The 68,179-nt window shown below is 39.9% G+C and overlaps 3 protein-coding genes across 4 annotated transcripts; 2 read left to right on the forward strand and 1 right to left on the reverse strand.

Annotated features, from left to right (window-relative positions):
* Positions 1-15,490: 15,490 nt before the first annotated feature.
* Positions 15,491-18,918, forward strand: LOC143891041 (uncharacterized). Its single transcript, XM_077395696.1, has 3 exons — positions 15,491-15,694; positions 15,804-15,863; positions 18,655-18,918. The coding sequence occupies exons 1-3, from the start codon at positions 15,491-15,493 to the stop codon at positions 18,916-18,918; spliced, it is 528 nt and encodes a 175-aa protein (XP_077251811.1).
* On the forward strand, positions 15,785-41,777 carry LOC143889915 (uncharacterized). 2 transcript variants are annotated; one of them, XM_077394316.1, is made up of 9 exons: positions 15,785-15,863; positions 23,509-23,676; positions 25,054-25,120; positions 26,237-26,385; positions 26,763-26,870; positions 27,095-27,128; positions 40,087-40,277; positions 40,919-41,148; positions 41,370-41,777. In XM_077394316.1, the coding sequence occupies exons 2-8, from the start codon at positions 23,563-23,565 to the stop codon at positions 40,991-40,993; spliced, it is 738 nt and encodes a 245-aa protein (XP_077250431.1). In that variant the 5' UTR covers positions 15,785-15,863; positions 23,509-23,562; the 3' UTR covers positions 40,994-41,148; positions 41,370-41,777. The 2 variants fall into 2 exon arrangements, with proteins under 2 accessions (XP_077250431.1, XP_077250432.1); XM_077394317.1 differs by lacking the exon at positions 15,785-15,863 and having other exon boundaries at positions 23,523-23,676; positions 25,054-25,124.
* Positions 41,778-44,376: 2,599 nt separating this feature from the next.
* On the reverse strand, positions 44,377-54,914 carry LOC143889916 (mitochondrial phosphate carrier protein 3, mitochondrial-like). The gene is made up of 6 exons (XM_077394318.1): positions 54,426-54,914; positions 53,023-53,384; positions 52,882-52,925; positions 45,169-45,383; positions 44,935-45,059; positions 44,377-44,745 (listed from the first exon to the last, which is right to left on the reverse strand). The coding sequence occupies exons 1-6, from the start codon at positions 54,744-54,746 to the stop codon at positions 44,679-44,681; spliced, it is 1,134 nt and encodes a 377-aa protein (XP_077250433.1). The 5' UTR covers positions 54,747-54,914; the 3' UTR covers positions 44,377-44,678.
* Positions 54,915-68,179: the final 13,265 nt, after the last annotated feature.

Below are 68,179 nucleotides of genomic sequence, written 5' to 3' on the forward strand. Positions count from 1 at the left end.
ATTAGAGACGAGGCTTTGATACCAATTGAAATAAACAAGAGGGGGGGTGAATTGATTTTAACACTAAATTAGCCCTTTTGAAAATTAATTATGAACCCTAATTTGAATTTTCTTCACTTGATTAGATATGTGGTTAGTGCAAATATAATTAAGGACACAATGAAATGCCAAACCAAAAAGCAATAATGAAAGTGCAAGAATAAGAGATGACACACCGATATATAGTGGTTCGGGCAAAGCCCTACTCCACTCTTCTTAAGATCGTCCTTAAGGATTTCCACTATTGGAGACCTCCACGATGCCCGGCTCCGAGGCGATTACACTTCCAAGGGATATTAAATAAGGATGCCCTTACACCTTTACAAAAGACTCTCCTTCTCCGCCGAGTTCTAAGCGGTGCTCCCTAGGGTATTAAGGAGGATGCCCTAGCCACCTTTACAAGAAATAGAGATTGAATAGCTTGGCTTCTCTTGAAAGCTTGATGCACTTTGTAGTCCCTTGATTGCTCTTCAATGATGGTTGCAAGTGAAAGCTCTAAAAATCCCAACTCAATAAATTTGCAAGTGCAAGGCAAGTTTGGGAAAAATCAAATCTTAAGCACAAAATGGGTTGCAAGTTTTCTTCAATGCTTAAGGAGGTTTTCAAATCATCAAGAGAGAGGAAATGAATCCTCTAGATGTTGTATATATAGCCTCTTTATAGAATATGACCGTTTGGGGGTGGCAATAACAAAAATCACACATTTATTCAAATCCCAACGGCTATATTCTCACCTGTCGCGAGGTTCTCGGAGCTTCGAGAAATTCTCGGAGTTCCGAGAAATATTCTCGGAGTTCCGAGAGAACGGCCAGAAGAACAAAATATTCTACTGGACCATTTCTCGGAGTTCCGAGAAAATGGCCAGAAGCTATTGGACCATTTCTCGGAGTTCCGAGCTTGGAGTTCCGAGAGAACTCTTGGAGTTCCGAGCTCGGAGCTTCGAGAAAAATCTCGGAGTTCCGAGAAGCCTAAAAAATCAGCAGTTTTTGTATTTTTTGCTTATTTGATTTTTTGGCTTTTGGAACTCAACTCCTTTGATAATTTTGGAATGTTTATGAGGGTCCCAACGTGTTGGTCCACTACATAATCATTCAATAATCCATTTTAAGTTCTTTAAGTGTTTTTGAAAACTATTTTTTAAAACACTTTGCCTTGACTTGAAAATCTAAAGAGAAAGGATGTACACTGATACCTACGTAGCTTTCAACTTCTCTTTAGTCTTGGTCTTCAATTGATCTTTCATCTTGTGGATACTTGCTTGAGAGATGATGTGAGCTCCACATAGCTCCTTTGACTCTTGTGTTGGTACGTCTTCAAGCATGACCATGTAGTGTGTTGGTTTCATCAATGATCAATCCTATCTTAAACACAACACTTCAAAGCAAATTAATTAGTATTCAATAACACAATCAATTATGTTTAGAATCATCAAAACAAGATAGGAGAGTAGACCCTTGGGCTTACAGTAGGAAAACGAAGCAACTTGCCCTACGCGTGTCCATTTCCTATTGGATGACCGGCCAGCACCGCGTGATGACACCACAATTCCTCGGGAAGGAACCGCTGGGCGAAACAACAAGTCCTCTCGTATCCCAAAGCTCGCATAAATGCCTTCATCACAATATTCCTTAACCGGATAAACAAGCCTGCTCCCTTGGTCCATTCAATGGACCAAAGGTAGTGTTATGATGAGACATAAAAATGGCGCTGCTCTCAGATCTCGCCACGTGCCGCCCATGCACCAATACTGCCTAATCATCATAAAGAAAGGCGATGGGAAACGGCGAGACCGTACGAGTTCGACACGTGTCACTTCCTCGCCGCCCAAACCTCATCATCACAAATCACTTTCAACTCCTCCCCACCTAATGAAAGGGAAGGGTCCGGAGGTGGGAAACCAAGCAGAGAGATCCGACCTCAATTCCACTAGAGGAAAAACGCGTGCCCAGGTCCGGAGCCCCGGCACGAGACCACGACGCACAAACACAACAGGCGAAGGAAACTAAACGCGCTAGGAAAAGGCTCGGAATCCCGCACAGGTTCGAACAAAACGCCACAATTCCTCACAACAAAGATAATTTATGCCAAACACGATGGAAAAACAACCAAACAGATGGAAAAAGCAACACAAAGAGACACGACACAAACTCATAAAGATCGTCCATTCGCGTCCTCCTGGCCCACAGGCCTACAAAAATGAGGGGGAATAAGAAACAAAGCATAGGGCACGCAGGCCCCAAAATCCCCGATAGGAAAGGGGAAGAAGAAGAAAAAAAAACACACAGAAAAACAGGAAAGGCCAGAAACTAATCGGAAGAAGACTCCTCTTCCGAAGGATTCCCCTCCTCTTCCCAGGAGCTCTCCAGCAGGGGGTCCACCTCATATTCAAACAGCTGTTCATTGAGGGAGTGAACCTTTTTCTGCAAAGCCTCGTTCTCCCGCTTCAAGTCCTCGATCTCCTTACCCATCTTCGAAACACGGCCACGCAGTTCCATCCCCTGGTAATAGGCTCAGAAGAAAAAAGACCACTCCCTGGCGACACGGGACCGAGACGACTTGTCCTCCCTAGGCAAGGAGGAAAGGCGAAGGGGGGGAAGCCCGAGGAAGGGCCCGAGTCCCTCCTAGCCCTCTTCCGACGAGCCGCAAGGTCCTCCTCCGGATCGGAAGACAAGTCGGGGTCACTCGACGATTCCTGGGAAAGACAGGCCTTGCCCCTAACTCGCGAAGGGGAACCGGACATGTTGTTAAAAAAAGGCACGGAGAAACACCTACCTCAGAAAAAAGAGAGGGAGAGAGGCCACAACAGAGCGCCGGGGTAGTTTTCCTTTTTCCAGCTCAAGGAAGAAAACCTCGTATCTCGAAATAAGGCGACCCACATAATGACGCTACCACTTCCCGGGGATGGCCACCGGATAAAACGGCACGTCTCCTCGTACTCCGGAGCTCCCATAAATACCCTCACCATGACGTCGCTCGACCAAAACGTTACTCCCTTGGCCCATTCAATTGACCAAAGGAGTAAGGGGGTGTTATGATGGGACATAAATACGGCGCTGCTCTCAGATCTCGCCACGTGTCATCCATGCACCAATAAAGCCTAACCATCATGAAGAAGAGCGTTGGGAAACGACAAGACCATACGATCACGACGCGTGTCGCTCTCTCGCCGTCCAGACCTCTTCATCACAAGTTATGGAAGGAATTATCCGGCAAAGCCACGCGCGCCGGCGGAGCAGGAGAACGGTTGAATCCTGCAAAGGAAGGTTTTCTCTCCATAATGATGAAAAGGTCCGAGCGCCTCCCTTTAAAAGGGAGGAAAGGGAAGAAGAGAGGGATTGGCCTTTTGGAAAGACATCTTTTTTTTCTCAACTCCCGCATAACAACCGGAAAAAGAGGTGAGGCAACAACAGAGGAGACTAGGAACTTAATCCCACTCTCCATGTTAGTCCCCTCCGACCCACTCATCCGTGCACCCAGAAAAGAACCCGCGCCTTGGTCTTGGTAAACCTGATCGAACCCCCTCCTCTTCTCGCTGTCCTTTATATTGATTGGTCGAAGGATCTGACTTGGGTGTCGAAGTGGTCGTCCGGGACCCACCCCGGACCCCCTGACCCCCTTTGTTTGTGATTGTAGACCCCGCGGAGGCCATCTACCGACCGCGCGATCGCAGACCCGGATTCAGACGCCATCACAGTAAATCCATGATAGATTAATGGAAATGGAGGAAAACTAGAAAGGGTAAAAGATGGAAACTAATTGAATCATGGTGCTGGATTATCAATATTGGAGCATGTATTCTTTATTTTTCTTTTTCTTTTTGCAAATAAAAACGACAAGGGTGCTTGGGAAAAGGAAGAAAGGAGTTGGGTGATTAAAGAAGGGCTAGCAGATTAAAGAAGGGCTAGCAAACATGGGTCTAACAACAATGAATAGGTGATCTCAGTTGATATTTTCCTTTGATTGATATAATTGAGGATTGTAGAGAAAAATACGGGCTGAGAGAAAAAGAGACGATTAAGTGTGCCAAAGCGACAATAGTGTTTCATGCTAGATCTAGGTTGAAAAGGATGGAAAGCGAGCGATATAGATTGGGATATTCGTCGTTCAGCTACTGGCATGAAATTCGTGATCCCTTTATGAAAGAATTCGCACCGGTTACGTATCAAGAGTCTTTGAGAATTGAAGCAATTAAAAACTTAACCTGGGTAAAGATAAGGAAAACTTGCTTGTGCGGGAAATCTGCATCATAAATCCAAGCCTTCTTGAGGGTGGTGTTTGCCGTTGAAGCAAGATGGTCCGATCAGAGGAGAGACCTCGCTTTGATACCAACTAATGCAGCGGATCAAACGTAGAATCGCGCCCGAAGCGTAAGATTCGAAATAGGCCCTAGAATCCACTAGGGAAGAAGAAGAGTCCTAGAATCCACTAGGACGGAGAAAGAGATAAAGAGAGTAACTTTGATATGATTCTATTGATTGATTATTTTCACATACAAGCTCTCATATTTATAAGAAAATAGGAAACTAAAAAAATAAGAAACTAAATCCTACAGTTCGTGGAGTTATTGATAAAGGAGTTACCCTTCATGGAATAGATCTTTACGGATGAATTGCTCACTTCGACTTCGAATTGAAATCCTTTCCATCGAACCAGGTATTTTCATCTGCCTCGTAGAAGGTGTAGACACCCCATTTTGACAGAACCCTAAACTCTCGTAATCGAATAAATTCCCTAGAGCAAATAAAATCCCAAAACCCGAATCCCTGAAAATTTAACTCAAGTCGCACCCCGATTCTTGTTTTCATCTCAAGACCAAGTAAAAGGGGTGTGAAGCATCCATACAAGGTGTGCCCATATCAATTCAGTAAGGAAGAGGAAAAGAGAATTTATCCCATCCCTTTTCCCATCCGAGCCACCCCTTGGTTGAAAAGAGTAGTCATAAATGCATCCAAAGGGGGGTTGGCTAGGAGGAAAAGGGGGCAAAAATATCATTTATTTTTTTTAACCCATCAAAATAGGGGTTCTTGGAGGGGAGCCCATTTTTGTAGAAAAATATCATTTATAAGTCAGTTGAAAATTTCGTTTTGAGTCACACCTGAAGCGTAGAATAAATGAACAAATTGGTTGGTATTCTGTTGATGATTAAATTGATTAATCAATTTTATGGAGCTAATCATGGCTGGTCATTGAATTGCTATTATTCACACAGAGTCATCTGTTCTTAGTATCATATGAGTTTGATCAATTAATTACAATAAATTGGTTTGAGGTATTGGAGCAAATGATAGTTGTATCTATGTTGTTTTGGTTCTAAAGAACTGATAGTCGTACATTTATGTTTAAATGAGACTTCCACTGTGTGATTTCCCACTCATATGTCTGGTTTAGATCATTGTGTATTCATGTTATGAATTTTAGTTTAAATTGTAATGATAAAGTTGTATCGAGGCATCATGTTCATAAAGAGTTGTTTCACAATATTCAGGAAAGAGTGACTGTGATTATAAATTCCTAATTGTTTGAACAGTACCCTTAGAAATTAATTTTGATCTTGTTAGTGTTCAGTTTGAAGCTCTCAAAATTTTATTTTTGTCGTGGTTTGTAATGCAAAGAATGTTACACTGAGGAATCACTTTAGGACCCTAAATGGAAGGTTCATAGGCCAGTCAAAGGTATTTACAATTGGAAGTTGAAAAGCTTCAGATGGGCCATGTTGACTTGGACAATATTTCGGAAAGTGACAGTATAAACAATGATTCAATTGATGGGGTGACCGATTTTCTCACCCTGCATTCACGAAAAGCCTCGGCATTGGTTCTAATGGGTTTCGAAAGAGGAACCACAAGTGGAATGTCTTTGATGGAAAAGAAGTGTGTTGAAATGGTTCTAATGTTACAGTGGGAAACTACGTAGATTCCAGTGCGGATGCTTTCAACGCTTTTGACTTTTGTGCTATGACAAGATGGAACTCAGAAATGATGACATAGACACTCGCAAACAGCCATTACAGGCAATGTATCCAAAGGACTCAGGTGCCCCCACTTCAGAAATGGACTCACACACAAGTTGTTGTTGGTGCTAGGATGGCCTGTTACCATGATGAGATTAAAATATACCTCCCTGCCATTTTGCACCCCAAAAGAATCTTTTGTTTACTTTGTTTCATGTTGACCTTGAAGCGCTAAAGCCTGTAATTGTAGGATGTGCTGCGTTACCATTATCTGGCCACGCTCAGCTGTGGTCTGAAATTTCTTTGTCAATTTCGAGAGAGTTGGCTTCATATTATCTCCGAGATGGTGGCAAGGAGAAGCTGGATTATTTGGAGGATGAGAAAAATGTCTTTAGATTACATTTAAGTTTAATGAATGTTAATTTCATGGCATTGTTGCAATTTCTGAAGCCACTTCTTAACATACTTCTTTATCTTATGGGCAATGAAGGTGTTAGCCCAAGCCCATCCTTGGAGAGATTTATCAGGTTATGATAATGCCCTCTTCTTTCTCTTTCTTTAGGAAGAATCATGTTTAGCCTTTTAGGCCCCTTAGAAATTAATAGCCTCACTCATCACAAAGGCGATGAAGGCGTTAGCCCAAGCTCATCCTTATGGGACTTGCACGATCCAAGTTGCACTCCCCTATTTTAATTTTAGACTTACCCAGTCTTTAGAAACTTTTAAAATTTGTCCTCTCATTGCTAGGGCGATGAAAGAGTCATCTAGAGCCCATTTAGGAGACAAGCTATGTCTCAAGCAGGAAAGTCATATCCTCCTTTGGAGACATGTTTTGTCTCATTAATGAGTCAATCCATAGGAGACATTCAGTGTCTCACATAGAGTTAGTTGTTTCTCTCTTAGGAGACAGGCTTTGTCTCTTTTCCTCTACTTGTCACATCTTTTAAGGAGACTCGCCCAGTCTCATCTCGCTTAGTCTCATCCTTTTTCTTTTAGGAGACTCGTTCGGTCTCAATCTCTTGTCGATTCTTCTCTTTTAGGAGACAGGCCATGTCTCATTGATCCTAATGGTCATTTTTATTTGAGAGACATGCCTTGTCTCATCTGCACACTCTTTCGGAGAAGAGTAGCGCAAGACTTCATTTCTGACTCAGTTTTCTTAGGTTTTCACACCATCCTGGGATTCCTTCCATTCTATCATCTATTTGAGACACTAATTTGCTTGTTTAGGACAACCTTTAGGCTAAAAGGGTTCCGTCTTTTTATCTGACACTTCTCCACCATGGTGGTTGACCCATATGGGTGAACCCACATGAGCTCCATATTTGCGGGCTTTAGCCCAATGGGCCTTTTCACACGGGTTTCGGGTTTTTCCGTAAAAAATCAATAAAATCTTTCTAAATTCAACATTCTATATATAGACCTAACCCATTTGACATTTATGGTGCATCCCTCACACATAATCGGACCATCTTTTTTGGAAAATAACTTTTCGGACCAAAATGCCCCTATTTGACCGTTAGACATCCAAACGCGACCAAAATACCCTCAGATTGATTCACCCCTAAAGGGAATAATTAAAAATGGAAAGTCTTTGTGGTCAAACTTAAAAAATAGGAACTTTTAAAATTGGGTTCTTTCGGTGAGCAATATTAAACAGGATCATTTGATATCCCCTGAAAATACCCAAAATGCCCTCAACACTTAGAATTTCCAAATTAAGCGAAACTCCTGAGAAATTCTAAATTTAGCAGGTTTTCCAAAATTCAGAAAATCATTCATAATCTCTCAGACATGTTTCGGGGATCAAAAGAATTGCACAGGAAAAGACCAAATTACCCCGAAGTTCTAGAATTTTACGAGACTAGGGAAAACCTGAGAAATTCTAAAAATAGCAGATTTTCGAAAATTTATGAACGGACTCAAGATTTCTTAGACACAACTTAGGGACTAAATATGATATATTTGGAAATGTCTAAAATACCCCCGAAGTGCAAGACTAAGAGAAAATCTTGAGAGATCTAAATTTAGCAGGTTTCCCAAATCTTACGAAATTACTCCTAATCCATTAGCCGTACCCTCGAGATGGTTTTGAACATATGAGAAATGATTGAAATATCCATAAGATGGTGAAAATGTGGAAGCCTCATGAGTTTCTAAAAATAGCAGCTTTTTCAAAATTTCTAAAATCACTCAAGATTTCTCAAATATAACTCGGGGGTCAAACGAGACATATCGGGAATGACCAAAATACCCCTGCAGTGCAAAATAGGCAAAAATGAGGGAAACCCTGAAAATTCTAAAAATAGCAGATTTTTTCATTTGCTTCTAAAAATAGCAGATTTTTTCATTTGCTTGGAAACTTAAACTTTCATCTTCCAGAGGCCAAAGGAACCCCCTAGAGACTTTCAGGATCGCGAAGCAACTTCAAAACTCCCATAATGAGGTGAAATCTACCCTAAAATGCATAGATGCCTAATCTAATGCTGAATACGAACTCAAGACTCGATGATACTACCGAATCTTTCGCTTTTTAAAGCGTAGCAAAATGAGGGTGTCTACAGGGTTTTTGCCAGAATTACGACTATGCCCCCAAACGGTCATATGTTGGGTTTTCTATATATATGGGTATTCTAAACTTCCCAACTATCAATCCGAACAGTCTAAAAACCTATTGGAATATCCTAAGAGTGTATTAAGCTTGTTTATGCCTCTCATCCTCTAGAATTAGAATTTGGATCATAGGCTCAAATTTGTACATCTTCTTCAAACTTTGCAAACCCTTGTCAGGGATTTTTTGTTTCTTTCTTTCTTTATCAAGACGATTGTATTTGGGCGAGTGTTCGGAGAAGCAGAGCCCACTCTCTGTGGTGAGGATTGCCAGGTTAAAGGCAATTGGAATTGTAATCGCCACCGATCTTCGCCGAAGTTAAGAAGATCAAATAGTGAAGCCATCAACGGGTTTGGTTGGTGGAGTGGAGTAGGCCTCACGTTGGAGGACCGAACCACTTTAAATCTCGGGTGCACTCTCTCTTATCTCTTGCTTTTCTTTTATTGCACTTAGAATTTAACTTGTGTGCTTAATTTTCATTTTTGATCTCTTAATCTTCAAATTGGGTTAGAGTTTTCAAAAGATTAAAACTTGTTAGAAACCTAATTTTACCTCCTCATAAGTTGCCAATAGAATAGTACTCGGGCCTACGCTTGGAATTTCAGGACAAAGTTGGGCTATTAGCAAAAACTATAAATTTTGATTTACAACCTTCTAAGAGTTATGATATAACAATGAAAATGATTGATCCATTCAAAAAAAAAACAATGAAAATGATAGATCAACATTTCAGTCATGGATTGCTTTCACCTCCATCGCTACTAAGTGTGACGCCCCAAGTCAGCCCATTCAACTTTTTCGTGAATATAATTGTAAAATAGGCTTTTCAAATTCATCCATTCACGGAAATGTGAATGGGCCAATATCAGGTGAGACACTTAATTGTGACAAAGGTGAACCAGCATCTTCAATCATTGAAACCATAGTTGTTGGGACTAAAGACTATTGCCCAACACTAATAGTAGAAATCCTTCTTGCAATATTCTAAATTATGTAGATGCATCAATCGATATGTCGATATTGGACATGACTGATATATCCGGACCTTCAAACCTTGCTATATACAAAGTAAGGTTGTGTTTAATCTAGGAAAGATATTTGGCTTTAAACAAACTAGTCATGTGTATGTCTTGCTGGTATTTCAATACAAAACTAGCATTTATTTGTATTTTAGAAAGTTTGTTTTGTTTACAAAATGCAGCCATATTGGTTTAGAAAAATGAGTTTACCCACTTCCTTCACAAAAGCAATTAGTCTCGTATTAGAAAGTGGAGGAAACTTTCATGTGCTTATATAGCTTTCCTCTTCTCTAAGCCTTGTGAATGAGAAGAGAAGAAAGGGAGGCCTTCGAGCATGAGCCACCAAATGGACTTGCTGGGCTTTTGGCTCCACAAAAGCAAGCCGCCCGCCCGGCTCGGCTTGACCAGCCACGCATGTGACCCGAAGTTTTTTCCCTTCCCCTTAATTTTATTTTTTGTCTTTTGATTTTATTCGTCAAACCTTACCCTTAAATCGTTCTTGAAGAATAACGCAGACGTTATTAGGTAAGCCGTCTTACTGGTACGTCAACATTATTAGGTAAGCCGCCTTACTAGAATGCCAATGTTATTAGGTAAGTCGGCTTACTGGTACGCCGCCGTTACTTGTTAAATAAAATCGCCGTTATTTTACGAATAACTGCACTGTTCTTGAGCGCTGTGAGTTTTGGGATGCAACCTTTTGCATCTGTAACGTCATTTAAACGGCTTTATTCTTAAAGGGTGTCATTATTGTATTAAAAGATGTTAGTATTTTAATAATAAAATAAAAAGAAGTTTCCTTCTTGCTTTTAAAAAAGATTCCTTTTGCTTTTGAGTTTCCCACCCAAATTTGAAGCTTTCTAAGAGATTCTCTCTTTTGTACTTTCCCCACCAAAGAATTCAAATGCTTTGAAGTGAGCTCTCTTACCTTCTTGAAAAGATAGTCCCACATGGGAAAATGGGAAAGATTTCTACATCCATATAAGAGGGATTGTTGAGCAAAGGCTTGGGCCTTTCAAGGGTATTCAACTTTGTTTGGGTTGGAGCTTTTACATAGAACAGAATAATTCAAGTTAAAAACACGCGCGCGCGCCGAGCAGGGGCGCGGGTGCAGGTTTTCCTAAACGAAGTTATCTTTGTAAAACTCTAAGGGGTCGAATCGTGAAATACATGTCCTCTTAATCCAACCGTTAGAACCCTCTTAAGTAACGTTTTTAAACGGCTATATTTTAAAAGGCGTCTCTACGTTTTCTAAAAGGCGTCTTTACTATTTTTAAAGGGTATCTTCAACAGACACGTTTTGTCTATAAACAGATTATTGCCAACGTTTTTACACACTGCTTATCATATATTTCAAATCTTCTCTCTGGTTTTCTGAAACAGAACGACGTTTTCGTTCTCTATTGGTTCTGTCTTTCAACATAACAGTTTTCTATCATTTTCTTCCTTCTCTGTTTTATTTGTTTGCTGGGCATTCGAAGTGTTCGCATGTGAAGAACAAAATGCATTACCTTGTGAAGAACAACAAAGTTTAGGTAGTAAAACTTCATTATCAAAATATTAAACAGAGATTGGATGGCCAGTGGACAGACATAAAATTATTAAACATAGATTGGATGGTCAGTCAGTTTCCTTATTTTAGCATTAGGAAAGTATGTTGGCTGAATATTTTTTTACATGTAAGATGCTTCATCTCTTTGTTAGGAATTTAAAAAATGTCTGTTGTTGTGTGACAATTTCTGTCCATCCAAATGTGACGTATTCTCTATTTATGCCTAAAATTTTGGAAGAATATAAAGTTGTGTTTCCTATGATAAAATAGCAAAAAGAGGGATGATAAAATTCGAAGTTACAAAAAAAAAAAAAAAAAGAAGATAAAGAAGAATAATATGGAAGAGGTACATGCATCAATCAAGAGAAAGCCCTTATAATGTTTAGAACCTACTAACATGACTCAAACTCAAAAATTTCAAGTCAGAAAATATAGCAAACAAAAATCAAGATTAAGATCAAATCATTTAGGAAAAAATTCGCAAAGCAAAATTCAACCCTTGATTTTCTTCCATTTCCAAATATGCTATTTGTGAAAATTAAAGAAAGTAAACCATCTGATTTATGATTTCTTGTTTACACATCATATGAAAATGAAGATTGTTTTTATAGAATTGGGCAATGGGCCTCAAATGCCCACGTTTGTGCTTATGCATTTATATCAGACTGATATGTTTAATATCAAAACATCACGCTTACAACTAACCTGCTGAAAAATTTCAGCGAACAAATGCATTATAAAGCATTTATATGAAGAAGACTGTTGTGGATAACTCAGAAATAGAAAGGTAAACGAAACACATAAATATAATAAGAGAGATAATTTTGAGGTGAAGATTAGTAGAAAATCAATGCACTGATGTAAAAGTCGAAAGCCTATCAAAATTAAAGCAGTGATACAAAATTATTGATATAAAGAGGGACCATTTCAAAAGTAAAGCAATGATGCTAAAGCAGACAATATTCGCTTGTCATGGTGGTTCATTTTTGTTTATCAAGATGAGAACATGATCTAGTCGCAAATAATCACACTTAGAGCCTCTTTGGATGTTTCTAAAAATTATATTCGCAATAGAGATTGGGGTTTTAAAGGTGTAGAACCAGATGACGTGCCGTCTTATTCCTGAGATTTTAGTGACAGGGTATAAATCGTAGTGGCAATTCAAAGTTTGGAAGAATACCATTAACAGTTCAAATTTTATTGATTAACATAAGCATAAAATTTGCATCATGGTTTAAGAAATTCCATTATTCGAATGCTTTGGTGTGTAAGAAAGCTTTCAAATAATTAAATCATCCAATTTCATTTCTACTGTTGTATTGATCACAAATAGAGCTACCTTTTGGATTTGCCACTTGCTTCTATTTAATTTGTCCAGTCAATATGCCATACACATGCAATGCACGTGCGTGCAACTAAGGTATTTTGTAATGAAATTTAGTATAAGCATAGAAAACTTATTTCGAATTTTATAGAAATTTTTCATTTTTCAATTAATTAAAATAAGTTGTCAAGTAATTAAAATAAGGTGATAGAGATAGAGGGGTGCCAATATCCAATAAGGTGATTTAATAGAAGCTTTCTATAATTTTTTGGAGTCACTACTATTATGCTAAAACAAAAAATTAAAATGCTGCTGCTCTCTACCATATAATGGTACCATAGATCCCAATATTCATGAAATTCTTGATTAATGGAGGGGAAATGATATGTTGCATTCATACATTTGATAATGACACTCCTTAGCTCTCATTATTAATTAAATTATTTTTTTAACCCGGAAGTTATCTCGGAACCCGGAGCGGTACCCAAAGTTCCGCAAGGATCAGACTATAGGATAATCCAAACCGTTCATATGATGAGCCCAAACGTTGATATGTTGCAATTATTGTTTTTTTCCAAATCTCTGATAGAGTTAAAAGAGGATGGTTACTTTATCTCCGCCCGAACAAATAGGGAAGATTAAGTGGCATGAGTAGCTTTGTAGAAAAATTAAAAGAAAAAAATAATTCATTCCTATAAGGTAAGACGCACACTATTTTCTTGCTTTTACAACTGAGAACAACCATATCAGATGAATTAAATGATTAAGACAAATTTCATAAAAAAATCTACTTGTCTGGTTGTTCTCACGTGCAAAACCCAGCCGCGAAATTGCCTAGCAAAGGAGCTTGCAGTCTAAATATTAATATTTTTTTATAAAGATAAGTAGCTTTGCAGAGATTTTTTGGGAAGGGAAAATCTTGTCTGACATCAGTAGTATTTTTTGGGAAGGAAATCGGTTATTTTTGTACGCTTATTCAACACAAGTGGCGGTAAGGGAAAGGAGACAATTGGCTTTTTTTATCGTATTTGTAGGGGTAAGAGGGGCATTGAAATGACGAAAAAAAGATAGGAATGAAGAACATTTACGAAAGAATAGCCATCAACAAGCGGGACACAATGAGAATATCACCAAAAGAACGTGCCGAAAAAATTAGGATTCTCCCTTTTAGTATAGTAAGGATTCTTATCATCCCCTTCACTTCCAAAGAAACAGTGGAAATCCAGGGGTTGCCAAATTCATGTCTCTCCAGTGATTTAACCTGCATCCAAACAGACCTACGGATTGTTTAGATTATGGAAAACAATTATGTCAAATTTTCCAGCGAAAAATTAGCTTTTTTAAGAACAAAATTCACGAATAATAACTAATAAGTTTACCAAATGCTGGACATTCATTTTCTATAAAAAAAATTTCTTGGAATGTTTTTCCAAACATCCAAACATCCCCTTATTAGATGTTGTTGGGATTGCAGGAAAAACGTTTCTCACAGACAAGTTTTTCCTAGAGAAATGTTAGGGTCTTGTCTTATTTATTTAGAGAGATCATTAAAAATTCAAGGGAGCTGATATTTACGCCCCTTTTAATTCTGCGGACACCCATCTTCACGCCACCAAGCGGGCTAACGAAGGTAGCCATTTATACCCGAAATGCACTTTTTGAAATCACAAAAATACCCATGACAGTGATTCATATCCTCTCTCTCTCTCTCTCTCTCTCTCTCTCTCTCTCTCTCTCTCTCTCTCTCTCTCTCTCTCTCGTCTGTCTCTCTCCCAAATCCAGGAGCGTCTCGCCAAAAATTCGAGCTTACAACGCCTAACTTAGAAGGTCTTTCTGGGTTTTATTCCAAGTAGTGTAGAAACACAAATCCTGTAATACTGTAATAGCTCCTTCAAGCTATGCCATACAACACAAAACTAAATAAGCATCTCATCTTAGCCATCTACAGAAACAAGTGTTTAAAGCATTCTCTGAACAACAATGTAAACACAACACAATAAGCTACCCAATTCTTAATGTCGAGAGGTAAGTTCCAAAATTTTGCTGAAAATATATCATGATATCAAGAAGCTCTCAATATGAACGATTTGACTTATGAGAGCATAGGCAAATCAAGATCGTATTTACAGAAGATGCAATTATTTATTGACTTCTCATAAATTCCATTGCAAATCAAGATCTACTTATGAAAATCCAACAACATTAAAATTGCACACCATAATAATGGTACTATTTCATATAATTTTTTTCCGAGAGTCAAAATATAAATAGATTGGAAGAAATTAGAAGAAATTAGAGCCCCATTGTTTAACTTGAAACATTGCCAAACACACCCTGAGCTTTCTACAGTTACCAATCCGATTGTGTGATTTTAGGTTTTCTTAGGAAAATAGAAAGTAAAAAGGCCGACGTTTTTTAGTAGCTGAAACACGGCATGCACTCGTAATCGGAGAAAAAGAGAACGGAAACAAATCCTATCTCTTTTCCCATTCCAGCGGGCCATGGCATGTAATCAGGCAGCCATTTCCCGCCTAACTTGGACTCTGGATTTGGGCGAGACGTGTGGGAAAGATGGAAAATAGAGTTGGCGATTTAGATGCTTTTATGGGTATTTTGGTAATTTAAAAATGACTTACTATGTGTAACCGGATACTTTTTTTAACCGGTTTCAGATCGGAAGTGTCCGCACAGTTAAAAGGGGCGTAAATATCAGCTCCCAAATTCAAAGGTCTCATAAATAAAACTAAACTACGGTGTTTTTTTTAGGGAAGTGATATATCCGCTCCTTTTGATTACTAGGGACACCCACTGATGTACTTCATGTCAGAAGGATTCAATCCCACTGATATTTCCCCCCTCCGACGGTTAAAATCCCCCTGCCCCCCTTTACTACTCTCTTCACTCATAAATTAATTTACGCCGCTACTGCTATCCCACTATAGTCGAATTCGCATAGAAAAACGAAGCTTTCATTCCAAAAGCATTGCGTTGAAGCATGGGAGACGGAGTAAAGGGCACGGTCACCCCATTGGCCTCCATTTTTCCAGCCCAAGAAGCCCTAAAAGCCGCAAAGCGTGTGGAGGAGTCGATCGCAGAGCGAGAGAAAGAAGTTGAAAGTCTCCAAGGATTCATCTCCGATAACACAGCAATCGTCAATCTCGTCCGGAGACTCCCCGAAGAACTCTCTCACGACATCATGGCAAGGACACATGGACACCCTTCTATCGATTTCTTTTTTTTTTGGTGGTTCTATTTGGATTCTTATGTTTATGCTCACCAACTGTTTGTTGAAATGACTGTATGGGCAGGTACCATTTGGAAAGGCGGCTTTCTTCCCTGGCCGTTTGATTCATACGAATGAGTTTCTGGTATTGTTTTTTTTTTTTTTTCTTTTTTCTTGAGCTAGATTTTCTTTGCGCGTATTATTTGGCGACTTGTTAACAATCATAGGGATGGGAATTCATGTTTAAATCACAAAATGGAATTCTAGTAGTGATGAAGGGAGGATGGGAGAAGAGGAAAATGGACTAGAAGAAAAAGAGAAGAGGACGAGAAAAAGAGAAGAGGACGAGAGAGAGAGAGAGAGAGAAGGAAAGAGAAACATGAGCTTATGGATAGAAAATTGACTTAATATGAAGTACCACACTTTAAAAAAGGCATATCGCCTTCAACGTAAGAAAATATCAATTTTTATTCATGTCCAATTGTTTTCAAGGCCAGTAGGCCTTTCATATTTATAGGACATGCATTCCATACAAAAATTGAAAAAAAATAAAAAATAGAACTCCTAATCCTTGTTGCAAAGCAACACCTGCTCTCATCGGGACCCCTATTACACTTAAACTACTAACTATTAAATGGATACTAGAACTCTCCAAAATTACTAGCACTTCTAGCATATGATGGAAACTAACCCACTTCAAGTCTCACAATTACAAGGCCGCCTCATGTTGCAATTGGGCCCTTGTGGTCACTTAACAACTTAAGTGATTAATTATAAATGGTTTAAATGTCCTTAATACTAAAGATTTTCGTAATAAACATGTATGGCCCATTTTAGGCACCTACATCTTAAAGAAGTCAAGTGATATTGGTGGGAAATGACTTTGGTACCCCTTCTATAACTTAAGGGACTTGAAAGTCATTAAAATAATACTTAAAGTTAGAATATGGGCCCTAGAATGGCCCCCATCATACTTCACCGCTTGAAAAGATTCGACCCCATCGATCATAATGATTGGCATGACGAGTGGGAGTTTGTCGGCTCTTATCATCGCACAATCTGTACACTGTTGGCCCTCCCAACAGACTAAGTATTTCCAACGCACAAGAAGCTTTGGGCAATTGTGTTGTGGGTTTGAAGTAATGTGATCACTAGGTCCGCTCTCGATGTACTCCTTGTACCGTGACAACTTAGGCAGAAAAAACATGATTCTTCTATTTCCTTACACCCGTAGACGCTCACTCATGTGCTTCTGATTTAGTACCCAAGCACTATGATCGATGAATTTATTAGCATGATTTGAAGTTCCTCCTGACTATGTCAAACAAATGTTCCCTTCCAAGCATGTTTGATGATGATTGTTTCCCTTTTGATCATTACATAGCGGAACCAACTCTGAAGGATGACTGCCGCTTTCTGAATCCTTAAGTGATGTGAGCAAGCTACGTATTTATTGGAATTTTCATTGAATGACGAGTGGAGCCTTCGTCTGTTGCTTGAAGTCGAGTGCTTTCCACGCTATCTGATGGGGGTAAAAATAACGACCTAATCACAGGCTGACACGTGTCAGAAGGTAATTAAGTAATCTTACCCAATCTGGAAGGTTCTAGACCCTTGCCCGATCGCAAGGTGACACCTGTCCAGGGACATTATGGTAATCTCATCCCTAAACCCCCTTTAGCCTCCTACTATAAATAGCATGCTAAGGCTCAAAGGTGAAGGGTCCAATTCCCAAAACTTATTATTCGTAGTGTGTACTTTATTATCTGTTGGTAGTCACGGACTTGAGCATCGGAGGGCCTTCCCAGAGCACTTACTCCTTGTAGGTCTTTTGACAATTTGTTCACGTTCGCAGGCGGATCTCAGCTCTTCCTAAACCACATCAGCAGATCACTGATTTTGGCCGGAACAGATTGGCGCCGACCGTGGGTAATGCATAAAAAGTCTTTATAGATCTCAGTATGGCAGTTCGGAAGAGTGCCAGCACGAACTCAGCTCGGGGCGCTCTATCGGCCCCAGAGTTGGTCACCAGGGGCGACGCATAGCCTCATAGATCGTTGTTCCGCCTCCTCTGCTCGAGGGATAGCCGCCTGTCCCACCAGAACCTCAGATCCAGGCAGCCCTACCTACAACAGAGCAGTTTAAGTAACCTACTTTAACACACTGGTACAACAAGTTGCCACTTTGGCCAACTAGTTCAGGAACCTTGCAGAGCATCCTTCAGTGAGAGCTCGGCCAGAAGGCCGATCAGCACAGTAAGAGAGGGTAGTGACAGAGCAAGGAGATGCGCCCCTGTATTATGAACATCACCCGATCTCATCCGACTGGTATGCTCGGCGTACTAGAGAACGACCAGTGTCTCCTAGTTACCATCCTCACCACCAGAGGGATAGCTTGAGGTTAGTGGCCTCGGTCCTTAAGAGATTGTCCAGACCTAGTAGAGCATCACCACCGCAAAAGAAGTCCCGAGAGCCGCTCACTTCTGACAGACGCAACACAGAATGCGAAAAAGGCAGATTAGAAAACCGCCCATATGTAGGGCAAAATCGAGGAGATGGATCGTCATATTGGGGAACTCATGAGAGGAAAATCCTAGCTGGTCGACGACTGTTTTCACTGAAACAATCCTCTGTGCCCCGACACTTCGTCGGTTCAAGATGCCACAGCTGCCCGAATATGATGGGACAACTTATCCGATTGACCACCTAGAGACCTTCAAAACACCAATGATGTTACATGGGGGCCTCCAACGAATTCCTTTGCCGAGCTTACCCAACAACTCTCATTGGAGCCGCCCGAGATTGGTACTCCGAACTCAAGCCCAGGTCCATCGGCTCCTTCGAAGAGTTTGGAGACAGTCTTGTTCGCCACTTCATGAGTAGCAGAAGGCAGCGGTCCAGCGGAGAACAGCCATGTCACTGATGACGTTAAAATAGGAGAAAGATGAGTCCCTGAAGGACTATATTGGCCGGTTTAACAGGGAAGCCCTCCAAGTTTCAAATCTGGATCCATCAGCTGCAATGAATGCTTTGTTGTCGGACGTAAGATCCGCGGAGTTCAGACATTCCATAGCTAAGAAAGCTCCATCCACTTTGGCTGATCTAATCGCATGGGTAGAGAAGTATATTATTGCTGAAGAGACTCTGGCTGCCCTGAACCTGAACCAAGACAACCAGACCGACAGTAAACGGAAGGATTGAGACGAAGAAAAGAACGGGTCTCGGCCAGCTCAGAAATCCCGTCGGGATGGCAGGCCTCCTCGTAGAGAGAGGAGCCCGCTCTGTCGAGGGGAGGAATACACCCCTCTTAACACCATCAGAGGAGTACGAGAGACAAATCAAAGTATAGTTGGTTTCACAAGGATCTTGGTCATGACACCGATTAATATCGTCATCCCAAGGAGATAGAAAGTCTGATACAAAGAGGACTTCTATGAGATTATGTCAAAAGGGGAGGACGTCCTTGGAGGGAAGCTCGGGCTCACAGTACCTCAGAACATACGAGCCCCCAGTGATCTCCTACTGTAGAAAGCCCGAAGAGATCTCCCTCGCAGAGAAGAGTGACATCCTCGACCTACTGGGGTCATTCTAACAGCGAGAGGGACGTCATCAGCAACAAGGAAAGTATATGCCAGACAAAGACCTAGGTGGGGTCCTGTTATTGCATGACGACGCCATGGTAATCATTATGCCTGTTGCAAACTTTGAGGTGAAGAAGATATTGGTAGACAATGGCAGTTCTGCCGGTATCCTCTATTACCACGCCTTCAAGCGAATGTCTCTAGGAGAAGAACCGAATAAGAAGAAGTGTTGCGGAGCCAACCTATCAGTCCAACCGACCTAGATATGACAAAAAAATTCTCCTGCTGGGCACCAACGACTGGGGGGAACCTCGTCATATTCACTTCGGATATTCTTCAAGCCGAGTTGGGTCCAACAAAATGAATATTTTGGAAGTCATATTCCAAATTTTCACAAGTTTTAGCTCGTCAAGTCCACCTTGGATAATTGTATAGCTGAGCTGGATGCTACGCAATACACAAAAGATGAAAGTTTTGGTGGGGACGAACGACCGGGGCATGTTTGCATATTCACCTCTTCAAGGCTGATCTCACCTCTTTAGACCAAGCTAAATATATTGAGGGGCACAAAAGACAAAAACCTCGGCCGAGGTTAATGGCCGGGGGACACATGGCATATCCACCTCTACCGGATGAGCTACATATGCCGAGGTGCACAAGCGATGAAAACCTCCGGCAGGGACCAACGGCACCAGGGCACCTCGTCATACTCCCTTCGGCCACCTTTCCATCTGAACTGGATACGGCGCAATGCACAAAACCTATCCAGTTTTGAGCATAAATTGTAGCTCATCATATCCAGCTTATCTGTTTTCTAGACTACTTGAGTCGGCCGATTTGAACCAGTTTCCAGTTCATCCGTTTTTTTAGACACAGTCACTGCAAATTCACATCTCGGGTACTAAAACCTAAAGCCCAGGACCAACCCCGGGTTGGGTCAGGACCAACATGAACGGACGAGTCCAAAAATTTGTGTCCTAACTCGGGTCGGATGTACTTGCCTAAAGCCTGGGGATGACCTCGGGTTGGGCCTCAAAGCTATCCTCTCGGTTGCTACAACTTAAAGCCTGGGGCCAACCTCGGGTTGGGTCAAGACCGACCTGCATGGAGGAGTCCAAAAATCTGAGTTCTAACTCAGGTTGGACGTACCTACATAAAGCCTAAGGATGACCTCGGGATGGACCTTAAGCTAATCTTCTCGCTTGATACGACCTAAAGTCTGGGGACAACCATGGGTTGGGTCAAGACCGACCTGCATGGGCAAGTCCAAAAATCTGAGTCCTAACTCGGGTTGGACGTGCCTGCCTCAAGCCTGGGGATGACCTCGGGTTGGGCCTTAAGCTAATCATCTAGGTTGCTAAGACCTAAAGCCTAGGGCCAACCCTGGGTTGGATCAAGACCGACCTACTCGGACCAGTCCAAAACTCTGAGTCCTAGCTCGGGTTGGATGTACTTGCCTAAAAACCTGGGGATGACCTCAGGTCGGGCCTTAAGTTTATCCTCTCGGTTGCTACGACCTAAAGCCTGGGGCCAACGCCGGGTTGGGTCAAGACCGACCTGCACGGACGAGTCCAAAAATCTGAGTGCTAACTCGGGTTGGACATACCTGCCTAAAGCTTGGGGATGACCTCGGGTTGGGTCTTAAGCTAATCCTCTCGGTTGCTATGACCTAAAGCGTGGGGCCAACCCTAGGTTGGGTCAAGACTAGGAGTGGACATGGTTCGGGTCCAACCCGAGGAACAAAATCGAACCGGCCACTTTGGTTAGGTTCTGTTCGGTTCCAAATTTAAGTGATTCGGTTTTGGGTCTCATGTTTGGGAACCGTGGGAATTCGGTTCGGTTCTAGGTTTGGGATCCTGGAACCGAGAACCGAACCGAATGGGATGATATCTCCCCTCCGAAACGGATAAAATACCCCCCCCCCCCCCCCCCCCCCCCTCCTTAACGGTTTCTATGAGAATGGCTCACTGCTTGAGGATAAATTCACCCCCTTTAACGTTTTTCTCTTCCTTTTAAACTTAACGAATAACCGAGCCCAGGCATTCCATTAATTCATCCAAAAAATGGAAAAATAATAATAATAAAAGGTTGGGTAAACCCAGAACCGAACCGATTAAGTTCGGTGCTGGTTCAGTTCGGTTCCAATGGTCAGTGGTTCGGTTCTGGTTCCCAATTCGGGGAACCGATAGGGATTGGTTCGGTTCTGGGTATACCCCAGAACCAAACCAACCCGGACCATGTCCGCCCCTAGTCAAGAGCGACCTGCATGGACGAGTCCAAAAATCTGAGTCCCAACTCGGGTTGGACGTACCTGCGCAAAGCCCGGGGATGACCTCGGGCTGGGCCTTAGCTAATCCTCTCTGTTGTTACGACCTAAAGCATAGGGCCAACCCTGGTTTGGGTCAAGACCAACCTGCTCAGACAAGTCCAAAAGTCTGAGTCCTAACTCAAGTGAGACGTACCAACCTTCTCGATTGTTATGACCTGAGGCCCAGAGACGACCTCGGAATGGGTTAATGAGAAAAGATGAACTTACATCCAAAATGACATGAGCTACAACTTGTGTCCAAAAAAGTTCCCACTAAATCTAAAAAGAGGCTACATGAGAAAAGCTCCCTAGTCAAAACATATCAAATGGAGCACCAACTACAACTCAAGCAGAGAAGAGAATCAAAACGCTCTAAGTAGTGGAAGACTCGGGCAGGTCAGCGTCCCTCGAAACTGGTCCAACTGATGTCGCCTCATCACCCTGGGCAATATCGTCATCGTCATCATCATCCTCGTCCTCATCCTCAAAAAGAGCAACATGATCCCAGTTCATATCGGGATGCCTCTCAACCAATATGGCCTTACAAGCCTTGAACCCCTCTAACCAAGACTTACCTAAAAAACTGATTAGCTCAGCATGATACTTGGAACCACCCTTATACTTCTCACCAAGCCAGAGCCCGCGGAGGAACTCATCCTCTATTTAGTGATCAGCCCGGTAGCCATCGCAGCAGTGTTTTTGAGAGAAGGGTTCGGGCAGCAGAAGCCCGTATGTTATGTCATCAGACTGAATGTCTCATTATAATCCAACCCATGTTGTTGATTGTATTCCTTGGCCCAGCTTTATATCTATCATCGATTCAATCTACCTCCTGCTTTAGTTTAAACGCTGACTTGCAGCAAACTTCAATTTTCTTGGTAGGTACTCTCACTATCTCCAATCTATCATTGTTGTATAGAACTCTCATCCCATTCTGCAAAGCATCTACTGCTGCCAGTGTTTGTTTTGATGAATATGATTCTTTCTTTTCATATGGCTATAAATTGCCACGCCTGTGGCTGTCATCATCTAAAGACTGTCATGTAGTGGTGGCTGATGTTGAAGTGATGGCCAATGTAGAACTCTCCCCCATAATCTCACATAGTATATGAGGATGATCATATAGATGAGATTAGGATCATTTGTGACGATAAGGAGTAATAGTAGTACCCCTTGTGCTCATCCCCTTGTGCTCATCCTTGTACCCTAACAAAAATACATCTAATAGTTATGGGTGAGACTTTTAATGCCGAGGCGAGCACGTGGACATAGCAAATACAACTCATGATCAGAGATGTGAGCAATCTAGATCTCGTCCTAGAGGAACATGTGTAGGATAGGAGTGCTCTGTGCCAGAACTAAAAACAAATGGAGATTAATAATGTGTTGTTGATGAAAAGGCTTATCCAGAGATATCATGGAGCCCCTGAGGGGAACATCTTGCATAACCTGTCTCCGTGATGTGTCTGTGCTTGTGCTTGGCCACATCACTTTGCAATTGTGTATGAGGGCAAGAAAACTTTCGAAGATTAACGTGATGGAAAAAAAAAGTCCCTGAAGGCCTTGGAGGTAATACTCACCGCCGAAGGTCAAATGTAGTCGATTTAAGGGAGACCATGATTGACTCAGGAAGTTTTCAAAACAATGGTTTCTTCTTGGCTTCTAGCAGTGTTGCTGCCATTATTTTTCATGTTATAATGCAACTGTTCAAAACGAACTCTGAAAGTCGGTGCTGTAAATTAACCCCTATTCAGTTCATATAATTATTCACATAATATATCATAATTAGGTTCTCTTTCAGTAATGTTATTCCTCCTCTTCATCTTCAAATGAATTAGATAAACTTCGACTGATACTTTTAATATTTGTTTGATTTATTCTTATGAAGGCTTACACTTTCAGGTTTTACTAGGAGAAGGATATTATGCTGAAAGAACATCAAAACAAACTATTGAGATGTTGCAGAGAAGGGAAAAGGTTTTGGAATCTCAAGTTGATTCTCTAAAAGTTATAATGTTGGACCTTAAAGCTGAGGCTTCATTTTTTGATGCTACAGCGTCTGAAGCCACTGTAAGTTATGATTTATTAATCAATTCATTATACAAGTACTGTATATTGGCAGTTGTAAATTCCTTATACACGTATTGAGGTTTTCCCTAATGCTTATTTATGTAGATGCCTTGGCATGGGATCGGTTATCGGTACAATATTATTACATTGAGTGTCTACTTCCTGATTGATATTTTGGTCATATCATATATCTTTGTTCTCATGTGGGTTTTGTTTAATATTGATTAGCATCTTTGGTGCATTCGTGCTTCTCTGTTCTAGGGATTCTGGCCTTATGCATAGTTATTCAAGTCAGTTAATTGTCTGCTATAGTTGGAGTGCATTATGTCATAAGAGTATGCTGATCACATGTCACCATTGCTCTTCTTTTTGCCATAGGTTCATACATGATTAATTCAGTAATATGTCATTATTTTTCTGGTTAGAGATTTCTCTTGGTAGAAGATGAATCATGAGTCATAAGGCTTGACTCGCAATTTTCTGTCACCAATGCTCATTCTTTTGCTATTGGTTCACTCATGATTAATTCAAGAGGAATGATAGAATGAAGGGCGCCCTTGGAAAAACCAGTTTCAAGGGCGTCCCTATTGGTCAGTTTCAGCCAAAGTCATTTAAGATGGAGCCAAGAAAAGTGGATAGCTTAGGAAAATACGGAAACAGCTTTGACTTTTGCTGAAACTGACCAATGGGGGCGCCCTTGAAGCTTGTTTTTGCAATTGTGCCCTTGATTCTATCATTCTTCTTAATTCAGTAATATATTATTATTTTAATATTTTTCTGGTTAGATATTTCTCGTGGTAGAAGATGAGTCTTGAGTCGCAATTTTCTTGCATTTTTTCAATTCATGGTTTCATCTAATTCATGCTTTGTGCCAATGTTTCTTAAATTCTGGGAGTTGGGACGCCAGGAATCTAAAACTTCTTGTTGTTCATTATTTTTCCATCCAATGTGGATTTTTATTCATCTTTGATTATTTCCGGCACTATTGAAAATTTGCAGTCATGAATGTGATTGTGGCTATTGTTTAGTTTGTTTTACATCTATTAAAATCTCTCTCTCTCTCTCTCTCTCTCTCTCTCTCTCTCTCTCTCTCTCTCTCTCTCTCTCTCTCCACATCAATTCCAATAAAATACGCCCTTAATTTATTGTGAATGATACCCATCGCTCTTAGTTTGTTAGGTTATATTTGTGGCATCCATGCTTGAACTCAATTAATCATATTGGTCATACGTAATGCATATAGTAATTGATGAAACATAAATTAACTTCGAGATTTGAAACCTAAATTAACTTAGGGATTTATCATTTTATAGTTTCCTGTTACTATTTAGCATACAGAGCTTTTTCTCTATCAGTCTTATTTTGCTGTTACAACAGGAAGGTCTCGTGGAAATTAGGGAGGAATACGTTGAAGAGCAACCTCTTGAAAGGAAGTATGAATCAGGCAGGTACCACCTTTTCAAGGTTTCTGGTGACATCTTTATGTTGGAGAGCAATATTTTGTTATTATTTGGTGAATTGATTAGTAACATCATCAGTAATGTGAGAATTTATATGATGGGTGGCCATGAAAACATGTGAAGTCTAAAAAAGTAGGTACGGCCCACTCCATTTGATGATCCAAACCGTTCATCTGTTTGGGCACAACGTGAATAGGTTGTGCCCCAAAAATCATTTCCATAGGATGATCCTAACCCTCCAATCTGAAGAAGATTCCATAAATAATTTTTGGGGCACTCCATATTCAGATCAGTTCAGATCAGAGGGTTAGGATCATCCTATGGAAATGATTCTTGGGGCACAACCTATTTACGTTGTGCCCAAACAGATGAACGGTTTTGATCATCATATGGAGTGGGCCGTACCTACTTTTTTAGACTTCACGTGTTTTCACGGCCACCCATCATATAAATTCTCCAGTAATGTTTCTATTTTATTATATTCATTGGTAAGTGTTTCCTTTTTGTCACATTATGGTCATCATATATCAATAAAAAAGCAATAAAATAAAAAACTTTTATCCTGTTTGGGCTTTTGTTTCGGCAAATTTCTCGAGGTTGATAGATGGTCAATTCTGAACTTGTTCCTGATACACTGTTAGAAGCTTTAGATTTGCAGAGTTAAGGTTAGACTATTGTTGTGACAAAATCTCGTTTACTTGTTCAAGACACTGATATCCAGTAATTAGTTCATAACCCACTAGCAGCAGTCGATCAAGTCTATAATTAAATGAAATGCTGCCACTAGTGCTGTGACTAATGTGATTTTTGGTCCTTTTGCGAATTTTTTCCATTGTTTATTTGATAAACCCAAGTAACATGCATTGTTGTGAACTTTTTTTGGGTCGGTTTTGAACTTATATCAGTAAAGAAATATTTATGTACATGGCTTCATGTACTATTTTTGCTATTTTAGTGAAAGTAGAGAGTAGGACTGATATAATATTTGATACACATTTGCTGAGACTTCACTATTCTGCATTACATTTGGCTTTCATATTGGAACAAATGGAAAACTCAGGACTTGAAAGTTCTGTGCTTATTAGAGTTGAATTTTCCAGGTTCATCTGAAGCATACAAAGTGAAAGTGGCTACTGAAGATGAAGAACATGCTCGGATCATGGCTAGATTAGACGAACTCGAAATGGAAGAATTTGCAGCGTCTAGGAGTGATGAAGATGAGGACAATGGGGCTGATTTTGGGTGCTCTGTATGCTAGCATTTTCTTAATGATCACTTTCTCACTTTTGAGTAGGGTGCAACTCGGGTCGGGTTGGGGGTTGAAGCCAACACGAACCCGACCTGAAACTCTAAACTGTCAACCCGAACCCAACCTGATTTCCCAATTCGGGTCGGGTTGAGTCGGGTTGGGTCAGGTTGATCCGGTTATGGTGATATCTTTCTCCTTTAGGTTTTATGTTCAAAAAACCCGACTCGACACGGGTTCAACTTCCTCAACCCGAACCCGACCCAACTCAAACACAACCAGAGCCGGGATTTTTTCGGGTTGAACCCAACCCGAGTTGTGCCCCTAATTTTGAGTTGTATCATGTGATGCCTAATTAAATTCCAATGTCTGATGGACAGAAACATCCACCAAAGAATCAAATGCAGGAGCATGGAAAGCTGTTTGATACTACTCAAAAGCCTCCAAGTGGAAGTTATTCTCAACCTAATCGAGCTGATAACTCTACGGTTAGTAACCAAAACTCATTTTAGATCTCCATGCCTTTCTTGTGCTATCTTCTGTTCAATTATGCCATTCTGTGTCATCATTAAAAAACAACAACAAAAAATTATGCCTTTCCGTGGGTCTGTGGGTACATTTCTATTTTATCATTATCAATGATAATACATGCGAAAAATGGGGATATCCTTGAACATTCATTGACTGTTTTTGTGAAACTTTAAAAATGCAGTTTGAGGATTTTAAGGCGGAAGTTCTGGCCAAAGGTTAGTTTCTTAATCACATTTTATTTGTTTATATGTGATCTGCAGGCATATAGAGTGGCTACTTTTAAAATAGTTTTAATCTGTAATCGAACCAAGCTTCGGGTTTTCATCTTATTTTGTCATCTAATAGTGTTGGATTCATTTGTTGATTGATCTATTGATTTTCCCATGGATGAAGTTTGCATTGATGGTTATTTTTCTTCTACTTTTGCTCGATTGTAGGTGTGAATTTATTATTATGAACTTTTTGAGTAAGGACTATTCTTTTTTCCTCTGAACTAGGTTCTTATATAGAGATATATTGAATGGAATATTCTGCAAGGATCTCACTATCCTATTCTTCTGCTTACTAAACTGACATATACCAACTTTTGTAATATAATATTACTTTAGATTTCTACAGTCATATGTATTTTGTATTGATCAAAATACATTGACTATAATAGGTGCTCATTCTTTTTGTTTTAAGGTGGCTCTTATTCATTATTTTATTAGTTGTTAGGTTATTTTCATCCTTTCAGCCATGAAACTAAAGCCAGGGCATCTTGGTTCCATAAATTGTTATATGGTTGTGTGACGCCGAAGTGAATAGTAATGCGGATAGTGCCACTTTTTCTTTTTCTTTTTCTTTTTTGAAGCAATAAAAGACTTCATTAGAAGAAAAAAGAACAAGAACCAGAGCTGAGCTTGCCCCACATATATCACTTCCAGCCCCTTGTTTTGCAAGGGCATCAGCTAAGTCATTTGCTGCTCAAGGCATATGGGTGAGGAATATACCCGCCTCTCAAACACTCCATAATTTTTTAATCAAATGACCAAATCTCCCTCCTCCCACCTCTATGAACCAGTTGATTACATTCTTGGAATCCCATCCACACAAAGGGCACGCTTAAACTTCTGCTTGAACAGTCAGATTCCCATAAAGCCTAATCTCTGCATCATTGTATTCTGTACCAATTGGGCCAGAGAAAGAAAGCAAGTAGAACCTCACTTCGATCATCCCTAAAAAATCTACCTATGCTAGCCAGGCCTGGGTTTCTCAAGTAGTATATATTAAAATTAAACTTAGTCTCCGTATTTGAGGTGGTTTCCATCTTGCCTTCTTCCTCTCCTTGGACCATAACTTCAAGAATTTCCTTCCAACACCTAAAAGAGCTCGGGCCCACATATCCTGAAAATCTTCTCTTGAAAGAGCCCAATCTTCCAATAAAATCTTGATCTTTATAATAAATCTTTCAAAACTGCTCTTCTTTATCCTAAAAAACATGCTGGTTTCTTCCAATCCATAATCACAAAAGGAGTCATGAGTAATATGAATTTACCTTTTTTCCTCGAGACCACATCTCCAACCATCAAGGAAGTCCCCAAGAGTAATGTAATCCGCCCATTCTTCCTTACTCTTGCAAAGGGAATCCTATTAGTAAAACCGAAACTTCAACCAAAGGTGATGATTTGGCCTAAACAGCCGTCCAGCCAAAAAAAAACATTGAATGAAGCTTTTGAAGAGTCTTTGTCTCGCCCACTGAAATCGGAAGACACAGGTTCCGGAACCTTGAAAAGATCGTCGACAACTCTGACTGCGGAATTTCTTGTTTTGGTCCCTTCTGGATCTGTTCCCGGGGCCTCTACTCCGTACAACCAAATGCGCGCTACGCAGGCCTGAAGATGGAAATCAAAGCCTTCCAAATGTGATTTCAATTCTGAGAAGCATTTTGAAAACGAAGTAACCGAGAATATCCAACGATGATCTGTTGCACGAACTCTTTTATCTGCTTCAATGTGTGGAATATAGAAGTCCTCCAACCTAAATTCCGCTCACCACCCTACCCTAACTAATCCCCAGCAAGAACTCATCTCTAATAGACCTCCATGCCCTTGAGCCTCGACACCTACCTAACTTCTAGCATTGGCACACGCATTGCTTCCCCATATTTCTCACAAATGGCTTTTCTTTTTTTAAAAAGAGCTTTGCTTTTCAATACCAATTTCCCCAACCCCAAACCTCCCTTCGATCGACACACCTCTGTGGACCCCGATCCGAGGACGGTGCCGAGGGACGCGAGATCCCTCCTGCAATCCTCAAAGATCTCCACAACGTGAAGGAGAGCTCTACCAAGGAACTCTCGAAACTGTTGCCACCCTCACAGCATAGCATGAGTGGCGATATAAAAAAGAAAGAGATACATCCTGATCCGGAGCCAGGGCTCGAAACCAAGATATATCTAGAAATAACTCAGAGTCGCCATCCATGGACACACCATGGAACCAAAAACAAATGCTCTGTTTGCAATGGATAACCAGAGATACAAAAGGTCCGTGCCTGATGACGAATGGAGAAGGTCCGAAGAGCGCCCCCAATTCGCCCGAGTGCGAACACTTGGTCTCTTATGCCATTTATTATTAACCTCGAAGACGTTTGCGCAAAAATCATGTGAAATGGGAACAATCCTCAGGAGTCGTCTATCTAAGCATGCATTTCCTGAGAATAAAAATAATAAGCACACAAAAAATAAATGAGAGAGGTGCCACCTAAATATTGCTAGGTTATGAGTGACATGCCTAATAGGTGCCTAAGTTCTGGTGGACAAACACATACAAGGTACAGCTAAAGGTATAGGATCAATACAAGAAGTAAGAGAACATATCAAAACATACAATAACAACACCACAAATCCTAAAACTCTAAACGATTTAGCCCGAGTCCTCGGATGGTCTGGTATTCATCCAAAGAAGCCTACGTATCCCCGCATCCACGAGAATCAAGGCAACGTAGTTCTTCGCGCCTATTCTAAGCTAGGATGCCTAAGACACCTAGCCCTCTATCCTAGACTCGATCTAAAAGACCGGACCAATTATTAAAGCTTCTTGTACGATTATTTAAATTCCAGTGGATTGTGGATTTTAGGACACCCTATATGCCCTAGCTAAATGCAGGTTAGCCCTAAGCTAATGCAGGTGATTCCTACAACCTATGTGTAACTAGGTTGTATTTCCTAAGGAAAACAAAGGGTGGACTAACGCATCTTAGACCTAGTCATCAGTCGGCGATGTGAATCGCCAACTGACCGGACGGAGGCGCTCCTATAACTCTAGGACAGACCCCTAACTCTAAAACAAGCACATAACAAACAAACAAATAAACAACCTATCAAAAGAAACTCCTAACTCTAAAACTCTCTATCTAGGAGAAACTCCTAACACTAGAGGAAGAGCTTTTTGAAAACACGGTTTTAAAGAAAAATGGTTAAAGTATATTTATCTACAAAGTTTGGCTGGACCTGAGATAAGAATCTCAAGCTGCACTACGTACCTCGTGGAAGAGGATCAAGCCAACGTAGTTCGAAAATCGAACTCTCCTACTACACTCCTAAAACTACTCAATACTTTAGATGATTTTGGATTTTTCTGTTTGTTAAATGTTTTTGATATTTTTAAAGTTTTCCAATGTTTTTGAATTTTAAATTTCTAATGTTTTTGGATTTTAAAGCTTTTCCAATGCTCTGAACCTTTAAATGTTTTCAATCTTAAAGGGAACACGCAAGTAATACCACAAACTAGGGCAAAGCCCTAAATCCAAAAGGGGAAACCCCGAACAAGCAACTAACGCCTCAAAGAGACGATCCACAACAAGTAACTGGTGCCCCAAGAAAAATGAAAACGATCTAAGATCCCTAGCACTGAAGGCTCTAATAAGACTGAGTTAGTCTCAAACGAGGATGAATGACAACAACTCTAAAGGCGGACATGCTCTAAAAGAGGAGGCCACTCTAACATGAGGCTAGGTAAGCCTCCTAAAGGGGAAACTCTCTCTATATGAGACAAGGCTTGTCTCAGAGACACAAATGGCGTAAACAAGGGGTTTTTATGAGACTGGGCAAGTCTCCTATATACAAAGGAGTAAACAAAGGTTCTAATGAGACTGGCAAGTCTCATATACACAAAGGACGTAAACAAGAACTGGATTATAAGTGAATGGGTTGGTTTATAGCACGAACCTGGCATAACCATTGAGATAACTAAAACACCAAAGCGAATTTGGGCATTTCCCTATCAATAGATGATGAGTCTAAACAAGTATGAGAATAAACAGAACTGCGCAACCTGAGTATATATCTAGACATTCCATCTCTAAACAAAAGCCTTCCCATACTATGAAAATTTATTGACCTTACTCCAGAAATTTAGTCACTAGCCCGTAACCATGGGTCACTAAGCTTTTCAATACAACACATCTAAATCAAGCAGTCAAAGTTTGCAAGGTATTTAAAGAAATCCACACAAAGAAACCGTGATAAAGAAACCAAACCATCCCAATCATCGAAACAATGAACTCATATTTTTCAGAAGAGACAATGAAGACTGATGAGTAACCTAAAACACCAGGGACGAAGAAATGATTTAACCACCATTATCCAACCGACATGCATTACTTTCCAATAACAAAAATAAAAATAAAAATAAAGATAAGAGAACAAGAATTTAATTCAACAGAGAAACAGCCAACATATACCGAGGAGTATCAAGTTTAAGAAACCTGCAAATGCTTCAGGATCCAAGAGAACAAGCAAATAATACCCACGACATGGGGTAGGGAAATGAGATCAAATAGTTCATACGACCAAACCCTCGACATGGGGTCTCCTGTGAAATCAGATGATACTCATACTCATGACATGGAGTAGAGTAATAATCTGATTTCCTACATCAATTAAGCCCACATCCCTCTACCATCCATTCATCATCAAAAATAAAAAAATGCCATCTCACATTCGCGAGCCAAATTAGCACTCAATTCATGAATTGCTGCTACAATACCAGAAAACAAGGTAGATGTCTATGCAAAATTTCAGCCATACAAAGGTTTAGAAGAGTTACCTTGTGCTGGGTTCAGTATAGCACTGCGAATTACCAAAATTGCTAGAAGCCCTCAACGAAGATGACCGCCATGATCATAAATGCCGACGGAGCCAACAAAGTAGGTTTCAATGCTATGGACGACAATCTGAGCTCCGATTTACCAGAGCAGGGACATTTGGCCAAGGAAAATGGTTGGAATTGGATCTTTACCAAAATCGAGGAAGAGAAAAGGCTGAAGCCTCTCTCCTGCTTCGATTCTTTCTCTCTGTCCTCTCACAATCCCACGAAAAGAAGAAGAAACCCACGTTTCAGAACCAGAAGAACTCAAGTAGAAATTTAGTTCCCTCTGTTGAAGGTTCTTCACCAACCAAAGCGTGCCTCTCCTCTTTCTAAAAAGGGATTTCGATTTTCTGCTGGGGCTTTTTCTCACGCTCAAATTCCCTTGGAGCCGAATATGCGGTGATTAAATTCACCTTGCAATCGCCAATCTTTTCAAAGATTTGGCCTTATCAAGAACCGGCCAGACGAGGGACAGAGGACAGAGGGCAAGAGAAGAATTTCATTATTCTTTACCATGGCAAAATCTCTCTCGCGAGTACAGAGAAGGGGATAGACACCCTCCGCTGAAATAAATCCTACCCATCTTGAGAAACCGAATGTATTTTTGGGGATACTACTTTCTCTTCTTCTCACAATCAACAGAAGGTGTGGCTCGGGTTTTTTGTCACCAGCAGAAGGGTTGGTAGAGAAGAGGGTTTGGGAATTTCCATGGAGGAAGATGAAGATGGCTTGGGTGTTGCAGGTGGTGGAGTGAAATGGCAGAGGAGATGGAGGTGGGTTTGGGTTTCAAAGGCACAGGGGATTAGAAATTAGATGAGAAATTAGAGGTGGCTGTGGAATGGGGTTTGCCGGATTCCGGTGGGGTGTGGTCGGAGATGGTGGTGGCTGAGAGATGGGTTTTCAAGGGTTTTTAAAAAAAATAATAAAACTAAAGACGAGAGGTGGCTGAGAGATGGTGATGGCGGAGAAGAGTAGAGAATAAGAAGGAGAAGAAGAAGAAGATGGTGGTATTGATTGGTAGTGGTGGTGGAGGTGGTGGAGGTGGTTGAGGAAGCGGCTGGATTTGATGGTGGCCGACCGGAATCCGGTGGGTTTAAAAAGAAGAAAATGAAATGGGTTTGTGCGGCCAACAGCTTGGGAGGGTTTTGATGCAGGAGGAAGAAATGAAGAAGAAGAGGATGGTGGTCGGAAGTAGCTGGCCGGAGATGGAGATGGGTTTGTGATGGGTTACAGAGGTGGTGGCGGCTGGGATGGTAGTGGTTGGAAAAGATGATGGAGGTAGGGTCGGTGGCCGGCGGGAGGGTGACAGAGATGAAAATGGGAGTGGGGTGGTCGGATGTGGAGGTGGAGGTGGAGATGGTTTGGAGAAGATGATCGACACTCCTCTCCTTCTCCTCTTTTTTTTTCTTAGAAAAAAAAATCCCCTCCCTCGCTCTTACGAGATTTGCCTTTTTTTTATAGTTAGGGTTGCCACCCTCCTCCAATCTCAGCCATCCATTTTCTTCCTTTCTTGATCCTATGGCCCCTGATTATTACTTGTAGAGGAAGCAACAGAAAGTTCCAAAAATGCCCTCCTGCCAAGAAGGAATGGTATATTCTGCCCTAATTCGGTTGCTTAAAGAACAAGCAAAATGATAAAATTAGCCCCCTCCTTGCCCCATGGACACCCCTATATGGCATATTTATGACTACCATATTTTTTCTAAAGGGGTGGCTTGGGCAAAAACAGGATGATAAAGAAAATGATATTCTCGCCCCTCTTTCTTTGTACAGGACAGCCCCTCTTAGTACACTTATTACCAACCCTTACGCGCAACAGGGTGGTCCCTGGTGAAAACGAAGGGCAAATAGAGGAGGCCTTGGTGGTTATCCCACTGGTACAGGCACACCTCTTCAGGAATTTCGGGATACGGTTCGGGACCTCGACTCAACTTCGGGATTTTATTGGATTTTGAGGGAAAATGGTCCGGTCAAAATGGGGTGTCTACAACCTCCCATCCCACAAAATGTTTCTTTGAAGCCTTTCCATCTTATGGCAATCAACTTTTGGATCTTGAAGATGGACATGAAGTATGTGGGAAGATTAGACACTGCAACCTTAATCAAAGTTAGCCAAACACCGAAGGAAAGGTAGGACCGTTCCCATCCTAAGAACTTCCTTTCCACCACCGACGCCCAAAGAAATTTTGGGAGAATTCCAACTCTTAATTGAAGCCGAAGGGAAACTATAGGAAGACTGTCAACATTGCAAAAATTGGCCAACTGACGAAGATGATCTGATGCCATTCATACCAGCCATATAACTCTTACATATTCACCTTCATGCTAGATACTAGCTTGAAGCTTTTAAGGGTGTGTCTTAAATGTAAGACCTGGGATTCCAGATTGGTACAAAATACCAACTTAATCATCCGTGAACTATAAATGGGTGGTGGAACCCCCAACCCACCCACACACACACCCACACACCCAAATTCACGCAAATCATACCAGCATTCGAGGTTTCAAATTTCGGTTACTGTTTTAGTCATCAGCGAAATAGAAACATTTTGGGTTCGGTATGAAATTTCGACCGGAATCCGATAAAATCACAAAAACATTTCGGTATGTAATCACAGTCCAAATCCAAGTAAAATTCTTCACCTACAAAAAAATTGTTTTTTTATCTGAAAAGTTACATGTTTCGCATATTTCAACCGAAACATTAATGAAATCCTGAAATTTCAGGTGAAATATGGTATTTTTTTCAAATCCAAGTTGATTTCAGTCGAATCGAAATGTTTCGGACGAAATTTAAAACCATGACAGCGATGAAATCCCTCTCCTCTACTTTCCAAAGCAATCTAGTCTCTCCCACAATTGGAATTTGGAAATAGAAAGAGGCCGAGGAAACCCTTCTTGCTAATATGCAAGGATACAATGCTCCACTCCACATGGTTATAAGTTTTCTCCATATTGACTTTGTGCACAAGTCCAACTTTCTTCTCTCTTTTCCAAGTATCTAAGCAAACATTAGCAATAAGCACATTGTCAAGGATTGGCCACGCATCCACAAAGTTTCCCATTCAAAGGAGAGATGATTTTCCCCCTGAACCTTTATGATATCCCCTTTTACATAGTTTCACATCTCCTGATATGACGCAAACATAAAACCATATGGGCCATGAGCTTTGCCATTGTCAATGGAGAAAATAGCCTCCATTCTCCAAAATAGGGTAACGAGAAAGGTCCCTTGGTAGAGAGGGAAAATCCACTCCTTCCAAGTCAGGATGCACCCTCCAATCCCTTGAATAGAACTTTGTCTAAAACCTCACAATTTCTTCCAAGATCCTATCTGTCTCCTTTAACAAGACTCCATTCACCAAAATTCAGTTGATTTCATTCTTCCTTTGATGAGCAAAGGAAAATGTGTGGAAGAAGGGAATGTTCTTCTCTCCCTCCTTAACCCAAAAAGGCCTTGGATTTTTTTGCCATTTGACTTCCTCAAAGCGAAGACCATCCTCGTACTCTTTGACACTCTTTGCTCTTCTTCTTCCTCCTCTCTATCTCTCTTCAAACCAAGGTTGCCAGAGCGGGAAGCGAAGGCTCTCAGGAAGGTGGGAAGCGAGAAGCGTGAAGGGTCGGAGAATTTTTTTAATAGTTAAATATTTTAAAAAAAAAATACTAAAAAATATAAGAAATAATTATCCAAATATTAAAAAAAAACACTTTTTATTAAAAGATCCAACATTTACTTAAAGAAAAATCTCTATCATCTGAAATGCCTATATTGACCAGTGCCTGACAAGATGAAAAAATTTTAGAGACCAAATTGTGAGATTTTTTTTAACGTACTTTTGAGATTTAATAATTTTGGACATATTTAAAATTGGATAAATACCCCATCGTTTGGAAGTTATGATTTTGACCCGACCTGTTTTTTTTCGAATTTTATACTAGAAGTCTAGAACTGGAAAGTTGACTTTTATCCTTTTATATTTGGGTCTTGAAACTATTTTTATAGATTCAAATGGGGGTATTCCCTTATTTACATGTAAATCTTAAATAAATGGACAATAAAAATAGGGAATCCTGATTCCCCAGTCAAATTAACGATTCCTGCTTCCCTGCTTCAAACAGATGAAATTATATTAAAAAAAAAAAGCTTGGCAGGCAAAGCCCATCGCAAACACAATACAACACAATAAAAAAACAGAAAACACAGGATTATAATTTAGGCATCTTTTGCCAAATCATCAAACATGGCTAGGAAACCCCATGACTAGCCAACAAGTTGGTGGTAGAGCTTCTTTCCTATGAATAGCTTGTCCACTCGTACTAGTACTAGTTTTACTGCATCTAGTTGATTTGCTTATGCGTGCCTCTTTGACATCTAGATGTAATTGTAACTGTACTTCGAGAAATTATATGATGCCCGACTGCGAAGTCCCGTCAAGGTGGTACGTCAGAGGTACCACCCTTGATATTTGAGCCAACAGCAGCCTCTTAAAAAGTGGTCTGCTGTTTGATCAAATATCAAGGGTGGTACCAATTTGATGGTACTTCACGGTCAGGCATCTTATAAAAACTCTACTTCTATGAAAATGTTAATCCCATTGAGCACCTGACATGTTATGTTGAACAAGCAGAAGATATAACCGTAATCATTGTTGCTGAATGCCTTATGTGCATCAAAATATTGTTTTTTGCTACTTTATGATATGCCAAGCTGTTCATGTCAGCCAATATTATGTGTAAACAGATTGGAGACTGCTTTTGAAGTTACGTGCGACCTATTTATCCATATTTATTTTTTCAGTATGATTTCCTGCAAATTAGTGTCTAAATAGGTACTTAGAACTTGGTAATGTACCAATCAATGATTGAATGAAAACTCACTGGGTTAATCATTGAATCGCTTGAGTCAACTTGGTTTCTGCCCTACCAAGTCTATCAAAAACTTTGACTTGCCTACCTCACTCAAAAGTGTTGAGTTGGGTGTCTTGAATTCGCCCCCGGCAGTTTGGCCCGGCCCGTTTTAAGTATTTTCAGCCAGATAAGAATAAGTTATGGTCTGATTTATATGAAGGGATTTTAGAGTTTGTTTTCGTATTCTTGTCTTAGAAGACGGTTGAGAGCTCAAAAGAGGGGAAAAGGGTGTACTAGGGTTTCTTGGGCTTTTGGTGAGAGATACTGATCTTCTCTTATAATCTCCTAGTTCTATAACACATACATTTGAGGTTAGCCAAAGGTGGAGAACCGATGGGAGAATCTGGTTTGGATGGCGGAAAAGTTGGCAATGTCCCTATTGCCGCTACCACAACTTCGGATGGCGGAAAAGATGCAGAAGTTGCCCGCAAGCTAGAGCGAAATTGATCCCCTCACTTGTCACGTATTTGGGGGGGGGGCAGGGGCAAAGGGAGCTCTAAGCCAGACAAAGATAATAGATCTCTGGTTTTGCTCTCCCTGTCAATACCTTAATTTCAGATGGCGGGATAAATGTCGATAGTGTCATTGGGCCAGAACCCCCTCAAAATGGGTACCCCGTGTTAGCTCATCGTCTCGGATAGAATCCAATAGTGGTGAGGATGATCGTTGGCCTAATTCTGGAAAAATCTATTATCATAGGAATTCAGGGTATCCACTCTTATCTATCTCGGGTGAGGAAGTGGATATACGAATGGACACCCTAAAAGCTTGCCTAATAGGGAAAAAGACAAATCATAATGGGACCCTCTATGGAATTGGGCACAAAAGTCCTGGGATATTCCATCCTTACAATGTCCTTCTATCTTGGCGAAGAATGAAATCTTTTTTATGTTTGAAACAGAAATTCAGGCATCACAGATCCTCGCTAAGGGATCTGAGGCCTTGTGTAATTTTTTGCTTTTCAGGGTAAGGAAGCCCACTGGGTTCACTTCTATGGCATTCCATTGCATGCTTGGGCTGTTTCAACGATGGAGGCTATAGGGGGCCTTTTTGGTAAGATTATCGAAACCAAGATAGAAGGCAATTACCAGAATTGTATGAGTTTTGTCTCGGCCAAAATTCTAGCCCCCCGTTGGCAAATTCCTTCGTCATGTTTTAAAATCAGGATTTTAGGCCCAACCTTATACCATTGGGGTCGATCTTGAGGAAAAAAAAGAAACTTGTGTTTGCCCTCCTGAATCCTCTATCTCCTTGGGCCTGCCTGGATCGGGTACCCGCTCGCCGGCTGATCGATCTCCGACAAGTCAGGGGTGGGTTCCTGGTGAGCCTTCGGATCCCGTGCTAATTTCAAACCTAACCAATCAAATTCTCTGGTTATGCCGCCCAAGGACATGCCTAATGTTCGCCTTGAAAAGGTGTGGTGGGCTCTGAAAAGAGGACTCTATGTCAATCCATTCTATCATTGGCGGGTCCCACCCCGAGACAGCTAAGCCAAAATATCCTGCCCGTAGGCAAAAAGTTGCCTGGCTGGATTTACCCATCAAGAATACCAAGACAGTGGGCCTCCATCCAAGAACAAGGAACACCTTTGACTATCGAGCCCATGGTGGCTCTCATGATGGCTTAAATCTTTTGGCCAGGGTGCCAAGATCTCAAGAAAATTTTCTTATGAAAATATTGGAGAATATTCTGGTTAAAAAGTTGGGGTCAAGGAAGAAAACTAGCAGATTGGTTAATCTCCTGAAATTTTACTCGAAATCTGGCAGGATTGGCTCAGTCTATGGCTAATCGAGTAGTTTTAGCCCTTGAACGGTTGTAGATATTGGCTTTTGGGGCTGGTCTTGCCCTTTATATAGTATCTACCTTAGGCGGGAGGCTATAATGAATAAAGAGTATGCGGGTGTCTTCACTATCTTATCCCTTCTTGGTTGTTGGGAAGTGGGTTATTTATTTTGCGTCTTTTCAGCTCTCTTCTGTTCCAGTACTTCTCTGTTCCAGCGCTCTTCTCTAGGAGCTTATGCTTCAAGGCTTTGATTTCGGTATTAAAAGGTACCTCTAGCCCAATATCTTGAAGAGGCACAAAAGCCACAAGAAAACTTCCATCGGATTTTCCTGGTTGTATTTATCTCCACCATTAACAAAGGAGGAATGGAAAATCTCGGTGACCCAGGAGAATCTTCTTCTTGTCCTGGAGGGTGTTGTAGATGGCTTTTCATGGAAATTATGGTTTTGGAAAATATCCTTAAGAGGATGAGATTGAGGATCTGTAATGAAGAGGGTTTCCACCAATGCCCCAACTCATAAAGAATTGTCGGGAGATCTTCGTCGGGTGTACTGGAATCTTCTCAAGCTAGAGTCTCAAGACAAGCTGTTCACGTTCGACTTAGGCGACTTGTCCATATGTACAAACTGAATGACTATCTAGACGGTGATGACAAGTCTATTTTGATATATGTATGGCCCTCCTCCTGATCTGCATAGATGGATGCGGGACCTCAAGCAATAAAGGACTTTGGTGAGGCTGCCAAAGGCTTTAGAAAGGGTTGACATTAGGAGTAGATATTTTTAAGGGTTTTGAGAAAGAATCGAGTTTTAGGTCTGGGAGGTATGTAAATTATGCCCATTCCTTGCTGTAGAAAGGAAGGGTCTTGGCACCGTAAATTTGGCACTTTTTTGCTAGATCTGACTCATTCTAGGCTATTGGGTAATGTAAGGGGTAATGGGTTTTCCTCTAAGCGAAGGAGATCGTTCCTGGGCATCTCATACTTATGTAAATCTAGTGGGACTACTAGTCCTCTTTGTAAGTTTACTAGTATGAATGTATTTGTCATTTTTCAAAAAAAAAATAGTTGATTTTCTTGTCGCCTGTGCAGTGGACGTAGGCTTTGCCAAACCATGTAAATTTTTGTCTCTTTGTGTGATTGGTTGTGTTTGTCTACTTTGTTTTAGTTTTCCATTAAAATTGGAAATCGCTATTTTAGAGGGGTTTTTCACAACAAAAAGCTCTCCAAGATAATCATCTAATTGCACTGAATCAACATATTTGTGCATCCGATGTTAAAATTTGATACAAGTATTGATATTATATTGTCATTTTAACTTCTACTGATTTCATATCTTACTCTCCATTAAGATGAATCTTTGGACAGCAAAAGTTCAAGATATAATATGCAGAAGTCTAGTATTACAAAGAAGTCTTCGGATTTTCCTGAATCTACGGAGAAGGCTCGTGCTATATCTGCGCCAAAAATTGAGGAAAAGATTCATGCGGTATCTACACCAGAACTTGAGACAGTCCAAACAATATCGACACCCAAGAATGAGGTATCAGTCATTTGTTGCCATTCACTTAGTGGCACTTTTACCTAGTTTTTGTAATATTGCTTATATGAAAGTAAATAGATTAAGTTCACCATTTACACCTGTTGCTGGAGTATAGGTAAAATGCCTTAGGTTACCATTAACGAATGATTCCAACATGTTGATCTTGTTTGAGCCTCTAACGTTTTTTGAAATCTATTTTTTCTTGTCTGGTAATGTTTCATATGTGTTTAATGTTTGAATAAAGAAGTCAATCTTTAATGAAGATGAGATGTGTCGGAATTCATTATCAATTTTGCTAAAGAATTTTTTTGTTGATTTGCAATTTCCTGAAGATACCTGCTATGAATGTTGTACAATGCCTTTATATACTATTTCCTTTTGGTATTTGTTAAAAAATTTATTCACTTATATCAGTAGCCTCTCAAGGACTAGTCAATCGACCAATCCTGATCAGCTAATGGTAAAAGATGGGTGATAATCGGCAATATTGATATCTTGAATCCCCCTACCAGTGTAGAGAAAGAAGCTCTCGTGTTATTGTTTTCTTGTCTGGTCTCATCCTCTCTAACATTATCTTTTGTATTCTTAAAACTGCTAAACCTCAGATAGGAAATAATGTCTGAGTTACCTTGTTTTTACAGGATTCTGATGACAATGTTGTAGGCCATACAACTTCAAAAATAGTTTCTGACCGTCAGAAGGCATGTTCCTTCTAATTCTTGATCTATTCAGTCGTGAGCTTGAGGCCAAATTATATACCTTACGAATATATCCACTTCTTTTTCTTACACAGGCCTTTACAGGGTCCATCATTGAGCACGGTCATGGTCTCCCTTCCAACCCGACCAGCCAAAGTTCAACTACATCTAAGGTATTTCTTCTAGGAGTGAAACTCGGGTCAATTTTTGGGAATCCGGTTTGATCATTTACCATAAAATCCGGTCGGGTTTGGGTTGATTCCAATTCATTTTTTAGCAAAAGCTCAACCCAACCCAACCCAAGGGCCCTTCTTTAGCCCTTGCATAAAAAGGGCCCTTGCATCTATCATTCCTCGTTTAATAGATTACTGGCGTAACAATATCTCTTTGGCAGGTGTCAAGTTCTAATCCTTCAAAGCCAGTGTCGAGATTCAAGATGCAGAAAGGTAGATGATACTGTTATGCAAACAGGTACTGGTTTTGATGGATTTTGTGCTTCATTCCACCGGACAATCGTAACTTGCGTACTGTATCATTCAAAATACTAAAAGCAAGCAGACTGTGGAACTGTTTTGAGGATCAGGGAAGAAAGGGCATACGCACTGTCTTGAAGACTGTATGTGGCATTGGTAGTTTTTATAAACTGTAACCCTTTCTTTGTGAATATTTATAGAATTGGCAGAAACATCTCTACTTTCTATCATGGCATGATCTTTGAAGAAGTAGAAATTCACTCTCATTTGTCTCTACTTTCTATCATGTGATGTTGAAGAACTAACAATTCCTTTTCATTCTCTCACTATATACTTGGAATAGACTATCTATCAAAGTTGGTCCCTGAAAAATCTCTCCTTTTCCGGATTTATGTCCCTACAAAATTGGCTCATGAAAAATCACCCTTTTCAAAACTTGAATTTACCTCCTAATTTTGTTTTGACAGTTCTAATTACTCACGATTTACCACATACCCTACAAAATCTCGCCAACAACAAAAATGGTTTAGCCTATTTACCCCTACAAAATAACTTTTTTCCGGATTTAACTTTCATTTCCTGCAACCAATTTGATTTTGCCTCTTTCTAGTTAGATATTTATCAAAACAAAAGAAATAAAACCATACATTTTTTAATCTGAGATAATTATTTTTATCTTTTACATCCTGCTTTGATGGAGTGTCTTACGTACTCCTCAATTCCAACCATCTAGTGGGGCCCACCAGTTTACCTCATGTTTTGATGATTTGATGAAGCGGTGCCACCATTTTACAGTAATGCAGAGCAAGAAGGTTCGGCCACCATTTTACTCCTTACACCCATGCAAGCCACTGTGGGATCCGCGAGTTTACACCTCATGTAGGGCGATGATGTATTTATTTGTGGGGCCATCTCCACCAAACCCATGTACAAAATGGGCATATTTTATTGTGGTGGAGGCACTATTGTACACCCATGCTATGCATGGGCAACAAATGCTAGTGTTTTAATAAGGGCGCTGATATCCCCTCCCCTCCTACGGCTGGCTCCATCTTTGAACAACGTAGGCCTCGCCCATACCACACCATAGGATAATCCAAAACGTCCATTTGATGGGCCATAAACGTAAATAGGTTGCGTCCCAAAATATTATTTCCATAGGCTGATCCTAGCCCTCCGATCTAAATAGAAACTACATCTTAAGCAACCTCTATAGATTGTAGGGTTGTGATCATCCTACGGAAATGATTTTTGGGGCACAACCTATTTACACTGTGGCCCATCAAATGGACGGCTCAGTTCATCCTATGGTCTGGACGGTACACTTCATTTTCAAAAATATGGGTGGGGCCTAAATTGGTACGAACCACACCATCCTATGTTGTGGATGGGCCTTAATGTTACTGTACGACCACATGATAATCCAAACCCTTCATTTGATGGGCCAACCCTATTGGGGGCACAACCCATTTACGTTATGGCCCATCAAATGGACGGCTCGGATCATCCTATGGTCTGGACGATACACTTCATTTTCAAAAATATGGGTGGGGCCTAAATTGGGCCTTAATGTTACTGTACGAACCACACCATAGGATGATCCAAACCATGGACGGCTTGGATCATCCTATGCTGTGGACGGTACTCTTCAATTTGAAAAAAAATCGGTGGGGCCTATGATTAGGCCTTAATGTTACAGTACAACCAACTCCATAGGATTATCCAAACCATGGACGGCTTGGATCGTCCTATGTTGTGGACGGGCCTTAATGTTACTTTACGACCAACTCCATAGAATGGTCCAAACCATTCATTTGATGGGCCACAATGTAAATAGGTTGTGCCCCAAAAATCATTTCCATAGGATGATCACAACCCTACAATCCATAGAGGTTGAATAAGATGTAGTTCCTATTTAGATCGGAGGGCTAGGATCAGCCTATGGAAATGATATTTTGGGACGCAACCTATTTACGTTTATGGCCCATCAAATGGACCGTTTGGATTATCCTATGGTGTGGTATGGGCGGGGCCTACGTTGTTCAAAGATGGGCCCACCATTCCACCAACGGTTTCTGTTGGGCCCACCATTGTTACTGTTGTGTGTGTGGAGAGAGAGAGAGAGAGAGAGAGACCGGTTAAATCCTAACGTTAGCCAGCCGTCCGGGGGGCGGTATCAGCGCCCTTTAATAATAGCACAAACTCAACTTGTCTTTTCTTTTTATAATCTGATTCGGAGAACTTTTTGGGAATTGTAATAACCTCTGACCGCTGTTTTAAATCAAAAAAGAAAAGAAAGAGGAAAGACAAGATACGTTGGAAATTATTGAAACATGGTTGTGCCCATCTTATTAAAAAAGGTGTTGGGCTCGTAAACCTCTCTTCCACGCCATGCATATCCCATCTGTACGTTCAAAAACCGTTTCCAAAGAAGAGAACTCTGAAACCCTAATTTTCTTTTTAGAAAATCAATTCAAGTATGAATGTATTACAATGAAACGAATTTTATGACAAGTTTGAGAACCAATTGTGTCCAAAACTGATTATTGGAATAAAAAAACAATCGGTTCTCAAAATCCTTCCCTTCTGCATTCTCTTTCCTTTTCTAGCGATCCGACTCTTGCTTAAATCCAAAAGAATAAAGAGAAAAAGACTCAATTCAGAGGCGTAAAACCAGATAGCCCTAGAATCCACTGAGAGTAATCAACCAAAAATTGTGGGTATTTTGGCTGTGAAACTTTCTTCATGGTTTTTTTTTCTAACAAAGAGCAAGATTTCATTCATCGAGAATTTATATGGTGGATGCCCACATTGTTTGGGTGATCTGAACTATTCATCACCTCAACGGATAATCAATTACTAGTTGAAATCAAACCTTAGTATGAAGTTTTAAGTCCCACGTAGCATGCGCAATCAAGACAATGTACGACCATCAAGAAGTGATACATGATGATGCAAATCAAAATACCAAAATCCATCTGTTTCTAGTCCCCAGATGTAGGTGGTTCTGCTAAAAAGGTTGCAATGATGATGAATCCAAAACCTCCTCCCTACCAGTATTCAAGAAAAGAGAAGGGCACTAATACTCTGTTTCCAACCAAAAAAAAAAAAAAAATACAAACCCATCTGGCATGGCGAAAAATGGGTACCAACAATTTTGATTATTAAAATTCTCGAAAAATTATTTCCTCACAGGATTCATCGCACAGAAACCGATTGGCACAAGTTGATCAATTTGTAAGCTTTGCAAGTTCAGGAGCAGGTGATTTAGCTGGAGCAGCCCCTCCCGTGGTGGGCCTGTGCATTGCAAGTTTATAAACAGTTAAATTTTACAACAGATCAACAAGAGAAACATGTGTTTTTCATTACTCCTTTTTTTTTTATGGTGTGTGTTTCTAGGAGGAATTCAATTCTATTATCAAAAGAAAATCGAGTAACTGGACCCACAAAAGGAAAAGACTGGTTAAATATTAAGGAAGAGCTTACAGGCCAACGAAGACTTTGAACGCGTCATAAATTCCCCATTGTGCTCCAGTCAAAGTACCAATCATGACAATACGAAGAGGAAGTCCGCGCGTGAAAAGACCCCATAATCCAAGCTTCTTCACAGCCTGCATACAAAAAGCGAATATAGAAGGAACACAATCACGTAAAGAAATTTAAATGAGAGGGTGAAGAATAAGAACATGTGATGAATAGCAAAGAGACGAGGAGACTCACGTCACCAACAGTTGCACCCTTGGCATTGTTGAGGAAAGAAACAAGATTGTCTGCAGGGTGAGAGACAATAGCACAGAAGACACCAGCTACATAGCCACCTGCAAAACTCACACCCAGCTGAAGTTGTTTGCTGCACTGCTCCTTTGGGGTGGGAATGGCATATTTGTATAACATTTCCACAATGGTCTCAAATGAAGCAAACTTCATCATGGTATCTGCAGCAGCACAAAATTGTTTATCAGATTAGAATATATCATAAGTAAGATAGAAGTAATGGAAGGGGGAAATAGGGTGATTAATTGCTAATTGCACATAAAAGACAAAAATTTACCCAATGCCACCTCAATCTGATTATCTTCAGTCATATCATGCATTTAAATAAAAAGTATTTACACTAACTTAGTAACTTTGCTAAAAATCATGAACTAAGTTACTGAACAGGTATCAAATACTGAATCATCTGGTATGGGGATAAAGTTCTAAAATGATTGGATACGTATATGGAAAGGATTTTTTATATGCATGTGAAATGGTTAGGAATCCTCTACGAAAATGCTAAAATAGTTGTAGTTCGAATTTTGAAAAGCAGGCATATCTTCCTCGTACAACAAATTAATACATCCTTTCCTAGAGACCTCTCTTTCTACCTTAGGATTCTCATTTACTCAAAAGGTGGATCTTTCTGTTTTCCATATGTTAGGACCAACACTTAAACAATAGCAGCAAAATCATAAGCCAAAAACATGGATATGGATCAGAAGTATCCCCCCACACATCCCACGTCCGTAACTGTTGAGTCAGGTAGTCCAACTATTCTAAAGGATCCTGGTTTCATAGATCATGAGTGTTGCACTACATGGAATTTATACTGCCAAATATCCTAAAAAAACATACCACATCCATGTTTTCCCGCCATTTTACAATAACATAAAGTTTATTTGATATATAAAAATACTATTGGCTTTAACATAATCTTGGTGGTCTAAAACATCAAAGCATTTTACAATCACAAAGTCTAATACCTAAAAATATTACTGCTTTAACATATTCTTGGTGGTATCTAGAACTTCATATCAATAGGTTGAACTCATCTTTCTATCAACACAGAACTCACAACTCGTGAGCTAACAAAGTAGACAGTAGCCAGTTCACTTTGATTCTCAACAAGATAGTCATTGAACCAAAAGAAAACAAGTGTTAAAAACCACTTCATTGGAGTGCAACTCAACTCAAATTCGGATTGGAGAAAAACAAAGGTAATTATTTCATATAACCACAAACAAAATCTTGAATATTATGACCAGAGCCAGAGGTATGATGAGGAAAGAAAACACAATGACAATTTATGATTAGATGTAGGTGAGATTATGTGTAAAATTTGAAGAATGTGCATACTAAATTATCCAGATCAATAGAAGCACAATATAGGGGTCAAAACAAAGGAGACAGGCTTTATGAACTGCATCATTGGAGGGCGACTCAATAGGAGTAGATTCGAGCAAAGAGGACGATTTGATCAATGCTCACAAAATATTGGAGAGCATGGCAAGATTCCAAAGAACTATGAGCAGACGGAACATGTACTGAGAGAAAATAAAGACAAGCAGAATAAAGCTTCCAAGGATGTGTTATGCATCACAACACAAATCTAGCTGTGAGAGGATCAAATCAAAGGAAGTTTTGTGAACCACTTCATTGGAGTTCAATTCCATAAAAAAATCAATTTGGAGTGAACTCAAGCAGAGAGGATAGTTTTGCTATATGCACATATAAAATCTTGAACATCATGTACAGATTTCAAGAAGAACTATGTGCAAAATGAAAAGGAAGCCACATTATAAGAGAAAGCGAACTATAGAGGATAAAAGTTATCAGGGTCAATTCAAAATCAGGTTGGAGAAAAGCAAAGGTAATTTCAAGCACACAAAATCTTGAATATTATGACCAGAGGTACGGTGAGGAAAGAAGACACAATCACAATTTAAGATTATAGGTAGAGGAGATTATGCATAAATTTTGAACATACGTTTCATATTTGCATTAGAAAAGAAATGCATTCTAAATGATGCAGATCAATAGATACACAGTGAAGGAATGAAAACAAAGAAAACAGGCTTCATGAACTGCATCATAGGAGGGCAACTCAATAGGAGTAGATTCGAGCAAAGAGAAAAATTTGATCAATGTTCACAAAATATTGGAAAGCATGGCGAGATTCCAAAGAAATATGAGTAGAAGGAAAATGGAATAAAAGAAAATAAAGACGGAGAATAAAGTTTCTAAGGATGGGTTATGCATCAGAGCACAAAACTAGCTTATGAGGACATTGAATCAAACGAAAGAAGTTCTGTGAACCACTTCATTAGAATTCAACTCCATAAAAACATCAATTTGGAGTGAGCTCAAACAGAGGGATAGTTTTGCTATACGCACATATAAAATCTTGAAAATCTTGGACAGATTCCAAGAAGAACTTCGTGCAAAACGAAAAAGGAAGCCACATTATACGACGAAGCAAATTATTGACGATAAAAGCTATAAGGGAGATAGGGTTAATTAAAGAAGCTACATCAAATCAAAAGATGCATTTCACAATGGCGGGATTAGTCTAGATATTAAATAATGTGAATCAATTGATGACAGAATGTTTAGCACAAGCACTCTCGAAAAAATTAAATAAAATTAACTCCGAGGATTGCATGCTCTTGCGAATTTCATTTGTCCATGGCAATGTAAGGAATACTCAAAAAGCAACTAGCATGAGTGTGAAATTGTCTGGCACATCTGTCGTGATTCACGTGGCACTAGCAAAAAAATCACAATCAGCAGTTGGTCTTTCTATTCGTGAATTTGGAAATCAGTAAATGGATACATGATAGAGACAATTATACACAGTTAAGTAAATCCTGAAAAAGTTTCCAGTCTCCTGTTACACAAAACAGCTTGTAGTGGACGTGTAAAAAATATGAACACTAAGATTTCTTTCCTTCGGTATAATTAAAAGTTATGCCCCAAGAGGAAAAAGCAAGCCAAAGATACCCTTGCAAAAAATGATCATTAGAAATATGCAAAAATCCAATCACAAGAATGGAAATCACTGGTAGTTGGTCTATATCACTGCACAAGCTTGATTAGACACTGACAAAGTTCATGAATAACAACTCACAATTTGTATCCAACACCAATATTAGAAACTCAAATGTATATAAGACATTTATAACTTTGTAATATAAAAATAAGTGGGGAAAAACAAGAGAAGCACCTAAATGTGGAGATATCTTAGGATCTTTATAAAGAAAATAAAAAATAATTTCAATTATACGAATCAATCGTATGTGCATTTAAAATGTGAAAGGCTTAGAGCAAGTGAGTGCTGATATAAGGTATTATATGAACCAATCGTATGACATCATTTGAAATCCCTGCATATACCAGTATGGGAGTGAGCATGCGCAGACACTCGTGCGCGCATATACATATACACACACACCCACACACCCACACCCACACACACACACACAGAATAAATGGACATGTGCATTGGACAAGAAACCTGAACGTCAACTAAACAAAAAAGCTTGATCCTGTCAGCACCAAGCATTGCACATTTCATATGCATGAAATTTAGCATGCTGGATCTATACAATATACACAATAAACAATTAAACCACTAGAGGAAACTTATAGCACGGAGATTTTGGTTACACAATTTTACAAAGGGTTCTTTTCACGTGCCAAAAATTCTACAAGAGTCACTAAAATCCATTATTAAAAAGGTTTCCTACAATAGGCTACCACCAGCTACAAGTGGTTCCAGTAATTATGTTATTTGCAACAAGAACCATGTACAGCTAGCATTATATTTCTTGTAGCTGACATCATTAAACAGCATCATTGATTTTATAAAATCAAGCACATAGCAGGGCACAGGGAGAATGCCAAATAACTAGCAAAATCAAAGAGAATAGCTCATGTAGACATGTGAGTCAATATATATATATATATAGAGAGAGAGAGAGAGTCCATTTCAAAATATATAGATATAGAGAGAGAGAGAGAGGAAAGGGTTTCTGCGCTCGAGCGCAGATGAGCTTATCTGCGCTCGAGTGCAGAAACAGGGGTGGGCCCACACTGTTGGGGGGATCCAAAGCATTCACTTGATGGGCCCCTTCATGGATAGGGTGTCCACCAAATATCAGCTCCATTGGATCATCTTAGGGTGTCCATTTGTGGGGTGAAAAAAAGGGGCAGATTAGTGGACAAACAGTATCTGTCCATTTTCACCCCCATAAATGGACACCCCCTAGGATGATCCAATGAAGCTGATTTTTGGTACACACCCCATCCATGATGGGGACTTTCAAATGAATGCTTAGGATCACGCCAACAATGTGGCCCCACCCTTGTTTCCTGCACTCGAGCACAGTGCTTCGCAGATAAGCTTATCTGCCCTCGAGTGCAGGAACATGGTGGGCCCACATTTTCTGGGTGATCCTAAGCATTCATTTGAAATGCCCCATCATGGATGGGGTGTGAAAAAATGGGCAGATTTGTGGACAAACAGTATCTATCCACATATATATATATATATATATATATATATATATATATATATAGAGAGAGAGAGAGAGAGAGAGAGAGGAAAGTGTTGGTGAGCTTAAGCTCACCAAACTTATGGTGAGCTTAAGCACCCCAATCACATGGGTCCCACATTTTCTGTGGTGATCCAAACCATTCATTTGCAAGGCCCTACCATAGATAGGGTGTGTACCAAAAATCATCTCCATAGGATCATCCTAACCCCTCCATTTGTGGACAAAAATGGGCAGATTTGTGGACAAATAATGTCTGTCCATTTTGACCTCCACAAATGGATGGGTTAGGATGATCCTATGGAGCTGATTTTTGGTACACACCCCATCTATGTAAGGGCCTTTCAAATGAATGCTTTGGATCATCCTAACAAAGTAGGCCCCAATGTGATTGGGCGCTTAAGCTCACCATAAGTTTGGTGAGCTTAAGCTCACCAACACTTTCCTCATATGTGTGTGTGTGTGTGTATATATATATATATATATATATATATATATATATATATGAGGACAGTGTTCCTCGGATATTTATGAGGACAGTGTTCCTGCGCTCCAGTGCAGGAAACATGGTGGGCCCACATTTTTCGGGTGATCCTAAGCATTCATTTGAAAGGCCCCATCATGTATGGGGCGTGTACCAAAATCAGCTCCATTGGATCAACCTAACCCTTCCATTTGTGGGGTGAAAAAATAGGCAGATTTGTGGACAAACAATATCTGTCCATTTTCTCACCCACAAATGGACACCCTAAGATGATCCAATAGGGCTGAGTTTTGGTACACACCCCATCCATGATAGGGCCTTTCAAATGAATGCTTAGGATCACCCCAAAAATGTGGGCCCAACCTTGTTTCCTGCACTCGAGCGCAGATAAGCTATCTGAGCTGGAGCGTAGGAACTGTTTACTCTCTCTCTCTCTCTCTCTCTCTCAAGGGTGGCAATGGTTCAGTTTCAGTTGGACCCCCAAATCGAACTGAACCAAAATTTGAATCGGTTTGGTTTTACTAAACAGAAACCGAACCAAAACCGAATTTTCGGTTCGGTTCCGCCAATTTTGCCACCCCTTACTCATAATCATTGGAAATATTCGGTTTCGGTTCGATCCCCAAACCGAAACCGAATTTTCGGTTCAGTTTCGGCTCGGTTCTGGTTCGGCCAATTTTGCCACCCCTACTCTCTCTCTCTCTCTCTCTCTCTCTCTCTCTCTCTCTCTCTCTCTCTCTCTGTATATATATATATATATATATATATATATATATATATATATATATATATATATATATATGGGAAAACTGTTTGTGAGCTTGAGCTCGTATAAGCTTATATGAGCTTGAGTGCCCAAATACATGGGTCCCACTTTTTTTGTGGTAAACCAAACCATTCATTTGCAAGGCCCCATCATAGATAGGGTGTGTACCAAAAATCAAGTCCATTGGATCATCCTAATCCCTCCAAAAGTGGGATATAAGGGTTCCTGAGTTGGCGCTAGCGCTACCTTATATGAGGTGGCGCTCACAAAACATAGGGGTCCACTTTGTTTGGATGATCAAAAGCATTCATTTGATAGGCCCTCACATAGATAGGGTGCCCACAAAAAATCAACTTCATATGATCATCCTAACCCTTCCATTTGTGGAGGTTAAAATGGATGGGTATAAACCTCCGTAAATCCAAACCTCCCACAATTGGAAAGGTTAGGATGATCCTGATTTTTTGTGGGCACCCTATCTATGTGAGGGCCTATTAAATGAATGCTTTGGATCATCCAAACAAAGTGGGACCCCTATGTTTTTTGAGCGCCACCTCAGGAACTGTTTACTCATATATATATATATATACGAGGAAATGGTTGTGTGCAGTATCTGTGCATGGCTGCACAATCCATAGTGGGGGCCACATTTTTTTGGGGATCCAAAGCATTCATTTGGAAGGCCCTTCCATGGATAGGGTGTGTACCAAAAATCAGCCCAATACGATCATCCTAACTCAATCAAAGTTGGAGGGGAAAATGGACAGACACCGTTTCTGCCCATTTTTTCCCTCCACAAATGGCATGGTTAGGATGATCCTAAAGGGCTGATTTTTTGGACAGACCCTATCCATGGAAGGGCCTTCCAAATGAATGCTTTAGATCCCCCAAAAAATGTGGCCCCCCCATGGTTTGTGCAGCCATGCACAGATAGCTTATCTGTGAAGCTGCACACAAACCATTTCGTCTATATATATGAGGAAATGAAGTATGTGCAGCTGCACAGATAAGCTATATGTGCATGACTGCACAAACCATAGTGGGGGCCACATTTTTTGGGGGATCCAAAGCATTCATTTGGAAGGCATTTCGTCTATATATATGAGGAAATGAAGTATGTGCAGCTGCACAGATAAGCTAGCTGTGCATGACGGCACAAACCATAGTGGGGGCCACATTTTTTGGGGGATCCAAGGCATTCATTTGGAAGGCCCTTCCATGGATAGGGTGTGTACCAAAAATCAGCCCCTATTCCTAACCCAATCAAAGTTGGAGGGGAAAATGGACAGACACTGTTTCTGCCAATTGCTTCCCTCCACAAATGGCAGGGTTAGGATGATCCTAAAGGGCTGATTTTTGGTACACACCCTATCCATGGAAGGGCCTTCCAAATGAATGCTTTGGATCCCCCAAAAAATGTGGCCCCCACTATGGTTTGTGCAGCCATGCACATAGAGCTTATCTGTGCAGCTGCACATACTTCATTTCCTATACATATATATATATATATATATATGACATGCATGAAGTAATGAATGAAACCACTGGTTGGCCACCTATAAATTGAACCATGTAAAGTAGAAACATGTACAGATATATCAGCTGCTAAATAAGAATGGAGCCTCCAAAAAAATAGAAACAACCAAGCAGGCTACAACTGCCATCTAATATCTAAGATGCAATTATAGTTCCAATTCAAAGCAATAAACCAGTCATTTGACAATACTACTAGAATCTTACTTCCATGATTATTAGCAAAACAGTGCCACCCTTAAATGGCGCACTAACACATAAAGTACCTTACCAGATGGATAGAACCAACAATAGAAATACTGTAACATATAACAAGCAAATGAAAGGTTGATACTTACATGGAATCTGGCGCCCCCAAAGAGGAACAATCCCCTTATACAACCTGCAAAAGTTACTTGAAGTGAGAAATAATATTGTATAGGATAAAAAATCAAAAAATAGATCAGTCCGGCAAAACATAAGCAATCAAGAACACGTACCCCATTGCACCCTCAGATCTGATGAACTTAGGGAGCCCATCAGACAATCCTCTGGCGAATCCAGGTTGAGTTTGAACTCGAACCTTCACTGCTTCCATGGGGCAAAGGGCAACATCAGCAATTACCTCAGCAGATGCAGACCCTGCAAGGTAGATCAAGGTCTTGTATTTGGCAGAAAATTCAGGCCCAGCAAGGTCAGAGTAGTATTTCTTGAAGAACTCATAGAATCCAAATTTGCAGGCGCCCTGTGCACTGTAACCCAGAAGAGTTGGCACCCAACCCCTGAAGAAACCCCTGGCTCCCTGCTCCTTAAGCAACACACCAAAACCAGAGGAGATGCTCTTGTATTTTGCAGGGTCAATCTGTAGAGTTGCATGAAAAAATAGTTCAATTAGATTTTCCAAAAGAATCATATAAAAAACAGATCAAGACAATATGCCGGTTCTGAAACTTATAGAAACCCCCCAACTACCGATCAAAAGCTAACAACATCCGACCATAGACTTGAATTTAAGAGAATTGGGAACAAAAGGCACACAAAATGATGAAAACAAAACGCCTGTTCCGAAACATATAGAAACTGCAACTACCGATCAAGCATCCGATCATAGACTTGAATTTAAGAGAATAGGGAACAAAAGGCACACAAAAAACGATGTAAAATCAACCTAACAAAACTTTCAGGAGAAAAAGAGATCAAGATCAAGATTTCAAACTGAAGAAAATGAACACCAATAACCTGTTGTATCATCCATCGAGTAGAAAAGTAAGATCCACAATCAAAATAGAGATCTCAAGATCTCAGATACTGTTTCAAATAAATAAATTGTCATCTCATATCTAGAGACTGCAAATCAACAAAAATTCATAAAAATCTCCAAGAGAACAAAGCTTACGAGTATCAAAACTTCTTAAAGATCAATAACCTAATCATCAATCTCAGATCTACAGATAGATCGTAAATAAACAAGACTCGTAACAAACAATCACAACAACAACCTCAAAAGAAAAGAAAAAATGCTAAACAATAAAAAACCTAGAAATCTCAAACTTCTAGAATCCACAAATCACGACATAAAATATAAATAACAGATCAACACGTCCGAAAATAAATGAAACCCTAATCAACGGACATATGACCACAAAACGCGAGGGAAAAACCTAAATCGGAACGAAATCATTAAAAGAAAGAAGAAACTGCAGAAACAAACATATCAACGCGTCCGGAAATAAATGAAACCCTAATCAAGGGACATATAACCAGAAAACGCGAGGAACAAACCTAAATCGGAAAGAAATCATCAAAAGAAAGAAGAAATCGCAAAAACAAACAGATCAACACATCCAACAGTTATTAGATGCCCTAAATCGAAAGTGAAACCCTAGAAATCCAAATATATCACCTGCATATTGCATTTGACGAGATCAAGAGGAGTAACAGCCATGTGAGTGAGACCACAGCTCATGATCCCTCCAAACGTACAAGCGGCATAAAAAGCCGGAGAATACATCTCGATCTTACCAGGCTCGCTAGGAGCAGGTACAACAAATACCTTGGAACCTCCATTAGAGGAGAAAGATGAAGGAGAAGGTGATACAGAGGTTGAGAAATTAGGGTTTTTGTTGAGAAGTTTCCCTAGATCTAGGGTTTTGGTGGTGGTGGAAGAGGTGGAGTAGAGAAAGTTAGGAATGAGGGATTGGCGAGAGTTTTCATAGAAAGCCATTTGGGAAGAAAGGATGAAGAGAAATGAGAAAATGAGGGGGGGTTTTCTCTTGTTGTTTGCTTTTTTTTGTCGGTGGCTGAGAAAATTTTGAGGCGAGAAAGGAGTGCTCGGACGCGAGAAAAACCCTAGAAAAAGGGCTTTCTTTCCCTTCGATTCCGTTCTGCTTATTTTTTTGGACCGTGGTTCGCTTCGGTTATATTTATAGGGACGAAAAGAACTCTAATGCCCTTTGTTTTGTAGTAAATCACAATATTGGGACTCCCATCTCTTGATAATAAGACAAAACTCACCTTCTCTTTTTCTTTATTAATTGGAATTTGCTAAGCTCCATGCAAAAGGCTCTTCGCGGCTGGTCTGTTACAGGTCAGACCAGCGTAATAGTTTTGACAGCTTGTTAATTAATAAAAGACAATGTGAGTTTGTCTCGTTATTAAAACGTGCTGGTGGGAATGTCAGTAGCCAAAATATGATGTGTATTGTAACTTAGGGTGTGTTAGGAAAGACTCTTCATTCTTGCCCGAATAAATGAGCGGAGCAGATTGATGTGAATTTGGAGAAGGAGTTGCTTCGCAGAATCTTTTCTTATAGTCGTGTAAAATGGTGATTGTACTAGCAGCAAAAAGCATAGTATCTGAATTTCCTCTTTGGCTCTGAGGCCCATGAGAAGGGGTATGTTGTTGTTGCTGCCCACTTTGCCTCCATTTTTGTTGTTGACTACCTCTAACGTCCTAATTACCCACGAAAATCAGCTTCAAGTGGGGATTGCATTTGTCTTCAGTGGATTTCTCATCTAGTGATTAAGTTTTCTGCCATTAATGTCTGTTTTCTCAAGCTTTTGATCACCGTAGTTCAGTTCAGTTCTTACTGGGTCAATGGACTCGGATGAGAATCCAGACCCGGAAGTCACAAACCCTTTCCCATATCTCAGGAGAGATTGGTCTCCTGGACTCCTTCATTCAGAAAATAGCCTTCCTGAATCCCCCCAGCTCATGACCTTCTCCCAGTTCCTTTGTAACAAGATTAATGGTGCTCCCCACCTCAGTGATTATCTAAGGAAAGCGAGAGCAACCGAAATTTCTGGAGGCTTTGAGAAGGATTTGTCTGTAACGGAGAAGATGAAGATCCTCAAAGAAGTTGAAGATGAAATTTCTCATTTACCACCAGCAACAGGTTCTTCCTCCTCCATGAGTGAGTCCAGCAGCTCTATTAAAAAGAAATCAAAGAAGTCCAGGAAGAAAGCTATTACAAGTTTCAAGCAACTCATTGATGAAGAGGAATTTATATCATATGAATCCAGAGTTATGAGCCTCAGAAATGATTCTCCAGCTGGAAGTTCCTTATTATTGAAGTCACCAACCACCAATGCTGGCCAAAATGTCCCCATTACCACCCTGCAACCAAACCGTGCCCAACCCTCTTTTCCAGCTTCTGGTTTTGAACAAACCACTCCGGTTTTCCTCCACTCATTGCCTGGTATTCAGCTACCTGGTTTGAGCCACTCTGATGTAGACATCTGCAATCTGATGGCCTCTGAAAAATCAGATGAAGTATAGGCTACTCTGCATTCTGCATTTATTGCTCATGGGCCTGCTGCTGAGAGTCTTGTAGACTTCTGTCCTAGTGCATCTGATCTTGGGGAGGTAGGAACTCCAGCAATGCGAATTTCAAATGTTTCTCAGCTTGGGGAACTTACAGATGTCAGAAAAGACAGAAAACCTGTTGGAATCCTGTCCTCCCCCCTGTAGCTTCTGATCATCTTGTTGCAGAAGATGCAGAAAAAGTTAAAATTTCAAATGCTGCTTCTCAGGTTGGTTCCCGCCCAATTGTTGGGTCTTTAGATTTTGACTCAAATGACCCTATCTTCAACACTTCTCCAAACCCTTCGAACTACTTAGACCCAAATGCTTCACACCCCATAGCTAGCAGCACCCTTTGATTTCTTCCAACTTCGATCAGAGCAAGGATCTTCCAATCTCTGTTTCGAATCCAAGGAACTCCATTCTTGCTCCCGGAAACAGTAAGAATTTGTCTCTAAAGCCACCCAGCTCTACCCCAAATCAATGGAAAAAATTGTTCTCAAACCATGACCAAGGGATTGTGCCTACAAAGTTAGATCTCATCACCCATGTTGCTGAAGAACAAGAAAATTTGAAGCTTCATTTCAATGATGATGAGACCCTGGAATCTTAAGCTAAATGGGCGAATTGTCTGGTTGGGTATTTTATTGGCAGAAGACCCTTCTTCATCTCCCTTTGCGAATCTCTCTTGCGAAGATGGCAGATCTCCGGAAATCTGCAAATGTACTACCTTGATCATGGTTTTATCATATTCAAATTCTCTTCTGTAGCCGATTGCACCCGAATTCTTGAAGAAGCTGGGCAACATTATGGAGGCAGACCCTTGATCCTTCAAAGGTGGGATCCGGATTCCTCTTTGCAAAAGAAGCAATTACCTTACATTCCCGTTTGGGTAAGGCTCCCAGGGCTTCACCTAAAGTTTTGGTCCCAGCATTGTCTAAGTAGAATCTCTAGTTTGATAGGTAAACCTCTGTACATGGATACCCAAACAGCAGAAGCTACTCGGCTTAATTATGCCAGAATGTGCATTCAAATCGGTGCTAAACAAGTCCTCCATCCTCCATCACACTCAAAACCTCCTCCAAAGAGATTATCCAACCCATAATTTACGATTGGAAGCCGAAGGCTTGCACAAATTGTTGGGATTTTAGTCATTGCTTGGAAGATTGCCCTGCTTCCATTCCATCCCATTCTAGGAAGGAATGGAGACCTGTTTCCAGAGTTGCTGAGGGTGTACGTAGCAGTCCCATAAATCCAGATCTTCCTAAATCTGATCCTATTATTGGGTCTAAAGTTCTCAAAGAAAATATTCTTTCAGTTCGAAATGATGAGTTTGCCCAAGCTAACAGTTTTGCTTTCTTAGCCAATTCGGAAGAGGTTTTCGATGGGAAGGATTTATTGGCAAGTCTCTCAAAAGAAGACCCTGGTAAGGGCATTGTCTCCTCTCCCTCCACATCTGAGGGAGGAACTTGGCAAACCATATCAAAGAAGAAAGGAAAAGCTTTCCCATCCCCCACTTCTTTGCCGGGCCAAAGAACCCCCTTCAAAGGGCTCATCCCCGGATCTTACAAGTCCTAAGTGGGGTCTGGCTCTCTTCTCTTGGGTGATTTTGGGTTCTTGTCCCCATTTGTTTGCTGTTGGGCTTTGAAATTTTGTTTCCCTTAGTTGTTGTTTGCTGTTGCTTTTTTGGGGTTTTCTATTTTTTTGGTGTTTTCTTTTGTTGTTCTCGTGTTGTTGGTTTTTGGCCGTTGTTCTTGATTTGTTTTTGTTGTGCTGCTTTGCTCTTGGCTTGTTTTTGTTTCCCGGTCGCTTGTGGCTTGGGTTTGCTCTTGCTCAATCTTTGTAATCTCCTTTTTATCAATATATCTGGTCGGGGTCTGCCTAACCCCAGCTTACCCATAAAAAAATAAATAAAAAAAATAGGGGTGCAACTTGGGTTGGGTCGGGTTGAGATTTTGTTAAGAATGAATAGGAATCAACCCTAACCAAAGCTGATTTTAAGGTAAAAGCTGAACTGGAATTTTGAAAATCGACCCGAGTTACAACCCTAGTGTAAAACGGGGAAATTTTGGAAACGGGCTTTGTGGGTCAAGTGAGCCAAATGAGATTTTAGGAATTCTTAGCATTTTTTTAATTTCACGCACCTAAAAAGAGGTGGAATTTGATTGAAAAGTTTGGGAAGGAAAAATATTTCTAGAATTAGGCATCAAACCGGTTCTTTAATGTTGATCCATAATTTGCTAGTTTCGACAAATTAATGTGGACTGTATTACAAATCACTTCTTACTCGAAACACTGCGTTATATTAAGTAATAGTTATTTGGCCAAAAGATCACAACTGGTCACTAACCTAGAGTTTGGATTGCTCTCGATCGCTATTTAACATGTAATTAATGTACTTTCTAAAAAGGTCAACTCTAACATTAAGTTTGGTGATAATGAAAAACTATTACGGCTCCGTTTCTTTCGACGTAAAAATGAGCGTAAAATTTGTTTTCTGTTGTAAAAATGAACATAAAGCAAATTTTACGAGCCTACATGAAATATTCGTAGGCTCAATTATGTGAGAGGGAGAGGGAAGGTTGGAGAATTAAGCAGGTGGGAGTAGAGAAAGCATAAAAAGACCCTAAAAACTAGTGAAAATAAAATACCTATTTAGAATTGGCTTTTTTGTTTTCTAGGTTTTTAGGAGCTTTTCATGTTCCCCTTCACTGCTACCCTTCACCCACTCTCCCGTTCATCTCTCACAACTGACCCCGCAAATATTCATTCAAATATTTTTTTCATGGTGGCCAAACATGGTCTAATACGCCTAATATACATGTAGTCTTTGGTCTACATCACATTTACAATTGTCTAGTGGGCACCACATGGGTTGGGACATAGCTGAAAATTTGCCACAATCAGATGATATTGACACTCTCATGGTCATGGAGTGCTCTATGACAATTGAACGGTTTTGCCATTGCTTTCATACTTTCATCCCTTCATGGCTACAACGGGAAAATACACACAAAAAGGCATTTTCTGTAATTATTAGGTAAGCCGGTGGCAATTGCCCTCTATGCCTCTTAAGGTAAGAAGGTGAAGAATGCGAATATTCCACAAATTGCGTTCTTTTTCACGCTCCATTCCTTTCTATTTGGATTCTTCCACCACAATGAAAATGCCACGAAGGGCCCCAGAAGTCTTCCCATATACAGGCTTTTTGCCTTTTTTAATTACTCAAAGAAGGGTAATAAGGGAAAGAAAAATCATTTGCTTGAATGACAACATTTTAGCCGTAAGATTAATTAAGAAAAAGAAGCAACGGCCCACATTTAACAGGTAAAAAATTAGGGCTTCTATAGAAGACATCGAAATTAGTCCTTATTTTTAAGAGAAAAGTGTTCATGCGAACGTGCGCAGGGAGCTCCCTGTGCATAAGTGGCTTAAAAAGCCACTGATTGGTTCGTATGGCGGATCCACCTCTGCGGGGTTCACAAAAAGAGACCAATCGGTGGCTTTTTAAGCCACTTATGCACAAGGACACTTTTCTTTATTTTTAAATAATATTAATCTTATTTGATTCGAACATGAAGGCCTATTTGGAAGCCATGAACTTTATTATTTCAAGCTGTGCATATGTGGAGATTTTATATGGTGTGTATGTGTTAAGTCCAGTATTTTCAAAAAATTACTATGGGGCTTACTTCATAGGATGATCCAAACTGTTCATTTGTTGTTCCCACAACGTTGATAGGATGTACCCTAAAAATCTTTTCCATAGGATGATCCCAACCCTCGAGGGAAAAGATTTTCATGTACGTACAAATTACATTGTGGCCCAACAAATGAACAGTTTGGATCATCCTATAAAGTGGGGCCCACAATACTTTCTTGAAAAGTACTAGACTTCACAAGCATAAGCAATCAAAAGACACATGTGGTTTTGGTCCCATGAGTTAGATAAAGAATTACAGAAAATAAATGGTTTTAGTTTTATTTGTATAATCCTAAAAGAGGGTGGTAGATCCAATGACTATAATCATCCAATTAAGGTTTCGCAACCAACTTTGGTCGAGAATAGGGTCACCAGGCCGAGAATAGGGTCACCAATCAGACCAACTGATCTATTCACTGTTACGAATCTGAATCGAATCGCAACGGAATTGATCTTCTTAGATAGAACATCAGCCTCTTGATCCACTTCGAGGGAAGGATCAATCCTCCTTCGTGCACAAAAACATAATTTTTAGAAAAAAATTCTTGATTAATATGAAAAAGACTAGTTACATATTATTTATAATATACCCAATGACCACTTCATCTGAAACTCTGGCCCGAGCCAATCTAGAAATCCTAACCCTTATCTCGAAGACTCCTACGCATACCAAACAACTACAAGGGGTGAAAAAATCATGTGCCTTTCAAAAACATCTTGTCTTTTAGTATTTAAAAAGCTATCAAAAGGTTATTACATTTCCCAAGAAAGGCTCTCACAAAGCCAATTATAGAAGAAAAGATGGCAATGTTTGTGCAAATATCAAAATATGGTCGTGCTGATAACTTTTCCCTATTGCTCTGTTTGGTTGCTTGTAGATGGCTGGGAGAATAGGAGAACAATAAGTCAGAGAATTAGACAAGAATGGAAGAGAATGGAAGATGGGGAGAATATTAGGAGGGACATTTGCGAGTAGTGTTTGGTTGTGCGAGGAAATTAGCAGAAGATGTAGGGTGTCATTATCAAAATATAGGTGGAAGAGAGAGAAAAGTAAGAGAGAAAAAGAATACGACAAGGATTTCTCCTAATTCCCCCAACAAATTTCTCCATTTTGGTGAAAAAAGAGGAGAAGATTATGGAGGGAACATCTCCGCCACGTAGGCACCACCTAGGATAAAAACCAATAATGATGAATAGAAACTGTCTAGTGGTCAAAGGTGTAAATGACAACCAAACATGCTTTGGGGAGATGTCCAGGAGATTTCATGCATTTGAAACTCCTACAATCCCCCCAAAACAAGCAACCAAACAGAGCATATGGGAATTGTAATAGCTTTTGACAGCTAGTCAAATGATAAAAGAAAAGGTGAGTTTCTCTCATTATTAAAACACAGTTATTGGAATATCAGTAATTTAAATAAGATGAATATTGTGACTTAGGGTGAGCATGTGAGGTCCCACATTGACCTAAACCATTCATCCACTAGACCCATGTCATATCCCTAAGGCCCGGTTTGGATTGTAGGAATTTTTTGAAAAAGTTTTGGAGGGAAAAATATTTCTAAAATTTCCTACTTTCTTTACACACAAGAAAGATAAGTTTGAAAGAACCCTATTAAATTTTTATTTAGAGGGACTTTACTTTGTGATGATATCCCACTAAATTAACCATAATTATATTGTTTCCCTCTTAATTAAGTAAAAAAAATCCACAAGAAAATTTTTTCCTTCAAAAATATTTTTCTTGCAATCCAAACATGGCCTAAGATTTAACGAGAGATAGCCGAAATTCATGGAAGTAAAAAATCAAGACTAAAAAGTGTAAGCTGAATATATATGCCAAATCTAGACATAAGAAGTTCAAATTAGGCATCAAACTGCGTCTTTAATAATGGTCCGTAATTTGCTAGCTTTGACATATTATTTTCGATCGTATTACAAATCAGTTCATAATATCCATCCGCAACACTGCATCACATTAAGTAACAATTATTTAACCGTCGGATCGCAAGTTCACAACTAATCGACAAACTAAAGTTCGGATTGCTCTCTATTGCTCTGTAACATGTAATTAATGTAGTTCATAAAAATGTCGACTCTAACATCTAGTTTGGCAATCATGAAAAATTATAATATCTCCATTTCTTTTGACTGTAAATCAAATTTTACGTCCATTTTTACACTAAAAATGAGCATAAAATTTGTTTTACATAGAAAGAAATGGAGCCAATTGTGTGAGAGGGGATGAGGAGGGAGAGTAGAAGAATTCATGGCCGAGGAGTAGAGATAGCATAAAAAAATCCCTAAAAACTAGTGAAAAAAATACCTATTTTTGTATGAATGAGCAAAAAAAATACCTATTTAGAATTGGTTTTTTGTTTTCTAGGTATTTAGGGAGCTTTTTCTTTTTTCCTCACAGCCACCCTCTTGAGTTTCTCCCTCTCCCGTCCATCTCTCATAGCTGGCCCCACAAATATTCCATAGAATATTTTTTCATGGTGGCCAAACATGGCCTAATATACACAGTCTTTGGTCCATATCACATTGGCAATTGATTAGTGGGGCACCATATGGCGTGGGCCATAGTTCAAAATTTGCCACAGTTTTAATGATATTGGCACTCTCATGGAGTGCTCCATGACGATGGAACGGTTTGTCGGTTTTGCCACATTGCTTTCATAGGGTAAAATACACAGAAAAAGGCATTTTTGTAATTATTAGGTAAGCCAGTGGCAATTCCCATATAGGACTTTTAAGGTAAGAAGGATAACAGTGCGAATATTCCCCAAATTGCCTTCTTTTTCACGCGCCACTCCCTTTGTATTTGGATTCCTCAAATTGCCACAAAGGGTCCCAAAAGTCTTCCCTTATACAGTTTTTTTCCCTTTTTTATCTTCCTCGAGAAGGGTAATAAGGGAAAGAAAAATTCTCATTTGCTTGAATGACAACATTTTAGCCGTCAGATTAATTAAGAAAACGGCCCACATTTAACAGGTTAAAAATTAGGGCTTCTATAGAAGACATCAAAATTAGTCCCTATTTTTAAATAATATTAGGGCCCGTTTGGATACCCCTTGGATTTGGATTTGGAGGTGAATTTGGATTTCCAAAATCCATGGATTTGAAATCAAGAATTTTAAAATTCACAAATTTATAAATAATGCCGTTTGGATGACCACGTATAGATTTGGATTTCAAATCTAAATTAATTTTTTTTTGTTTGGATGCTCTTTGAATTTGAATTTGAAATCTAACAAAACCAAAAAAACCCTAAAATACTTGATATAAGGGCATTTCAGCCATTTTCCATGATCCAGGGGTATTCTAGTCATTTTACCCTATATGGGGGTATTTTGATCATTTTTCTGTCATAAGGGTGTTTTAGTCATTTTCCATGACTCAGGGTATTTGGTCATTTCCACCCGGTATAGGTGTATTCAGGTCATTTTGCATGACCCGGGGGGTATTCTAGTCATTTTACCTAATATGGCATTTTTTTATCATTTTTATCCCATGAGGGTTTTTAGTCATTTTCATGAGCCATAGGTCATTTTTACTTCATATACGGGTATTTCGATAATTTTCCATGATCTTAGGGTATTTTACTCATTTTACCCTATATGAGGTTATTTTGATCATTTTTATGTCATAAGGGTATTTTAGTCATTTTGCACGACAGGGGGTTATTTTGTCATTTTTACTTGATATAGGAGTATTTCTGGTCATTTTACCTAATATGGCGTATTTTTATCATTTTTATCTCATGATGATATTTTTAATCATTTTAGTCATTTTTTATGAGCCATGGGTTATTTTTACTTGATCTAGGGGTATTTTAGTAATTTTCCATGATATTGGGGTATTCTAGTCATTTCACCTTGTATGTGGTTATTTTGATCATTTTATGTCATAAGGGTATTTTAGTAATTTTGCACGACTCGGGGGTATTTTGTCATTTTTACCTGATATAGTGGTGACTCAGAGGTTTTCTAGTCATTTTACCTAATACAATGTATTTTGATCAGTTTTTAATGTCATGTGGGTACTTAAGTCATTTAACACTCTTCTGGTATATTTTGGTCATTTTAACCCCTTACGGGTCAGATTTAGATTTATAAATAACCTCTCGCAGAAAGGATTAATAAATCCAAAAAATTACACTAACATAAGGAATTTGTAAATCTTGTGGATTTCACTCAAATCCAAATACAGATGTCATAAAGGCTTGCCAAACGCCGAATTTGGATTTAAAAATCCAAATTCACCTCCAAATCCAAATCCAAGTGGTATCCTTAGGGCTCGCTTGGATACCTCCCATTTTGTATCTGGATTTGGAATTGAGTTTTGAATACAAAATTAATAGATCCGGCAGATCATGTAGAGGGAGACAGAGATGGAAAGGGGTACTTCCTGTGGACCCCGATCCGAGAGAGGCGGCGGTGAGGGACGTGCCCCCACGTGCTAACAGTCTCTATGGATCATCCACGTGAATGGAGAGCTCTACCAAGGAACTCTCGAAAGAAGAATGCCTCTCACAGCATAAGTGGCGATAAAAAGGTGAGATACCTCTCGATTCGGGGACTAGCCCAGATTCGAGGCGTACCTTAAACAAAGAAGAGTCGCCATCCAAGGAAAAAAAGCAAATGGGCCCTGGATCCCATGCTATGCTCTGTTGCAACGGATAACCAGAGATTTATAAAAAGAGGGTTCGTGCCTGGTTACGAATTCGGAAGGTCTGAAGAGCACCTCATCCGCCCAAGTGCAAGCACCTGGTCTCTTATGCCATTTGTTATTGATTTTGAAGAGTTTTGAGCGAAAGTCATATGAAATGGGAACATATATCTCTGAGAAGACGTCTACCTAATCATGCATGTCTCAGAGATGAAAATTAAATACATACACAAAATAAATGAAGGATGTGTCACCTAAGCAAAACTAGGTTATAAGTGACATGCCTAATGAGTGTCTAAGTTCTGGTGTGCAAACACATGCATGTTACAGCTAAATGTATAGGATCTGTACATGAAAGTAAGAAAACACAGCAAAAACATATAACACAAATCAACTCTATACCTGACTGGACAAAATGAGTCCTAACTCTAATGCGACCTGACTCGGACCAAGATGGCCGTCCATCCCAGCTGCTCTACGTATCCCGGCCTCGGGAAGAATCGGAGTCAACGTAGTTCGATGCCCTATTCTAAACTATGATGCCTAATCATCTAGAACCGCTATCCTAGACTCGATCCACTAGACTCGACTGATTTTTAAAGTTTTTTTTGTACGATTGCTTAAGTTCATGTGAGTTGTAATTTTTAAGACTCTATATGCCCTAACTAATGCAAGTTGGTTAGCCTTACGCTAATGCAGGTGGGCCCTACATCCTATATGTATCTAGGCTATGCAACCTAATGAAAACCATGGGCTGACTATATGCTTCCTAGTCTAGCCATCGGTTCGACTAAGTGTCTAACCGATCAACTTGAGGCCTCCTAACTCTAGGGACACTCACACGACAGGACACACCATATCAATACAAATCAGGACAGACTCCTAACTCTAAAACACCCCAAACAAACTAGGACGGACTCCTAACTCTATGGGAAGATCTTTTTGAAAAGGTTTTGAAGAAGTTTTGTATTTTTGAAGGTTCGAAATGTTTATTTTTAAAGGTTTGGCTGGACCTGGGATATGGATCCCAAGCTGCACTACGTACCTCGTGGAAGAGGATCAAGCCAACGTAGTTCGGAACAGAAATTCCTAACTACTCTTAAAGACTCAAGATTTTTGAGATTTTTGGTTTTTGAAATGTTTTTGATGTTTTGGTTGTTTTATAGTGTTTTTTGAGTTTTTGACATAAGAGGATTGAATCCTATCTTCATAAGGGGAGGATATACTCCTGACATCCCGCAAAGGTTGGACAGCATCCTATGCTTTGCGAGGGAAAAGAACGGAAACACAACTCTGCAAGGGTTGGACAGCATCCTATACCTTGCAAGAGTGGATAGAAAAACACATGATTTGACGAAAGGTAGGATAGAATCCTAACCCCTATGATGATAGAATTTGATTCCTGAACAAGAGGACTGACTTTCTAGACTAAGGACGGATTCCTATGCTAGTGGACTATCAAGCTAAGATAAAACTCATAAGTAATAAGGAAAAAGAGACCTTGTGCATATTCGGCAAAGGTAAAACACCCAGCCGGGCCGGACAGCTACCTAGTCCTAGGGTGCAACAAATGTGCAACCCAATACCCATAAGGGTAGGGGTATGATGCCAAGCCGAGTAAGGTGTTCTCCCAAACCCAAAAGACGCACAAAGAGGAGGTTTAGTAAGAGAATGAGACTGGGTAAGTCTCTTAGACACAGAGGTAGGATAGAGAAAAATACTAGCAAGACTAGGCAAGTCTCCTAGGATGGACTTGGGCTATCACCTTCATCGCCCTTGCAATGAAAAAGGGACAAAGGTTCAATTATATCTAAAATGACTAAGAAAGCCTATACACAAAGAGAGAGAGGGGAGAGGGTACTACTACGACCGGGTAAGTCCCTCCAATGATGGGCTTGGGCTAACGCCTTCATCGCCCTAGCGATGATAGGATAAATGTCTAAGAATCTTATACTAATCTCTAATAAGAGAGGTAATAACCAACAAGGGTGGTCTACTAATAAGTCTCGATAAGTTTCAAAATAAGAGGCAAGTAAAATATAAAATGCAAACCAGAAGATATCTAAACATATTATACCATGCCTATGCATATTAGAGGAGGAAATACATTTCTTCTCTCAAGGAAGAAAAAAACACAAAACATTACTTTCTGCAGCCCAATCGACCGGCCTAAGTAAAACTTCTAAAAAAACACCTGAAATCTAATTTACATTTTTCTTCCTCAGGAACTCCAAATCTGAAAAAATGGTAAACATAAAAGTTGTTTATTAAACGTATAGGAACAACTTTTTAGTTTACCACTTTGGTCAATTTTCACCGTCAACGCCCCGAAATTACCATTTTCTCCTCTGCTGTCAGAAAGTGGGCTTCCACTCACATTAGAAACAAAATTTGAATTTAACGCTTTATACACTTAGAATTGGAAGTTTTACAAAACATAAAAATTATTTTCAAAAACATCCCCTAAAACGTTTATGTTCGGATCCCCAGCCAATTCCGGCCGTATGTGACCGGAAAACAAGAAACCACCCATTTGAACCCACTTTTCAACAAAAAAACTTGAAATGAGCATAACTTACTCAATTCTTATCCAAATTTAGCAAAATTTATATGTATTCCTATCTATGGGAAAAGATCTACAACTTTCTAGTTTGTCTATCTGGATAATTCTGGGCTTAAACACCCCAAAAATATGAAAGTTCAGATTTCCAGCACTATATCCTAAAAACTGGAAACTGAAAATTTAACTTTTGATCTTCTTCCTCTCTTTTTTTTAAATTTATAATCTTAAGTCCCCATTTTAAAATAATTTGGTAACCCATAACTACTAATTACTCAATGAAAATCATTATGCTAAATGTAGATATAATAAAAGTTTCTAAGTGAATATGCTAAAGACTTCGAATAAAACAGATTTAATGAGTTCAGGATCAGTTGGGAACAAGATAAGCTTACTAATGAAATATTCAATGGGCAGCTAACAAAATCATTTTACCTTACAGAATTAATGAGTTTAAAAGCATTCAATTAGCATCCAATAAGAGTGAATCTAAAAGCATTCAATTAACAGCCAGCAAGAGTGATCCTAAAAAATTATCTATTGAGATAAGACTCAATAACGAAATATCTTACAGAATTATACTAACCTGATATCAGATCCTAACTATATAAAATTCTAAAGCTGAAAGGATTCAACCTAAACTCTCAAGAAAAGAATTCCTTCAATGGAAGCTATCCCCATTCATTTTGTAGTCTAATCTGTTGAGAAACATTACCAACATTTGAGCGCTCTTCGAATTTTTTATGTCAAATATGATCGCATAGATCCAATTTAGCATCATCACTTTGCTGCCAATGTGTTAAATTGCTAGCAGGAACTGATTCTCAAGATAATGGATTGGTCGGATTGCCGGCGAATCATCTCTGGAGTAATCGGTGGATGAAACTCTGAACTCTTAGGATGGGAAACCCCATTGTCACCC

This window comes from Tasmannia lanceolata, unplaced genomic scaffold (assembly GCF_043159265.1).
Source record: "Tasmannia lanceolata isolate RefF3 unplaced genomic scaffold, GAP_Taslan_0.1 ptg000013l, whole genome shotgun sequence".
NCBI classification, from domain to species: domain Eukaryota; kingdom Viridiplantae; phylum Streptophyta; class Magnoliopsida; order Canellales; family Winteraceae; genus Tasmannia; species Tasmannia lanceolata.

What these genes read in the sequence shown, in the direction of transcription:
- LOC143891041 (XM_077395696.1), top strand. Translation starts at nt 15,491, where the DNA reads ATGGGAGACGGAGTAAAGGGCACGGTCACCCCATTGGCCTCCATTTTT. An exon ending in AACTCTCTCACGACATCATG is followed by an intron (nt 15,695 to 15,803) that starts GCAAGGACACAT and finishes CTGTATGGGCAG; the next exon opens with GTACCATTTGGAAAGGCGGC. An exon ending in TTCATACGAATGAGTTTCTG is followed by an intron (nt 15,864 to 18,654) that starts GTATTGTTTTTT and finishes ACGTTAAAATAG; the next exon opens with GAGAAAGATGAGTCCCTGAA.
- LOC143889915 (XM_077394316.1), top strand. Translation starts at nt 23,563, where the DNA reads ATGTTGCAGAGAAGGGAAAAGGTTTTGGAATCTCAAGTTGATTCTCTA. An exon ending in CTACAGCGTCTGAAGCCACT is followed by an intron (nt 23,677 to 25,053) that starts GTAAGTTATGAT and finishes CTGTTACAACAG; the next exon opens with GAAGGTCTCGTGGAAATTAG. An exon ending in GGCGGAAGTTCTGGCCAAAG is followed by an intron (nt 27,129 to 40,086) that starts GTTAGTTTCTTA and finishes CTCTCCATTAAG; the next exon opens with ATGAATCTTTGGACAGCAAA.
- LOC143889916 (XM_077394318.1), bottom strand. Translation starts at nt 54,746, where the DNA reads ATGGCTTTCTATGAAAACTCTCGCCAATCCCTCATTCCTAACTTTCTC. An exon ending in TCGTCAAATGCAATATGCAG is followed by an intron (nt 53,385 to 54,425) that starts GTGATATATTTG and finishes GCAACTCTACAG; the next exon opens with ATTGACCCTGCAAAATACAA. An exon ending in TTCAAAGTCTTCGTTGGCCT is followed by an intron (nt 44,746 to 44,934) that starts GTAAGCTCTTCC and finishes TGCAATGCACAG; the next exon opens with GCCCACCACGGGAGGGGCTG.